We start from the raw sequence: 72089 nt of genomic DNA, 5'->3' as shown, positions 1-72089 counted from the left end.
ATCCTGACTAAGATTAATAAAATAAACATAGATTGCTTCAAACCAATAATTTCCGTGGGATCGACCCTTACTCACGTAAGGTATTACTTGGACAACCCAGTGCACTTGCTGGTTAGTTGTACGGATTGCAAATTCATGCACTAAGTTTTTGGCGCCGTTGCCTGGGATTATTCGAGTTTGAACAACTAAAGGTTTATTTTGTTGCTTAGATTAGGAATAATTTATTTTTGTTGTTATAGAGTCATTAAATTCTGAGTCTTTTATTCCCTTTAAAAAAAAATTTTTTTTTTCAAAAATATATTATTTTTCTTTATTAACTTCTAATTTTCGTGAGTTTAGTGTCTTGTTCTAAGTTTGGTGTCAATTGCATGCTTTTCTTTGTCTCTTAATTTTTCGAATTGCATGTTCTTGTTCTTCCTTGATCTTCAATTTGTTCTTGTCAATTTCTCTTGTTTGATCCTAAGTTTTTCTTGTTTTGTGTCTTTTCTTGTTTTTCTCGTGCTTTTTCAAAATATTAACTTTCAAAAATTATACTTTTATCCATAAAAATAATACATCTTTAAAATACGTTACATTTTTAGCTCAGTTGGTTATAGCGTTGGCTTATGTTCTTGGCAATTGGGTATTTTCTTTTTTAAAAAAATCTTTTTCAAAAATAATTTTTCTTTGATTGAATCTTGTGCCAAACTTTAAGTTTGGTGTTTTCTTGTTGATCTTTCTTTAATTTTCGAAAATTTATCTTGGTTTTCTAAAAATTTTAAGTTTGGTGTTCTTTCTTTTGTTCTTGGTGTTCTTGTGAATCTTCAAGGTGTTCTTGAGTCTTTCTTGTGTTTTGATCTTAAAATTTTTAAGTTTGGTGTTCCTTGGTGTTTTCCCTCCAAAATTTTTGAAAATAAGGAGCATTAGATCTAAAAATTTTAAGTCTTGTGTCTTTTATGTGTTTTTCTCTTTCATCATAAAATTCAAAATTCAAAAAAATATCTTTTCTAACTAATTTTAAACTATATTTTCGAAATTTTTTTTATAAAAATTCAGATTTCTATTTCAAAATTTTTCAATTCTTATCTTTTTAAGATTTAAAAAAAATTATCTTTTTCAAAATATCCTAACCACTTTCTCTCTCCTCAAATTTTCAAAAATCTTCATAATTTTTAATTTTTAATTTTCATTCTTTATTTATTTTATTGTTATTTCGGTTTTTATTTTATTTTATTATTTCGAAAATTATTTTTATAATAAAATAGACAATATCAACATCCATACCATCTCCCTTGCTCCATCATGGAACTAAGTGGAAATGAACAGTCCAGGAGGACTCTGGGGTCATATGCTAACCCCACTACTGCTTCATATGGGAGTAGTATCTGTATACCCTCCATTGGAGTTAGTAGCTTTGAGTTGAATCCTCAGCTCATTATCATGGTGCAGTAAAGCTGCCAGTATTCTGGTCTTCCACATGAAGAACCTACAGAGTTTCTGGCATAATTTTTACAAATTACTGACACAGTACATGATAAGGAAGTAGATCAGAATGTCTACAGATTATTACTGTTTCCATTTGCTGTAAAAGATCAAGCTAAGAGGTGGTTAAATAACCAACCTAAGAACAGCATAAAAACATGGAAACAGTTGTCAGAAAAATTCCTGAACCACTATTTCCCTCCAAAACGGATGACACAGCTAAGGCTAAGCATCCAAGGCTTCAAACAAGGAGATAATGAATCCCTTTATGATGCCTGGAAGAGATACAGAGAGATGCTAAGAAAATGCCCCTCTGAGATGTTTTCAGAGTGGGTGCAATTAGACATCTTCTACTATGGGCTTACAGAAAAAGCTCAGATTTCTTTAGATCACTCAGCTGGTGGATCTATACATATGAGAAAAACAATTGAAGAAACTCAAGAGCTTATTGATAGAATTGCCAGAAATCAGCATCTGTACCTAAGCAGTGAATCTTCCATGAAAGAAGAAGCTAAAACAGTAACTGCTGAACTCAGTCCTGTAGATCAGGCTAATGAATTCAATCAGCAATTAGACTTTCTAACTCAGCAGCTAGCCGAATTCAAGGAAATACTACAGGAAACAAGAATGGCTAACAGGAATATGGAAGTACAGTTAAAGCAAACAGAAAAGCAACTGTCAAAACAAATAACAGAAGAATGCCAAGCAGTTCAATTAAGAAGTGGGAAAACATTAAAAACCTCACTTCAAAGCAGCAGGAAGCCAAGAAATGAACAAATGGCTATTCAAAATCCCTCTGAAGACAATCAGAGCCCAGAGAGGAATAAGGCTGGCGCTGAACGCCCAGACCATTCTCATTCCTGGCGTTCAACGCCAGAAACAAGCATGAATCCGGCGTTGAACGCCCAAAGGGGGCACAGTTCTGGCGTTCAGGCGCCAGTAACAGATGAGGAGTTGGCATCTAACGCCACTCCAGCTTCCACCCCTGGTATTCAAATGCCAGTGGGGGATCAGACACATACAAGTGCTGATAACAACCCTTCTAAAAAGGCTTCCCAATCCACATCTGTGGGCAATAAACCTGCAGCAACTAAGGTTGAGGAATACAAAGCCAAAATGCCTTATCCTCAAAAACTCCGCCAAGCGGAACAAGATAAGCAATTTGCCCGCTTTGCAGACTATCTCAGGACTCTTGAAATAATGATTCCATTTGCAGAAGCACTTGAGCAAATACCCTCTTATGCTAAGTTCATGAAAGAGATCTTAAGTCATAAGAAGGATTGGAGGGAAACTGAAAAAGTTTACCTCACTGAAGAATGCAGTGCAGTCATTCTGAAAAGCTTACCTGAGAAGCTTAAAGATCCCGGGAGCTTTATGATACCATGCACATTAGAGGGTAATTGTACCAAGCAAGCTCTATGTGATCTTGGGGCAAGTATCAACCTAATACCTGCATCTATTATCACAAAGCTTGGTTTGACTGAAGAAGTCAAACCAACCCGAATATGTCTTCAACTTACTGATGGCTCCATTAAATACCCATCAGGCGTGATTGAAGATATGATTGTCAAGGTTGGGCCATTTGCCTTTCCCACTGACTTTGTGGTGCTGGAAATGGAGGAGCACAAGAGTGCAACTCTCATTCTAGGAAGACCTTTCCTAGTAACTGGCCAAACCCTCATTGACGTCCAAAAAGGGGAAGTAACCCTGAGAGTCAATGAGGAGGAGTTCAAGTTGAATGTTGTCAAAGCCATGCAACATCCAGACACCCCAAATGACTGCATGAGTGTTGATATCATTGACTCTCTGGTGAGAGAGGTCAATATGGTTGAGAGTCTCGAATCAGAGCTAGAGGACATCTTTAAAGATGTTCAGCCTGATTTGGAGAAATCAGAGAGACTAATAGAACCTCTGAAAATCCCTCAGGAAAAGGAGAAACCTCCCAAACCCGAGCTCAAACCATTACCACCATCCCTGAAATATACATTTCTGGGAGAAGGTGATACCTTTCCTGTAATCATAAGCTCTTCCTTAGAGCTACAGGAAGAGGAAGCACTAATTCAAGTGCTAAGAACACATAAGACAGCTCTTGGGTGGTCCATCAGTGATCTTAAGGGCATTAGCCCAGCCAGATGCATGCACAAGATCCTATTGGAGGGTGACGCCAAGCCAGTGGTCCAACCACGAAGGCGGCTGAATCCAGCCATGAAGGAAGTGGTGCAGAAGGAGGTCACTAAATTACTAGAGGTTGGGATTATTTATCCTATTTCTGACAGCCCCTGGGTAAGCCCTGTCCAAGTCGTCCCTAAGAAGGGAGGCATGACAGTGGTTCATAATGAAAAAAATGAACTGGTTCCTACAAGAACAATTACAGGGTGGCGTATGTGTATTGATTATAGAAGGCTCAATACAGCCAGCAGAAAGGATCATTTTCCTTTACCATTCATAGACCAGATGCTAGAAAGATTAGCAGGTCATGAATACTACTGCTTCCTAGATGGATATTCAGGTTATAATCAAATTGCAGTAGATCCCCAAGATCAGGAGAAAACGGCATTCACATGCCCATCTGGAGTATTTGCATACAGAAGGATGCCATTTGGCCTGTGCAATGCACCTGCAACCTTTCAGAGGTGCATGCTCTCAATTTTCTCTGATATGGGGGAAAAATTTCTGGAAGTCTTCATGGATGACTTTTCAGTATTTGGAGACTCATTCAGCTCCTGTCTTGACCATCTAGCACTTGTTCTAAAGAGATGCCAAGAGACTAACCTGGTTTTAAATTGGGAAAAATGTCACTTTATGGTGACTGAAGGAATTGTCCTTGGGCACAAAATTTCGAACAAGGGAATAGAGGTGGATCAAGCTAAGGTAGAGGTAATTGAAAAATTACCACCACCTGCCAATGTTAAGGCAATCAGAAGCTTTCTGGGGCATGCAGGATTCTATAGGAGGTTTATAAAGGATTTTTCAAAAATCGCCAAACCTTTGAGCAACCTGCTAGCTGCTGACACGCTATTTGTCTTTGATAAGGAGTGTCTGCAGGCATTTGAGACTCTGAAAGCTAAATTGGTCACAGCACCAATCATCTCTGCACCAAACTGGACATTTCCATTTGAACTAATGTGTGATGCCAGTGACCATGCCATTGGTGCAGTGTTGGGACAAAGGCATGACAAGCTTCTGCACGTCATTTACTATGCTAGCCGTGTTCTAAATGACGCACAGAAGAACTATACAACCACAGAAAAAGAGCTACTTGCAGTGGTTTACGCCATTGACAAATTCAGATCCTATTTAGTAGGATCAAAAGTGATTGTGTACACTGATCATGCTGCTCTTAAATATCTACTCACAAAGCAGGATTCAAAACCCAGACTTATAAGATGGGTGTTGCTTCTGCAAGAGTTTGATATAGAAATAAGAGACAGAAAAGGGACAGAGAATCAGGTAGCAGATCACCTGTCCCGAATAGAACCAGTAGAAGGGGCGTCCCTCCCTCTTACTGAAATCTCTGAAAACTTTTCAGATGAGCAACTCTTTGCCATCCAGGAAGTACCATAGTTTGCAGACATTGCAAACTACAAGGCAGTGAGATTCATACCCAAAGAATACAGTAGGCAGCAATCAAAGAAGCTGATCACGGATGCAAAGTATTATCTTTGGGATGAGCCGTATCTCTTTAAGAGATGTGCAGACGGAGTAATCCGAAGATGTGTGCCTAAAGAAGAAGCGCAGAAGATCCTATGGCACTGCCATGGATCCCAGTATGGAGGACATTTTGGAAGTGAGCGAACAGCCACAAGAGTCCTCCAATGTGGCTTCTACTAGCCTACTCTCTATAAAGATTCCCGAGTGTTTGTACTTAATTGTGACAGTTGCCAAAGATCTGGTAATCTGCCTCACAGTTATGCTATGCCTCAACAAGGAATCTTAGAGATTGAGTTGTTTGATGTATGGGGTATTGACTTCATGGGACCTTTCCCACCATCATACTCAAACACTTATATTCTGGTGGAAGTGGATTATGTATCCAAATGGGTAGAAGCTATTGCAACACCCACTAATGACACTAAGACAGTGTTAAAATTCCTCCAGAAACACATCTTCAGCAGATTTGGCACCCCTAGAGTACTAATCAGTGATCGGGGCACTCATTTCTGCAATAAACAGCTCTATTCTGCTTTGGTTCGTTATGGAGTTAGCCACAGGGTGGCCACTCCATATCATCCACAAACTAATGGGCAAGCTGAAGTCTCAAATAGAAAAATCAAAAGAATCCTGGAACAGACTGTAATTAACCGTAGAAGGGATTGGGCAAGAAGCTTGGATGATGCTCTGTGGGCATACAGAACAGCATTCAAGACCCCTATAAGGACCTCTCCATACCAGCTTGTGTATGGAAAGGCATGTCACTTGCCAGTGGAACTGGAACATAAGGCCTACTGGGCAACCAGATTCCTGAACCTTGATGCCAAGTTAGCTAGAGAAAAACGATTGCTTCAGTTAAATGAGCTAGAGGAATTTAGACTCAATACTTTCGAGAACGCAAAAATATACAAAGAGAAAGCAAAAAGATGGCATGATAAGAAATTGTCATCCAGAGTCTTTGAGCCAGGGCAGAAAGTTCTGCTATTCAATTCTAGGCTCAAAATATTCCCCGGGAAATTGAAGTCCCGGTGGAGAGGTCCATATGTGATTACAAGTGTATCACCATATGGATACGTTGAGCTTCAGGATAATGACTCTAACAAAAAGTTAATTGTTAATGGACAGGGAGTTAAACATTATCTTGAAGGCAATTTTGAGCAAGAATGCTCAAAACTGAGACTTGATTAAAGCTCAGTAATAGTCCAGCTAATGACATTAAAGAAGCGCTTGCTGGGAGGCAACCCAGCCATTCACAAAATTTAATTTTATTTGTTTTTTTGTTAATTAATCTCTTTTCACAGGTATATGTCAAAGTATCTTCAAGGTAAAATAGCAATTGCTTGAATTCACAGAATTACATGGGAATTTTGGAGCTCACTGGCGTGAAAAAGGCCAGTAAGAAACGTTTTGGGCGTTGAACGCCCAAAAGAAGCATCCACTGGGCGTTGAACGCCAGTAAGGATAGCCATTTGGGCGTTAAACGCCAGAAATGAGCATCTTCTGGGCGTTGAACGCCAGAAAGAAGCTCCTTCTGGGCATTTAATGCCAGAATTTCAGCATCCTGGGCGTTTAGAAAAACACCCAGTAACAAAGGACTTCCTGGCGTTCAACGTCAGAAAGAAGCAACAGTTGGGCGTTGAACGCCCAGGAGAAGCAACAATTGGGCGTTAAACGCCCAAAACATGCAGCAGTTGGGCGTTTAACGCCAGAATGGTGGGGAGGAGGTAAAATTTGTTTTTCTTCACAAATTTTCTAATTTTTATGTTTCAATTCATGATTTCTTGCATAAACATGTTTCAAAATATCATCCTTCAATTTCAAAATTTTTAATCCTAATTTCTAAAAACCCTAATTTCTAAAATCCCTTTTTCAAAAATATCAAATGTAGCTTCATACATAAACATAAACCTTTTTCCAATCCAATCCAACTTTTTTTCCAATTTCTTTTCAAACTTAATTATCTTTTAAAATCTTTTTCAAATTATAAATTTCAAATTTATTTTTAAATATCATTCATATCTTTTTAAATTATATCATTTTCTTGTCATATTTATCTTTTATAAATCATATCTTTTATCTTATATCTCTTTCTTATTTTCGAAAACCCACCCCCTCCCTTTATATCCACTTTCGGCGCCCCTCTCATCATCCACCATTCCATACTTGCTCTCCTCCTATCCCTCTTCTCTCTTTTCTTTTGCTTGAGGACAAGCAAACCTCTAAGTTTGGTGTGCTTATCCGTGATCACAAAAACATACTCACTTTGATCATGGCCCCTAAAGGAAAACAACCCAACACAAGAGGCAAGAAAGAGAATATTCCAAAGCCACTTTGGAATCAAGGGAAGTTCTTAACTAAAGAACATTCAGACCATTACTACAAAATAATGAGTCTAAGATCAGTGATCCCGGAAGTCAAGTTCAATCTGAAAGAAGATGAATATACAGAGATCCAAGAACAAATTCGAAACAGGAACTGGGAAATCCTAGCTAATCCTGAAACAAAAGTGGGAAGGAACATGGTTCAGGAGTTCTATGCTAATCTCTGGCAGACAGACAGGCAAAGAATAATTGGAGCTGCCATCTATGACCATCGGACCTTAGTCAGAGGAAAGATTGTTCATACCCATCCTGACAAAATCAGGGAGATCTTTAAGCTTCCTCAACTGAAAGATGACCCAGACTCCTTTAATAGGAGAATGATGAGGGTAAATAAATGCTTGGACAAGATTCTAGAGGATATATGCATCCCTGAAGCCAGGTGGACCACCAGCACAACTGGCATCCCAAATCAACTCAAAAGAGAAGATCTCAAACCAGCAGCCAGAGGCTGGCTGGATTTCATTGGGCGTTTTATATTGCCCACCAGCAACCGTTCTGAAGTTACTATTAAAAGAACAGTGATGATTCACTACATCATGTTGGGAAAAGAAGTAGAAGTCCATCAACTGATCTCGTGTGAACTATACAAAATAGCAAACAGGAATTCCAAGGATGCCAGATTGGCCTATCCAAGCTTAATTTCTATGCTCTGCAGAGATGCCGGAGTGAAGATGGGAATAACAGAGTATATCTCAGTTGATAGGCCAATCACTAGAATATCAATGGACAGACAACAGCTGCAGGATGATCCAATCAAGAGGAGAGCACAGGAAGTCCTCCCAGAACTTCCTCAATTCGAATATTGGGAACATCTTGAGGCATCTATTTCCAAATTTCAAGAAGCTATGAACCAAATAAAGGAAAAATAGAACAATCAAAGTAGCATGCTTTGCAAACTGCTTAAGGAACAAGAAGAGCAAGGGCATGATTTAAGGGAGCTGAAGCGCCAGAAATTAATCCTTGAAGGACCAAGCACCCTACAGATCAGAGGAACATCTACTTCTCAAAACACTGGTTGTTGAGTTCTAATTTTAGCTTTAACTCTATGATAGTGTTATTATAGAAATTTACCTTAGGAGATATATAGAGTAGCAGTAGTAGTAGTAGTTAGCATATCTATTCTGGTTTTATTCCCAATTAAAGTTATAATTTATTTTTCTCATCATCATCAGACATGAATAAAATAGTAGATTTTTAGAATAAAGAAGTAATTTATATTTTTCGAGTTCTTAATAATAAAAATTATAATTAATTATATGTGGTGGCAATACTTTTTGTTCTCTGAATGAATGCTTGAACAGTGCATATTTTATCCTGAATTTTACGAATATTGGCTCCTGAAAGAATGAGGAACATAAAAAATATTATTGATGATCTGAAAAATCATGAATTTGATTCTTGAAGCAAGAAAAAGCAGAAAAAAAAAATTACAAGGAATCATTGGATTAAGAAAAGGATCCAAGGCTTTGAGCATCAGTGGATAGGAGGGCCCAAAGAAATAGTTCCAGGCCTAAGCGGCTAAACCAAGCTGTCCCTAACCATGTGCTTGTGGCATGCAGGTCCAAGTAAAAAACTTGAGACTGAGTGGTTAAAGTCGTGATCCAAAGCAAAAAGAGTGTGCTTAAGAGCTCTGGACACCTCTAACTGGGGACTCTAGCAAAGCTGAGTCACAATCTGAAAAGGTTCACCCAATTATGTGTCTGTGGCATTTATGTATCCGGTGGTAATACTAGAAAAAACAAAGTGCTTAGGGCCACGGCCAAGACTCATAAAAGTAGTTGTGTTCAAGAATCAACATACTTAACTAGGAAAATCAATAATACTATCTGAATTTTGAGTTCCTATGGATGCCAATCATTCTGAATTTCAAAGGATAAAGTGAGATGCCAAAACTGTTTGGAAGCAAAAAGCTACTAGCCCCGCTCATCTAATTAGAATCTAAGCTTCACTTAAAACTCTGAGATATTATTACTTCTTGATTTCTTTTTATCCTCTTTTATTCATCTAGTTGCTTGGGGACAAGCAACAGTTTAAGTTTGGTGTTGTGATGAGCAGATATTTTATACGCTTTTTGGGGGTAATTTCATGTAGATTTTAGTATGTTTTAATTAGTTTTTAGTTAAATATTATTAGTTTTTAGGCAAAAATCATATTTCTAGACTTTACTATGAGTTTGTGTATTTTTATGTGATTTCAGGTATTTTCTGGCTGAAATTGAGGGAGCTGAGCAAAAATCTGAGTTAGGCTAAAAAAGGACTGCTGATGCTGTTGGATTCTGACCTCCCTGCACTCGAAATGAATTTTCTGGAGCTACAGGAGTCTAATTGGAGCGCTCTCAACGGCGTTGGAAAGTAAACATCCAGGGCTTTTCAGCAATATATAATAGTCCATACTTTGCGCAAAGATAGATGACGTAAACTGGCGTTCCACGCCAGTATCATGCTGCTGTCTGGCGTCTAGCGCCAGAAACAGGTTACAAGCTGGAGTTCAACGCCAGAAACAGGTTACAACCTGGCGTTGAACGCCCAAAACAGCCCCAGGCATGTGAGAAGCTTAAGTCTCAGCCCCAGCACACACCAAGTGGGCCCCAGAAGTAGATTTCTGCACTATCTATCATAGTTTACTCATTTTCTATAAACCTAGGTTACTAGTTTACTATTTAAACAACTTTTAGAGATTTACTTTGCACCTCATGACATTTTAGATCTGAAATTTGTACCTTTTGGTAGCATGAGTCTCTAAACTCCATTGTTGGGGGTGAGGAGCTCTGCAGCGTCTCGATGAATTAATACAATTACCTTTGTTTTCCATTTAAACACGCTTGTTCCTATCTAAGATGTTCATTCGCGCTTAAACATGAAGAAGGTGATGATCCGTGACACTCATCACCTTCCTCAGATCCATGAACGTGTGCTTGACAACCACCTCCGTTCTACATCAGACTGAATGAGCTTCTCTTAGATTCGTTAATCAGAATCTTCGTGGGATAAGCTAGAATTGATGGCGGCCACTCTTGAGGATCCGGAAGGTCTAAACCTTGTCTGTGGTGTTCCGAGTAGGATTCAAGGATTGAATAGCTGTGACGAGCTTCAAACTCGCGATTGCTGGGCGTGATGACAAACGCAAAAGGATTAATGGATCCTATTCCAACATGATCGAGAACCAACAGCTGATTAGCCGTGCTGTGACAGAGCATCTGGACCATTTTCACTGAGAGGATGGGAGGTAGCCACTGACAATGGTGACACCCTACATACAGCTTGCCATGGAAGGAGCCTTGCGTGTGGAAAAGGATTTCAAGGAAGAGTTGAAATTTAGAGGACAAAGCATCTCCAAAACCCCAACATGTTCTTCATTAATAAAGTAACAATTACTTATTCCAATCACTTTTACTTCTTACAATTAAATCCAAATAACCGTATTGACATCCTGACTAAGATTAATAAAATAAACATAGATTGCTTCAAACCAATAATCTCCGTGGGATCGACCCTTACTCACGTAAGGTATTACTTGGATGACCTAGTGCACTTGCTGGTTAGTTGTACGGATTACAAATTCGTGCACCAAGAGTCACTCCTAAAACTAAGAGAAGTCCTAAATCCTAATCCTAAGAGAGAGGAGAGAACCTCTCTCACTAAAAACTACATCTAAAACTGTAAAAAGTGAATTATGAGTGCCTTTTTTGTGAATGGATGCATTCCTCCACTTTATAGCCTCTAATCTGTGCCTTCTGGACTTGGATTTGGGTCAAAAAGGGCCTCAGAACTCGTTATGAGCGTTTCCTGCAATTTCTGGTGCGTGGCCTCTATCACGCGTCCGCGTGGGTCATGCGGTCGCGTCATTCGGAGCTTTTCCTTGCCACGCGGTCGTGTCATTCATCCGACCGCGTCATGTGCGTTCTGCTTAAGGCGCGCGGTTGCGTCAATCATGCGGCCGCGTTGCTGCTGATTCGTGCTTGGCACGCGATCGCGTCGTCCATGCGATCGTGTGATACCAGTTTCCTTAAAGCTCCGTTTTGCTTTCTCCTTTCCTTTTTGTATGTTTCCTTTTTCATCCCTTAAGTCATTCTGCCTTAGAAAATCTGAAACTACTCAACACACTAATCACGGCATCGAATGGAAATAAGAGAGGATTAATAATAAGCAAATATAAGTCCAAAGAAATATGTTTTCAATCAAAGCACATAATTAGGAAGGCAAATGTAAAACATGCAAATAGTATGAATAAGTGGGTAAAGAGTTGATAAAATCCACTCAATTGAGCACAAGATAAACCATAAAATAGTGGTTTATCAAAGTACTTGGTAGAAACCTGTAAAAAAACCTCAATTACAAAAATTATAATGTAAACAAAAACAAATGTATATCTTCAAAGACTGCAAGTGTAAAAAATTGAAATAGAATGTAGCTTTATCATGGACAAACTCATAAAGGATTGGAAAAGTACAAACGTTGTCCCAGCATAGTGCCGCGAGCGCCTAGCAACGATAGTCAAGTGAAAATCCCTGCCAGAAATAGAAAGTTTGATCTACACAGCATGCCATAAATGAACAACTGTCAACAAGAAAATGCATAACCTTTTATGAGGAATAGATATTTCTAGCATTTCTTTCTAGCACTTATAGGAGAGGCTTGATGACATCAATACAACGATAAAAAATACTACCTACATTAAATTATCATTTTGTGTGAATACTACTAATCCATGGTTTAATGATTGCAGCATTAACTCTATCACATAAAATGCTAGCAATAGCATATACAAAGTTACATATGGTAAAAACTAGACATTTCAAATGAAATTATTAAACTAGACAATTATGGAAACCAATCAGAAGCATAAAAATCCAGATCAATGTCATCTTGTGAAAATTCTCATATTTCAAATACACAACAATTCATGAATCACACCTTAATAAACAGGAAGCATCAAAATCCCAATTCAAAAAACACAAAAACAAAACAGATTTTTCTTCTGTTTCACCTCATTGCCTACTTCTTATGGCACGTAGATCAGCACAAGCTAGGGCAGCTGTGTTTGATGCAACAGATGCAGTCAAGTCACCAAGAGAACCCCACTACTCAGCCACCCTTTTATATATTACATTGGAAGTCTAAACTCTCTCCAACATACATATTATGCACTGTCATGCTCTGCAACATTCACAATCTCAATTACTATCAACATAATCTCATAATTAGCATATAATTAGAGATATAAATCCTATAATCCTTCTATTTTGTTTAAGAACTAGGCAAGTAGAACAAAATTATATGCAAGGATGTAGATCTTTAATCAGCAATTAGCATTTATCTCATCTAAGGGACATTTATCAAAAACTATATCCCTCCCCAAATGAAAAAGTGACAACTTTCTACTGTACTCCCTCTCATTTTCATTAAAACAAACACGTAGTCTTCAAACTAATAGACACAATTTTATTTTCAAAAGACAAAAAAGAATCACTTGCTACGAACAAGGTTATGAAGTGATTCAACTGAAATAGGAGCTGTTGTGTTTGCACTAAGAATTTCTTTTGTTCGCTTAACCTGCTTCTTCAATCATGAGCCCAATCTTTTTAAAACGATATACATGTTTTTAAGCAAAAAAAAAGTTGCACTGTATACTTGGACACTTTCCCAAAGCTTTTGCCTCCTCATGTGTCCTCTTCCAGTCAGGATTCCTAAACCCCAGTCACATAGCCCTTCACATCAAACCTTTGAACCAGAAAAAATCTAATTAGACCCGATAAAAGTATCAACTCTATAGCTCTAAGCAAACCTATTCCTTCAACCCAGACAAAGAAAACCAAGAAAGGTCAACTCCTTTATATAAACCATTAGAAAACCTGAACCAAAGGCAACATAAATGATGAGCGGATAATTTATACGCTATTTGGCATTGTTTTTAGGTAGTTTTTAGTATGATTTAGTTAGTTTTTAGTATATAATTATTAGTTTTTATGCAAAAATCACACTTCTGGACATTACTATGAGTTTGTGTGTTTTTCTATGATTTCAGGTATTTTCTGGCTGAAATTGAGGGACCTGAGCAAAAATCTGATTCAGAGGCTGAAAAAGGATTATAGATGCTGTTGGATTCTGACCTTCCTGCACTCGAAATGAATTTTCTTGAGCTACAGAAGCTCACTTGGCGCGTTCTTAATTGCGTTGGAAAGTAGACATCTTGGGCTTTCCAGCAATATATAATAGTCCAGAGCTGGCATTTAACGCCAGACAAGGGTAAAAAATTGGCGTTAAAATGCCCAAAATGGCACCAGAGCTGGCGTTTAACTCCAAGAAAAGTCTATGCACGTGAAAGCTTCAATGCTCAGCCCAAGCACACACCAAGTGGGCCCCGGAAGTAGATTTCTGCATCATTTACATATCTCTGTAAACCCTAGGTTACTTGTCATTATAAATAGGACCTTTTACTATTGTATTTTTATCTAGAGATCTTTAGATCATTTTTGAGACTATCTTTGTATCGCTGTAGATCTCTTGATCTCGTTCAGGGGGCTTGCCATTCGGCCATGCCTGAACCTTCATCACTTATGTATTTTCAACGGTGGAGTTTCTACACCTCATAGATTAAGGTGTAGAGCTCTGCTGTTCCTCATGAATTAATGCAATTGCTACTGTTTTCTATTCTATTCAAGCTTATTCTTGTTCTAAGATATTCATTCGCACTTCAACATGATGAATGTGATGATTAAGTGACACTCATCACCATTCTCACTTATGAACGCGTGCCTGACAACCACTTCCGTTCTACCTGAAAACAAGCTTGAATGTATATCTCTTAGCCTCCTGGTCCACGACGCATGGTTGCCTCTCCTGAGAACAGAGCTTTCCATTCTGTGAGATCAGAGTCTTCGTGGTATAAGCTAGAATCAATTGGCAGCATTCTTGATATCCGGAAAGTCTAAACCTTGTCTGTGGTATTCCGAGTAGGATCTGGGATGGATGATTGTGACGAACTTCAAACTCATGATGTTGGGTGCAGTGACAGTGCGCAAAAGGATCATTGGATCTTATTCCAACACAAGTGAGAACCGACAGATGATTAGCCCTACGTAACCCGTAGCCGGACCATTTTCACTGAGAGGACGAACGGAAGCCATTGACAACGGTGATCCCTGACGTTAGGATTTTTGCCTGTAAAGAATTTTATAAAAATATAATAGCGTTGTAAGCATAGATTCTAAACCAACAGAAAATCCCTTCGTACAAACATTTGGTTGTCACAAGTAACAAACCTCTGAAAAAATTGATAACCGAAGTATTTAAACCTCGGGTCGTCTTCTCAAGGAATTGCAGGGAGGTGTTCTTATTATTGGTTATGCAAAGGTATATTTTAGGGTTTTAAAAAGGGTTGAACAAGTAATTTAATTGACAAGAAAAATAAATAAATAACTATAAAATAAACTCTTGGCAAGATATGAGAACTTGGAAGTCCTATCCTAGTTATCCTTATCAGGTGTGATGAGAATTGGGTTTTAATCCCACTTAGTTAACCTCTAACTATGAAGGTAAGTCAAGTGGATGGAATAAGTTTGGTTCCTCAGGTCCTAGTCTTTCCTCGGAAAATGCTAGAGTTATTGGAACTCGAGTTAATTCTTGGAGAATTCCAATTTTCAGTCAACAATGAGTTTGACAACTCAAGAGTTACCAATTAATCAATCAAGGCAAAAAGGGAAGAAAATCTACTCGAATGAAAATAATTTGGATAAACCCAAAGCATCCATAACATATAAGTCTGAAATACCTCAATTTATATTAAATAAAGAAAATCCTAACATGAATGGCTCATAAGCCAAATAGGCAACATAAGTAATACAAGCATTAAGGTATTTGAAAATAAAAGAGAAATATAAAGTAAAAGGAATATTGAACCTGATGAAGAGTTGAAATCCTAAATCCTTTAAGAGGAATCCTAATCCTAGATCCTAAGAGAAAGGAGAGAACCTCTCTCTCTAAAAACTACATTTAAACTATAAAAAGTGTGAATTACTCACTATCTGATTGTTGTTCTTTGCCTGAATGCGTTCCCCCACTTCATAACTTCTAATCTGTGCCTCTTGGATTTGGATCTGGGCCAAAATGGCCCAAAAATCGCTGCAAAAGAGATCTGCAAATTCTGCAGATCGCGCACGTCACGCGTCCACGTAAGTCACGCGGTCGCGTCATTTGGAGTGTCGCTCTTCCACGCGGTCGCGTCAGTCATGCGCCCGCATTAGTTGTATTTTGCAAGTCATGCGTTCGCCTCATCCATGCGCTCGCGTCGATTCTCTTTCGTGCGAACTACGCGTTCGCGTCGTCCATGCGGACGCGTCACTGCCGGTTGTTCTAAAACTCCAATTTGTGCTTTCCTTCCATTTTTATGTTTCCTTTCCATCCTTTAAATCATTCCTGCCCTATAAAACCTGAAAGTACTCAACACACAAATCACGGCATTGAATGGTAATAAAGGATAATTAAAATAATTACTTTTGAAGCATAGAAAATATGTGTTTCATATATATCACATAATAGGGAAGGGAAAGCAAAACTTATGCAATTTCTATGAATAAGTATGTGAAGGGTTGAATAAATCACTTAGATTGAGCACAATATACATCATAAAATATGGGTTTATCAATCCCCCAACATACAGCTTGCCATGGAAAGGAGTACGTATGACTGGATGAAAGCAGTAGGAAAGCAGGGATTTAAAAGGAACAAAGCATCTCCATATGCTTATCTGAAATTCCTACCAATGAATTACATAAGTATCTCTATCTTATTTTATGTTTTATTTATCTTTTAATTATTAAAACCCCATAACCATTTGAATCTGCTTGACTGAGATTTACAAGATGACCATAGCTTGCTTCAAGCCGACAATCTCTGTGGGATCGACCCTTACTCACGTAAGGTATTACTTGGATGACCCAGTGCACTTGCTGGTCAGCTACGTGGATTTGTGAAGAAAGTGTGTGAGATCACAATTTTGTGTACCAAGTTTTTGGCGCCGTTGCCGGGGATTGTTTGAGTTTGGACAACCGATGGTTCATCTTGTTGCTTAGATTAGGTATTTTTCTTTTTATTTTGTTCTTCAGAATTTTTAAGAACGAATTCTAGAGTTTCAAATGATGCTTTTATCATCACAGGAGCTAGTTGATTTTCATCAATTTGGCTGTTGTATGTAATGTCCTGCTAAAGCTTGGCTAGCCATGTCTAATCTTTTTAGACTGAAGCTTTAGACTAACATTGCATGATTCCTGGAATTGTTATAAAAAATTTTGAGTTTCTTATTTTCTTTTTCAAAATAATTTTTGAAAAATAAAAAAATACAAAAAATTTATAAAATCATAAAATAAAAAATGGTTTGTGTTTCTTGTTTGAGTCTAGTGTCAAATTTTAAATTTACTGTCAATTGCATGTCTTTATTTTTCATGCATTTTTCGAAAATATATGCATTGTGTTCTTCATTGATCTTCAAGATTGTTCTTGATGATTTACTTTGTCTGATCTTTAAATTCTCTTGTTTTGTGTCTTTTGTTGTTTCTCATGTGCATTCTCAACTTGTTAGTGTCTTTAGTATGAAAATTTCTAAGTTTGGTGTCTTGCATGTCTTTCTTTTCTTAAAAATTTTCAAAAATATGTTCTTGATGTTCATCATGATCTTCATAGTATTCTTGATGTTCATCTTGACATTCAAAGTGTTCTTGATGCATTCCTTGTTTTGATCTTAGTTTTTCATGTTTAATTTCATTCTGTTGTTTTTCTCTCTCATCATTAAATATTCAAAAAAGTTCAAAAATATATCTTTTCAAGTCAATAATACAGAGAATTGAAGATTTAGAACATACAGCAGAGGAATCACAGAGAAAAAGTTGGGCGTTCAAAACTCCCAGTAAGGAAGGATTTCTGGCGTTTAAACGCCAGCCAGGTTACCTAGCTAGGCGTTTAACGCCTAAAGAGGTAGCCAAGTGGGCGTTAAATGCCATAATGGATACCATTCTGGGCGTTTAACGCCAGGATAACACCAAGGAGGTAATTTTGTTTTCAATTCAATTTTTTTTTATTTTTTAAGTTTTAAAACTAATTTTTCAAAATCTTATCTTTTTCATATCCTCTCTTATCAATCACATCTTTTTCAAAATCAAATTTTTTTAATTTTTCTTTTAATATTTTTAAAAATCCTTGCTAAACAATTAATGTTGTGATTCAAAAATTTCAAGTTTGTTACTGATAAACCCATATTTTATGATATATTTTGTGCTGAATTTAAGTGATTTATTCAATCATTCACCAACTTATGCATGTGAAATTGCATGGTTTTACTTTCCCTTCCTTATTATGTGATGTATGTGAAAAATATTTTTCCTAGGCTTTAAAAATATTAATTTTAATTACCTTGTATTGCCATTCGATGCTGTGATTTGTGTGTTAAGTATTTTCAGATCTTCTAGGGCAGGAATGATTTAAAGGATGGAAAGGGGACATACAAAAATGGAAGGAAAGCATAAAATGGAGTTTTTGAAGAAATTGGCAATGACGCGTCCGCATGGACGAGGCGAACGCGTGGTTCGCACAAAAAGGAATCGACGCGAGCGCATGGATGAGGCAAACGTGTGACTTGCGAAATACAACTGACGTGGGCGCATGACTGACGTGACCGCATGGAAGAGCAATACTCTTGATGACTCGACTGCATGACCCACGCGGACGCGTGACGTGCGCGATCTGCAGAATTTGCAGATCTCGTTTTTAGCGATTTTTGGGCTCTTTTTGGCCCAGATCCAAGCCCAGAGAATACAGACCAAAGGCTGCAAAGTGAAGGAATGTAGCGGAAAAAAAAAGGAGAGAGAACTCAGAAGGAACTTTTCATAGTTTAGATGTAGTTTTTAATGAGAGAGGTTCTCTCCTCTCTCTTAGGTTTTAGGATTAGGATTTCTTTAGTCATTAGGATTACTTCATCGTATTAGGTTCAATAATTTATTTTCTCTTCTACTTTTATAACTCCGATACTTTTATTTGTGTTTGATTTATGTTGCCCAATTGGCTTATGAATATTGTCCATGTTAGAATTGACATCTTTATTTAATATAAATTGAGGTATTTCAGACTTATATATTATTGATGCTTGGGCTCTATCCAAATTATTTTCATTCAAGTAGATTTTATTCCCTTTTGGCTTTAGTTGATTAATTGGTAACTCTTGAGTTGTCAAACTCAACAGTGGTTGAAATTGGCAGATTCTAATTGATCTAGATCGCTCTAAAGCTAGTCTTCCCATAGGGATTGACTAGGACTTGAGGATCAAACTAATTAATCCACTTGACTTTCCTTTGCTTTAGTAAAGGTTAACTAAGTGGGAGAAAAATCCAATTCTCATCACAATTGATAAGGACAACTGGGATAGGACTTCCAGTTTTCATACCTTGCCAAGAGTTTTACTAGTTATTAATTTATTAATTCTTGCAATCTATTTCTTTTGCTAAAAATCTTTTTCAAACCCAAACACTATTTTTCCATAACCAATAATAAATTATACTTCCCTGCAATTCCTTGAGAAGACGACCGGAGGTTTGAATACTTCGATTTATAAATTTATTGGGTTTTGTTACTTGTGACAACCAAAACGTTTGTAAGAAAGGTTGATTGCTTGGTTTAGAAACTATACTTGCAACGAGAATTTATTATAACTTCTAAACCATCAATCTTCCGTACTTCAAAATGGCGCCGTTACCGGGAAATTGCAAACGTGTGCCTTATTATTGGTTATTGTAAATATTTGTCTTTTACTTGTTTATTTGTTTTTTGTTTCTCTTCACCCTTTATTTCTGATAGCTACTATGAATTCTCACCCCTCTCGCTTTGAGTTTGGTTCTAATTTTGTTGCAAGGAATGGAAGCTATAACAGGACTATGCATCAAGGTCTAAGCAATCAAAGATGGATGGACCCAAGAAGATCTGATCACCCCTTTTGGCAATAACACCCTCCTAGATATCATGGACAGAGACCATTCTACAATGCATACCAAGCTGATAGATATGGTGGACCGCCTTGTAGCTACCAACAAGCCCCACCCTATGCTCAGAAACCATCCTTTCAACACAACCTCAACCCACCATACTCACAAGCTTCTTTTCACCATTCGCCACCATATGATCCTTATCCACCCCAACGCCAATCCAATTACTCCCAAGAACCACAACTCTCCTACACACCATGTCCATATCCATCAAGCCAAGAATCACAGGTTTGCTTTGAAGAATCAGTAAACCAATTCAATGCAACCCTTCATCAACTGGAGCAAGCAATAAATCAATTATCTTCCAGACATTCGGACACTCAACAGACTCCCATGGCTTCATGTGGAGAATCTAATGAAGAATGTATTGTAAAGAAGACACGAGAAGCTCCAATAGACAACATAGAGCATAACTTCGTACTGGAACAAGTAGAGGACGCTGTCATTGTAGAAGAAGAAGAGTTGGTTGAAGATATAGAAGATGCTCAACCTCCGCAGGAATCCAGAGTTGTGGAGAATTCCGTCGAGGATGTTACAATTAATGCTAAGGAGGATAGTGCACAACCCCCAAGGCAGGTATCTTATGAGGAACTAGACGGAATGACCCAAGACTCAAGTTTTCTTGATAATGATAGTCACCACTCAAGTTCTCCTAGTAATGCTCTTGCATTCGCAAGTGAATTCTTTGAGACACAAGAATCTTCCCCAAGTGAGTACAAAGATGATGCAGAGGTCGACTTTTCTCAACCTCCCAATTATTACTTGAGTGATGAAGAAGATATCGGTGACCTTGATCAAGACATGGTTGAATTGGAAGAAAATTTCCAAGAAGTGGAGGAATTCACTGAAGACCACAAGGGAGTAAGTCTTGTATAACCACCGGAAACACCTATCCCACGGCCATTACCACCCAATACAAACTTCAAGTGGGTAAAATCCTTGACTTTCATCTTTACTTTTCTCCTTGAATATGGTTTACTTGAGACATATGGCCAGCTTAGAGCTCTTTGCGGCTTTAAAAGCAAATGGAAAATGACTCGTACTCAGAGCTGGTATGCAAGATTCACTGAGGTTTCACACTTCAATTCGAAGTGCACGGATTGGCATCACGATCAATCGAACAGATCTTGGAAAACATTTGGTCACCATGGTGAGAATCTACTTTCTAAACCGCCCGGATGGAAAAATATAGATCAAGACAAAGGCGGATTTACAAACAAAGTTTAGGATCCTGGAATCTATTCCGACATTCATCACTCCGGGAGCCTGAGAATATGTTTGAAGCTACTTAGAAGGTTTACATGCCTAGTTTGGGACCCCAGAGGCTATTGACATTCCAAGCATTGGTGGAGATTTCTGGATGAATTTAAACATAAGCTGCCATAACGGGAAGCTCATCTAATGTCCAACTTAAGGACTTTAACTAAAAGTGCTAGGTGGGAGACAACCCACCATGGTATGGTCGTTTCTTTCTCAATTTCTTTATTTCGTACTGTTTGATTTTTATGACTTAGTATTTTTATTGAACCTAGATGCTATTCATAACATTTGCATTTATCCTTGCATACCTGCATAAAAAAAAGGAAGGCGTGTGACGAAACCGCATCGCTCGTGCGTTCGCGTCATTTGCGAAAAACACTCCCCACGCGTTCGCATCATTCACGCGGCCGCGTGACCTAGAGATCGGCATAAAGATCCAACGTCCAGAAAGTTGGGCTGGAATCGTGCGGCTATTGCGCGTTTCGCACAACACAACCCACCTGGTGGCATAAAGATCGCGTCACTTGCACAACACCAATCCCACGCGACAGCGTGCACAACGCGATCGCGTCGCGTGGATTGCACACCACCCCAAATGAGATAGAGAGTTGCACGGAACCGACGCTAGAATTATGCGTTTTGCACGATTTCCAGCGACGCGATCGCATGCCTCACGCGATCGCGTCTTTCATTATCTACCCATTCCATGCGATCGCGTCTCCCACGCGAACGCACCAACCCCATCCACCCTAGCCACGCGACCGCGTCTTCCACGCGATCACGTGGATTTAAAATTACTAACCCCCAGTGACGCGAAACCCTACCCGTCGCGCCCCCATTCCACTTCTTCTTGTTCCTATCCTCCGAACCTCTCCCCCTTTCTCTCTGCCCTTCACCGACGACCACCCAGACACCACCGCAACGCCCCCCTTCTCTCTTTTTCCTCTCTTTCTTCTTCTCCCCTCCACCACTCCTGCCCCCCTCTGCGACCACCACACTCACCACGCCGCCCTCAACCGCCGCGTCAGCCACCACCACCATCCCCCAGCCATCTCTCTATCCCACTTTCTTTCCTACACCTACCAGGTTCCACCGAACGCCACCCTTCTTTCAATTCCTAGTTAATTACATATTTTTCTGTTTATGTTCATCATTAGGCTAGTTAGATATGCGTGTTGTAGTGGATTCTAGCTGGTTAGGTAGCCTAGGATGTGGTTAGTGGATTTAGGCCTGATTAATTGTGTTGTTCCTGTTTCTTGTTTTATACTTTTCACAAATTTGCTGTTGCTGTGATGTTAGTATTGTTCATATGTTGTAATTTACTGTTTCATGCTACTTTTTACACAGCTTTTTCATATTCGTATTCCTTATATGTAATTGCAGTTATATTTTCATTCATATGAACTGTCCTGCTTACTGTTTATTTTTCGGGAACCTCCGATTTTAGCCGGAATGCTGCCCAATTTTCTGTAAATTATCTTGATATTCATTCATGTTTTGGTTTTGGCATTTTGCATTTGGCACCCCTCGGCTTTGATCAAACCAATTCATTAATGCGCGGGCTAGCATTCCAACTCATCTTCTTTTCCGGTTGATAAATCACTTTATCGATGATTAGTTTTTAATTTTTTTTCCTATTTTTATCATCATCAGTAACCTGATATTTTTGAATATGAGTCGAATGTTGCTTACAAATTGTGAAATTCTTGTTACATAGGAACAAATCATCATGCCACTTACTCTGCCTTTCTTTTTACTAACTCATTGATTTTCGCCTTCTCACCTCTTTTTCAACTTTAACCACTCTTGACTTTCTAATTTTTGACTAACTCCTTCCACTTCTTAACTCATGTCATGATTATTATTGCTCCTAATTAACATGAATTCTATTTATATTACATTTTGGTTTGAAATTTCCCATCTCCGCTTTTCAATTCCTAAGCAATCCAAAATGCACCATTATTCAACTCATTTCAGACCCTACTGCTCCTTTGCCACTTTGTGCTTATCTTGTTATCTGCCTACTTATTTTCCTGCTTTTATTATATCCTAGATTTCTGTTTTCTTTCAGGATGTCTGAGCCACAAGAAAAGGGAAAAGGAAAGGCAACCACTGGCAAAAGGAAACGAGGTGACTCCTCTATGTCTCTCCTGGAGCTTCTGCATGATGACTCCTGGCGGGAAAAATACTTTACCGCGCAAGAGAAGGCTGACATGCTCCTCCCTACCAATGATCCAATTAAAGTTTGCAAACTGATACTGTGAGCTGAAGTTTCCCATGTTTGCTACTTCCAAAAATCTGTATCTGGAGCGGACCTTGAAATTTCCTGAAGAAATACAGCAGTACACCTCTGATCAGATCAAACAACAAGGCTGGTTCTTCTTGGAGAGAAATTTGACTGACGTAAATGCTTCCTGGGTAAGAGAGTTTTACTATAATTATTTCAAGACTTCCCTGGATGCAGTGCACCTCAGAGGGAAACAGATACTAGTCACTAAAGAAGCCATTGAGGATATTCTGCGCCTTCAGCCTAAATCAGATCAGCCTGACGATTACCAAAAGGCTGAAGAGGACATGCGCTTTCTGAGATTTGACTGGGATGCTGTCAAGGAGAGGATAGCCCTTGACCCTACTGTCCCTTGGGTCATGGGTAAGAACACAACCATGCCTAAAGGAATCAAGCGGATATACTTGAATGATGAGGCTCGGCTCTGGCACCAGAACCTGAGTAACTTTATTATGCCGAGCACTCATGAGACAGAGCTGCCTGCTGCTATGATCACCCTCCTCTGGTGTGTGATGGAGGGTAAGGACCTGTTGGTGCACGAAATTGTGATCACTACTTTTCACAACTCAAATAATCCCCGGTAATGAATCCAAAAACTTGGTGCTCAATACCATGGTATAAACACAACTTCGCACAACTAACCAGCAAGTGCACTGGGTCGTCCAAGTAATAAACCTTACGCGAGTAAGGGTCAATCCCACGGAGATTGTTGGTATGAAGCAAGCTATGGTCACCTTGTAAATCTTAGTCAGGCAGATTCAAATGGTCATGGATGATATATGAATAAAACATAAAGATAAAGATAGAGATACTTATGTAATTCATTGGTGAGAACTTCAGATAAGCGAATGGAGATGCTTTGTCCCTTCTGTCTCTCTGCTTTCCTACTATCTTCATCCAATCCTTCTTACTCCTTTCCATGGCAAGCTGTATGTTGGGCATCACCGTTGTCAGTGGCTACAATCCCGTCCTCTCAGTGAAAATGTTCAACGCACCCTGTCACGGCACGGCTAATCATCTGTCGGTTCTCAATTAGGTTGGAATAGAATCCATTGATTCTTTTGCGTCTGTCACTAACGCCCAGCCTTCAGGAGTTTGAAGCTCGTCACAGTCATTCAATCATTGAATCCTACTCAGAATACCACAGACAAGGTTTAGACCTTCCGGATTCTCTTGAATGCCGCCATCAATTCTAGCTTATACCACAAAGATTCCGATTAAAGAATCCAAGAGATAAACATTCAAGCCTTGTTTGCTTGTAGAACGGGAGTGGTTGTCAGGCACGCGTTCATAAGTGAGAATGATGATGAGCGTCACATAATCATCACATTCATCAAGTTCTTGAGTGCGAATGAATATCCTGGAATAAGAACAAGCTGAATTGAATAGAAGAACAATAGTAATTGCATTAATACTCGAGGTACAGCAGAGCTCCACACCTTAATCTATGGTGTGTAGAAACTCCACCGTTGAAAATACATAAGAACAAGGTCTAGGCATGGCCGAATGGCCAGCCTCCCAATACATGATCAAAAGACTCAAAATGATCAAGGATCCAAAGATTCAAAGATCTAAAGATGATCTAAGATCCCGAGATGAAAATACAATAGCAAAAGGTCTTATTTATAAAAGAACTAGTAGCCTAAGGTTTACAGAAATGAGTAAATGACAGAAAAATCCACTTCTGGGCCCACTTGGTGTGTGCTTGGGCTGAGCATTGAAGCATTTTCGTGTAGAGACTTCTCTTGGAGTTAAACGCCAGCATTTGTGCCAGTTTGGGCGTTTAACTCCCATTCTTGTGCTAGTTCCGGCGTTTAACGCCGGGAAGTTTTAAGCTGATTTGGAACGCCGGTTTGGGCCATCAAATCTTGGGCAAAGTATAAACACTATTGCTCCAATTGGGTTTCTACTTTCCAACGCCGTTGAGAGCGCGCCAATTGGGCTTCTATTGCTCCAGAAAATCCACTTCGAGTGTAGGGAGGTCAGAATCGAACAGCATCTGCAGTCCATTTCAGTCTCTGAATCAGATTTTTGCTCAGGTCCCTCAATTTCAGCCAGAAAATACCTGAAATCACAGAAAAACACACAAACTCATAGTAAAGTCCAAAAAAGTGAATTTTAACGAAAAACTAATAAAAATATACTAAAAACTAACTAAAACATACTAAAAACATACTAAAAACAATGCCAAAAAGCGTATAAATTATCCGCTCATCACAACACCAAACTTAAATTGTTGCTTGTCCCCAAGCAACTGAAAATCAAATAAGATAAAGAGAAGAGAATATACAATGAATTCCAAAAACATCTATGAAGATTAGTATTAATTAGATGAGCGGGGCTTTTAGCTTTTTGCCTCTGAACAGTTTTGGCATCTCACTCTATCCTTTGAAATTCAGAATGATTGGCTTCTATAGGAACTCAGAATCCAGATAGTGTTATTGATTCTCCTAGTTAAGTATGATGATTCTTGAACACAGCTACTTTATGAGTCTTGGCTGTGGCCCAAAGCACTTTGTCTTCCAGTATTACCACCGGATACATACATGCCACATACACATAATTGGGTGAACCTTTTCAGACTGTGACTCAGCTTTGCTAGAGTCCACAATTAGAGGTGTCCAGGATTCTTAAGCACACTCTTTTTGCCTTGGATCACAACTTTATTTCTTTCTTTTTCTTTCTTTTTCTCTTTCTCCCTCTTTTTTTTCGTTTTTTTTCTTTTGTATTCACTGCTTTTTCTTACTTCAAGAATCATTTTTTATGATTTTTCAGATCCTCAGTAACATGTCTCCTTTTTCATCATTCTTTCAAGAGCCAACATTTATGAACAACAAATTCAAAAGTCATATGCACTGTTTAAGCATACATTCAGAAAACAAAAGTATTGCAAGTATTGCCACCACATCAAAATAATTAATCTGTTATAAAATTTAAAATTCATGCAATTCTTCTCTTTTTCAATTAAGAACATTTTTCATTTAAGAAAGGTGATGGATTCATAGGACATTCATAACTTTAAGGCATAGACACTAAGACACTAATGATCATAAGACACAAACATAGATAAACATAAGCATAAATTTTCGAAAAACAAGAAAATGAAGAACAAGGAAATCAAAGAACGGGTCCACCTTAGTGATGGCGGCTTGTTCTTCCTCTTGAAGATCTTATGGAGTGCTTGAGCTCCTCAATGTCTCTTCCTTGTCTTTATTGCTCCTCTCTCATGATTCTTTGATCTTCTCTAATTTCATGGAGGAGGATGGAATGTTCTTGGTGCTCCACCCTTAGTTGTCCCATGTTGGAACTCAATTCTCCTAGGGAGGTGTTGATTTTCTCCCAATAGTTTTGTGGAGGAAAGTGCATCCCTTGAGACATCTCAGGGATTTCATGATGAGTGGGATCTCTTGTTTGCTCCATCCTTTTCTTAGTGATGGGCTTCTCCTCATCAATGGGGATGTCTCCCTCTATGTCAACTCCAACTGAATAGCAGAGGTGACAAATGAGATGAGGAAAGGCTAACCTTGCCAAGGTAGAGGACTTGTCCGCCACCTTATAAAGCTCTTGGGCTATAACCTCATGAACTTCTACTTCTTCTCCAATCATGATGCTATGAATCATGATGGCCCGGTCTAGAGTAACTTCAGACCGGTTGCTAGTGGGAATGATTCAGCGTTGGATAAACTCCAACCATCCCCTAGCCACGGGCTTGAGGTCATGCCTTCTCAATTGAACCGGCTTTCCTCTTGAATCTCTCTTCCATTGGGCGCCCTCTTCACAAATGACTGTGAGGACTTGGTCCAACCTTTGATCAAAGTTGACCCTTCTAGTGTAAGGGTGTTCATCTCCTTGCATCATGGGCAAGTTGAATGCCAACCTTACATTTTCCGGACTAAAATCTAAGCATTTCCCCCGAACCATTGTAAGCCAATTCTTTGGGTTCGGGTTCACACTTTGATCATGGTTCTTGGTGATCCATGCATTGGCATAGAACTCTTGAACCATTAAGATTCCGACTTGTTGAATGGGGTTGGTAAGAACTTCCCAACCTCTTCTTCGGATCTCATGTCGGATCTCCGGATATTCACTCTTTTTGAGTTTAAAAGGGACCTCGGGGATCACCTTCTTCAAGGCCACAACTTCATAGAAGTGGTCTTGATGCACCCTTGAGATGAATCTCTCCATCTCCCATGACTCGGAGGTAGAAGCTTTTGCCTTCCCTTTCCTCTTTCTAGAGGTTTCTCCGGCTTTGGATGCCATAAATGGTTATGGAGAAACAAAAAGCAATGCTTTTACCACACCAAACTTAAAAGGTTTGCTCGTCCTCGAGCAAAAGAAGAAAGAAGAGAGTAGAAGAAGAAGAAATAGAGGAGATGGAGATGGCTTTGTGGTTCGGCCAAAGGGGGAGAAGTAGTATTTAGGTTGTGTGAAAATGAAGGAGTGAAGATGGGTTTATATAGGGGTGGAGAGAGGGGGGTAGGGTTCGGCTATGGGAGGGTGGGTTTGGGAGGGAAAGTGGTTTGAATTTGAATGGTGAGGTAGGTGGGGTTTTATGAAGGATGGATGTGAGTGGTGAAGAGAAAGATGGGATTTGATAGGTGAAGGGTTTTTCGGGAAGAGTGGTTGAGGTGATTGGTGAATGGGTGAAGAAGAAGAGATAGGGTGGTGGGGTAGGTGGGGATCCTGTGGGTTCCACAGATCCTGAGGTGTCAAGGAAAAGTCATCCCTGCACCAAATGGCGAGCAAAATTGCACGAAATTGTGATCACTACTTTTCACAACTCAAATAATACCCGGTAATGAATCCAAAAACTTGGTGCTCAATACTATGGTATAAACACAACTTCGCACAACTAACCAGCAAGTGCACTGGGTCGTCCAAGTAATAAACCTTACGCGAGTAAGGGTCAATCCCACGGAGATTGTTGGTATGAAGCAAGCTATGGTCACCTTGTAAATCTTAGTCAAGCAGATTCAAATGGTCATGGATGATATATGAATAAAACATAAAGATAAAGATAGAGATACTTATGTAATTCATTTGTGAGAACTTCAGATAAGCAAATGGAGATGCTTTGTCCCTTCCGTCTCTCTGCTTTCCTACTGTCTTCATCCAATCCTTCTTACTCCTTTCCATGGCAAGCTGTATGTTGGGCATCACCGTTGTCAGTGGCTACAATCCCGTCCTCTCAGTGAAAATGTTCAACGCACCCTGTCATGGCACGACTAATTATCTGTCGGTTCTCAATCAGGTTGGAATAGAATCCATTGATTCTTTTGCGTCTGTCACTAACGCCCAGCCTTCAGGAGTTTGAAGCTCGTCACAGTCATTCAATCATTGAATCCTACTCAGAATACCACAGACAAGGTTTAGACCTTCCGGATTCTCTTGAATGCCGCCATCAATTCTAGCTTATACCATGAAGATTCCGATTAAAGAATCCAAGAGATAAACATTCAAGCCTTGTTTGCTTGTAGAACGGGAGTGGTTGTCAGGCACGCATTCATAAGTGAGAATGATGATGAGCGTCACATAATCATCACATTCATCAAGTTCTTGAGTGCGAATAAATATCTTGGAATAAGAACAAGCTGAATTGAATAGAAGAACAATAGTAATTGCATTAATACTCGAGGTACAGCAGAGCTCCACACCTTAATCTATGGTGTGTAGAAACTCCACCGTTGAAAATACATAAGAACAAGGTCTAGGCATGGCCGAATGGCCAGCCTCCCAATACATGATCAAAAGACTCAAAATGATCAAGGATCCAAAGATTCAAAGATCTAAAGATGATCTAAGATCCCGAGATGAAAATACAATAGCAAAAGGTCTTATTTATAAAGAACTAGTAGCCTAAGGTTTACAGAAATGAGTAAATGACAGAAAAATCCACTTCCGGGCCCACTTGGTGTGTGCTTGGGCTGAGCATTGAAGCATTTTCGTATAGAGACTTCTCTTGGAGTTAAATGCCAGCTTTTGTGCCAGTTTGGGCGTTTAACTCCCATTCTTGTGCCAGTTCCGGCGTTTAACGCCGGGCAGTTTTGAGCTGATTTGGAAAGCCGGTTTGGGCCATCAAATCTTGGGCAAAGTATAGACTATTATACATTTTTGGAAAGCCCAGGATGTCTACTTTCCAACGCCATTAAGAGCGCGCCACTTGGGCTTCTGTAGCTCCAGGAAATCTACTTCGAGTGCAGGGAGGTCAGAATCCAACAACATCTGCAGTCCATTTCAGTCTCTGAATCAGATTTTTGCTCAGGTCCCTCAATTTCAGCCAGAAAATACCTGAAATCACAGAAAAACACACAAACTCATAGTAAAGTCCAGAAAAGTGAATTTTAACTAAAAACTAATAAAAATATACTAAAAACATACTAAAAACAATGCCAAAAAGCGTATAAATTATCCGCTCATCACCTGTACATGCCACGATTCATCCGGCACTATATGGCCAGGGTCCATATCCGAGGCACCCTCCCCTTCTCTTATCTGGTCACCCAGCTAGGCCATCGAGCTGACGTGCCTTGGGAGGATGCTGATGAGAGGCCACCTGCTGCGGAGTGTAGGAAGATCATCCCTCACAGCAGAAACTTTCTGGCTTTAGGCTACAGACCTCCATTCCTTCCCGCTTCCGGTGAGATAGCCACACCTTCAGCTGCCCCCTCTTCTTCCACTACTGCACCTGCCCCACCCACTGCACCCCCACCTGCTCTCGAGCCCATCTACCATTTGGTGCATCACCTCTTCGCCCGATTGGACCGTATGGAGCGTCGCAACAAGCAAAGCTATGAGCACCTCAAGTTGATGATCCGATCCAACGGCGACATCCCCTCTGAGCCTGACACCCCTTCTGACACATCTGAGTCAAAGGCGAGCGCTCATGAGGAGGAGACACTGGCCCAAGCAGAGCAGACCGAACCACAGCAGGCTGCGCCACAGCAAGAGGAGCCGCAGCAGCTTCAAGCCGCCGATACAGAGATTTCTATCCAGTCAGAGCCTCTCCTACAACAGACAGATCCTCAAACCACCACCGAGACACCAGCAGCCCATCCTTCCGGAGATGACGCTCCTTCACACCCAGCTTGAGTGAGCATCGAGGACAACGCTATTATTTAAGTGTGGGGAGGTTGCCATCTCTAGCATCTATTTATTTTGGTGAACCACTACAAACTCTCTTCTTATTTTGTCCATTTTCTGTATTTTTGCACATTTTTCTCTTTTTTCTTTTTTATTGTACTTTTTGCATTATGCACTTTGAGCTATATGTATACATCTTGGATATTTTAGCTTGATTTGCACCTTAGTTTACTAGTTATATATTAAGTGAATTAATTAGTATAGTTTACCCTTTTTAGCATATAATAGTTGATTTGATTGAAAATAAAAAGGAAGTAAGCTAGAGACTTTAACAGAATCAATCCACACACCCTGTATATATAGCATTACATGTTAGTTAGTTAACAACATTTCATCAAGGAGGAACACTAAAACTTTAAAGCCATCCAATATATTTTACATTGAGAATGATGGGAACTTTTAATTTTTACTTGCTTGACATATGTAACTGATATATGATTTTTGAGTTAGAGAACACACAGCTTGTGAGTTTTGAGCTTAATTATATGGTTACACTCAAACCATAAATTTCATTCCTGTGTGCTTCGCCCTTCTTTTTATTTTGATGTTCTTTACTTTGCTTTAATCTATATGTCCAATATAGAATATAGATACATACTAAGACAGGATTGAGACCATGTTTGAATTTTTTAACTCACTTATCCCAAATAAGCCTACCTTTTATGCCATCCTTGTTAGCCCCCCTTGAGCTTTTTAATCCCCTTTGTCTTTATAACCACATTACTAGCCTTAAGCAGAAAAACAAAATAAAAATCCCAAGTTGAATCCTTGGTTAGCTTAAGATAGATATTGTGTAAAATTTAAGTGTGGGGAATTTTATGGGAACATGGGATGATAGAAAAGTAGGAAATGAAATTAAACAAGTCATGTAAAAATTTGGGAAACATGCTCATGTGAAATCAAAATAATTGAATTACCATGTGCATTAAAAAAAAAATTTATTAAGTAATTAAATATGGGGATACAAAAAAATATATATTACCCCAAATGCAAAATAAAAAAAAAATCTTTGCACATGGGACAAAATCTAAAAATAAGTTTGATACATGAGCATGCAATACAAAAGTGGGAAAAATTTGGATAGCTAGGTAAAGCATTCTAAATTGTATAAAGTATGTACATGTTAGGTGAGATCTTAGACTAATCAAGGATTCACTTAATTAGCTCACTTAGCCTTATACATATACCCTTACCTTTACCTTGGCCCCATTACAACCTTAATTAAAGACCTCATGATTTTTGTATGCCTATATTCTATAATTGTTGATTGGTTAGATGAAGAACAAAGTTATAGAAAGCAAGGATAAAAAGAAGATTAAAGTGATTAACCTAATAAACACTGAGTGACTACAGAGTAAACACAAAATCCAGTGAGGGTTCAATAGCTCATCACCATATATCTCTACTTCTATTGTTAATTGCCTTGCAAGTTTGAAAAATATTTTATTTACCCATCTCAATTGTAAAAGTGCTTTAGCATTATCTAAGGTTGGCTATGCGCATATGATCCCTGGAGAATGTGACGTAATTTAAATACATGTAAAGCTTTATATATAGGTGAATAATAACTAGATTTGCATGATTCATTTAGGTAGATGCATTTAGAGTAGATTGCATTGCATGAGATTCCACCACCTTACCTTACTCTTTATCTTGGATTTAGCATGAGGACATGCTATTGTTTAGTTACTTTCTTGTTAAGAAAGTTTCAATATTTGGATTTTAGAATCATATCTTTTAATTTCTTGTTAGTCAAGTCATCAATTTTAAAAATCAAATCTTTTTTTAAATTGTTTTTCAATCATATCTTTTCAATCATATCTTTTTAAATATCTTTTTCAAATCACATATTTTTAAATTCTAATTTCAAAATCTCTTTCTAACTTCTTATCTTTTCAAAATTTTATTAGCTCTTATCTTTTTCAAAACCACCTAACCACTTTCTCACTTTTAACTTTTGAAAAACCATCAACCACTTCTTCAAAGTTCTTTTTGATTATTTTAAAAATTTTTTAGTTTTATTTAAAAATTTGTTTTCGAAAATCCCCCCTATCTCACCTCCTTCTATTTAAGGACTAACACTTCTCCTCAATTAGCAATTCGGACTCTATCCTTCTTTATATGTTCGAAATCTTCTCTATCTACCTCATCCCTCTATTCCTATTTTCCTTTGACACCTCAAAGAATCTCTATACTGTGACATAGATGATTCCATACCTTATTATTCTCTTCTCTTTCATATGAGCAGGAACAAGGACAAAGGCATTCTTGTTGAAGCTGATCCTGAACCTGAAAGGACCTTGAAGAGGAAGCTAAGAGTAGCTAAAGCACAACACTCTGAAGAGGACCTGACAGAAAATTTCGAAAAGAAAGCAGAGAAAACAGCCATGGCCGAACCCAACAACAACAATGCAAAGAAGGTGCTTGGTGACTTTACTACACCTACTACTGACTTCTATGGGAGAAGCATCTCTATTCCTGCCATTGGAGCAAACAACTTTGAGCGTAAGCCTCAATTAGTTTCTCTGATGCAATAGAATTACAAGTTTCATGGACTTCCATTGGAAGATCCTCATAAGTTCTTGGCTGAATTTTTGCAAATCTGTGACACTGTTAAGACCAATGGAGTTGATCCCGAGGTCTACAGACTTATGCTTTTCCTTTTGCTGTAAGAGACAGAGCTAGTATATGGTTGAACTCACAACCTAGAGACAGCATGAACTCTTGGGAAAAGCTGGTCAATGCCTTCTTAGCTAAATTCTTTCCACCTCAAAAGATGAGTAAGCTTAGAGTGGAAGTTTAAACCTTCAAATAGAAGGAAGGTGAATTCCTCTATGAATCTTGGAAAAGATACAAGCAATTGATCAGAAGGTGTCCTTCTGACATGCTTTCAGAATGGAGCATCATAGGTATCTTCTATGATGGTCTGTTTGAGTTATCCAAGATGTCATTGGACCATTCTGCAAGCGGATCTATTCATCTGAAGAAAATGCCTGTAGAAGCCCAGGAACTCATTGAAATGGTTGCAAATTACCAGTTCATGTACACTTCTGAAAGAAATCCTGTGAACAATGGGACAACTCAGAAGAAAGAAGTTCTTGAGATTGATACTCTAAATGCCATATTGGCTCAGAATATATTATTGAGTCAGCAAGTCAATATAATTTCTCAGAATCTGACTGGATTGCAAGCTGCATCCAGTAGTAATAAAGAAGCATCTTCTGAAGAAGAAGCTTATGATCCTAAGAACCCTGCAATGGAAGAGGTGAATTAAATGGGAGAACCCTATGGAAACACCTATAATCCTTCATGGAGAAATCATCCAAATCTCTCATGGAAGGACCAACAGAAGCTTCAACAAGGCTTCAACAATAATAATGGTGGAAGAAATAGGTTTAGCAATAGCAAGCCTTTTCCATCATCCTCTCAGCAACATACAGAGAAATCTGAGCAGAGTCGTTCTGGCTTAGCAACCATAGTCTCTGATCTATCTAAGACCACACTAAGTTTCATAAATGAAACAAGATCCTCCATTAGAAATTTGGAGGCACAAGTGGGTCAGATGAGTAAAAAGATTACTGAAACTCCTCCTAGCACTCTCCCAAGCAATACAGAAGAAAATTCCAAGAGAGAGTGAAAGGCCATAACCATGACCAACATGGCCGAGCCTGGAGAGAGTGAGGAGGACGTGATTCCCAGTGAGAAAAATCTCATGGGATGTCCTCTGAACAAAAAGAAGTTCCCCTTTGAGGAACCAAAGGGAATATGAGGCTCATACAGAGACCATAGAGATTCCATTGAACCTACTTCTGCCATTCATGAGCTTTGATGAGTATTCTTCCTCTTAAGAGGATGAAGATATTACTGAAGAGCAAGTTGCTAAGTACCTTGGAGCAATCATGAAGCTGATGCCAAGTTATTTGGTAATGAGACTTGGGAGGATGAACCCCCCTTGCTCACCAATGAACTGAATGACTTGATTAGGCAGACATTACCTCAAAAGAAACCGGATCCCGAAAAATTCTTAATACCCTGTACCATAGGAACCATGACCTTTGAGAAGGCTATGTGTGACCTGGGGTCAGGCATAAACATCATGCCACTTTCTGTAATGGAGAAACTGGGAATCTTTGAGGTACAAGCTGTAAGAATCTCACTAGAGATGGCAGACAAATCCTTGAAAAAGGCTTATAGAATTGTAGAGGATGTTTTAGTGAAGGTTGAGGGCCTTTACATCCCTGCTGACTTCATAATCGTGGACATTGGGAAGAATAAGGATGAATCCATCATCCTTGGCAGACCCTTCCTAGCCACAGCAAAAGCTGTAATTGATGTTGACAGAGGAGAGTTGGTCCTTCAAGTGAATGATGACTACCTTGTGTTTAAGGCTCAAGGATCTCCTTTTGTACAAATGGAGAAGAAGCATGAAAAGATTCTCTCAATACAGAGTCAAATAGAGTCCCCACATTCAAACTCTAAGTTTGGTGTTGAGAGACCATTATCATTCTCTGAGTATCTGTGAGGCTCCATGAGAGCTCACTGTCAAGCTATTGACATTAAAGAAGCGCTTGTTGGGAGGCAACCCAATTTTTACTTATCTATGTTGAATTTCTATTTTCCATTGTTATTTTATGTTTTCTTTAGGATGATGATCATGTGGAGTCACAAAAACAAAAGCAAAAATAAAAAACAGCAATAAAAATAGCACACCCTGGAGGAGGAGCTTACTGGCGTTTAGCAGAATGGGCATTAAACGCCCAGTCTGGCACTATTCTGGGTGTTTAACGCCAGAAATGGGCACCAGAATGGCATTTAAACGGGAGAAAGGGAAGAAAAACTGGCGTTTAACGCCAGGAATGGGCAGCAACCTGGCATTTAACACCAGGATTAGCACTCAGAGGGCGTTTACACGCCAGAATAGTGCAGGGATGAGAAATCCTTGACACCTCAGGATCTGTGGACCCCACAGGATCCCCACCTAACTAAACTCACTCTTTCTTCTTCACACATTCCAATAACACCCTTTCCTAAATACCCTTCACCAATTACCTCCATTTTTCTTCCCCATCACCTCTTCACCAATCACCTCCACCCACTCTTCCCCCAAAACCCCACCACCTCACCATTCAAATTCAAATCATTTCCCTCCCAAACCCAACCCCTAATACATGAACCTTACCCTGTCTTTCCACTCTTATATAAACCCCTCATCCATCCTTCAAATTCACACATCACAAACACTTCTTCTCCCCCATGGCCGAACCACTCATAACTCTCCATCTCATCCATTTCTTCTTTTTCTTCATCCTTCTTTCTTCTTTTGCTCGAGGATGAGCAAACCTTTTAAGTTTGGTGTGGAAAAAGTATTGCTTTTTGTGTTTCCATAACCATTTATGGCACCTAAGGCCGGAGAAACCTCTAGAAAGAGGAAAGGGAAGGCAAAAGCTTCCACCTTCAAGTCATGGGAGATGGAGAGATTTATCTCAAAGGTCCATCAAGACCACTTCTATGAAGTTGTGGCCAAGAAGAAGGTGATCCAATGAGGTCCCTTTCATGCTCAAAAGGAATGAGTATCTGGAGATCCGACATGAGATTCGAAAAAGAGGTTCGGAAGTTCTCACCAATCCCATTCAACAAGTCAGAATCTTAATGGTTCAAGAGTTCTATGTTAATGCATGAATCACCAAAAACCATGACCAAAGTGTGAACCTGAACCCAAAGAATTGGCTTACAATGATTCGGGGGAAATACTTAGATTTCAGTCCAGAAAATGTAAGGTTGGCATTCAACTTGCCAATGATGCAAGGAGATGCATGCCCCTACACTAGAAGGGTCAACTTTGATCAAAGGTTGGACCAAGTCCTCATGGACATATGTGTGGAAGGAGCTCAGTGGAAAAGAGACTCCAAAGGCAAGCCGGTTCAATTGAGAAGGCATGACTTTAAACCCATGGCTAGAGGATGGTTGGAATTCATCCAACGCTCCATCATTCCTACTAGCAACCGATCCAAAGTGACTGTAGATCGGGCTATCATGATTCATAGCATCATGATTGGAGAGGAAGTAGAAGTTCATGAGGTCATATCTCTAGAACTCTACAAAGTGGTTGACAAAACCTCCACCTGGGTAAGGTTAGCCTTTCCTCATCTCATCTGCCACCTATGCAATTTAGCTGGAGTTGTCATATGAGAAGACATCCTCATTGAAGAGGACAAGCCTATCACTAAAAAGAGGATGGAGAAAATAAGAGAGCCCACTCATGGACCTCAATAAGAGCATGAGGAAGTCCCTCATTAAGAAATCCCTGAGATGCCTCAAGGAATGCATTTTCTTCCACATAACTATTGGGAGCAACTCAACACCTCTTTGGAAGATTTGAGTTCCAATATGGAGCAACTAAGGATGGAGCACTAAGAGCACTCCATTATTCTCCATGAAATTAAAGAGGATCAAATAGCCATGAAGGAAGAGCAACAAAAGCAAGAAAGAGACATAGAGGAGCTCAAGCGTTCCATTGGATCTTCAAGAGGAAGAACTAGCCGCCATTACTAAGGTGCACCTGTTCTTTGATTTCCTTGTTCTTATTTTTCTGTTTTTTGATTTTTATACTTCATGTTTTATCTATGTTTGTGTCTTCATTACATGATCATTAGTATTTAGAGTCTATGTCTAAAGGCTATGAATGTCCTATGAACCCTTCACCTTTCTTAAATGAAAAATGTGCCTAATTACAAAAGAATAAGAAGTACTTGAATTTCTAAATTTATCTTGAAATTAGTTTGATTATTTTGATGTGGTGGCAATACTTTTTATTTTCTGAATGAATGCTTGAACAGTGCATAATTTTTGTTCATACCCTAGGTCGAGCTGTCCGACCCGGGATGTTCTACAGACAAAGCGACCGACCTCTTCAGGTCAGGACAAACCGACATCTTCTCAAAGAGCTCGGACAAGTCACAGGAAAGCCCAGTAAAGGGCCCAAAATAGAGGAACACGACCCAAATTCTAAGGCAACCCAAGCCTACCAAGGGAAGGGCGGTTCCCCTGAAGATAAGATGACCTCACTTGAAGATAAGATAAAGATAAGATAAGATAACTAACTTATCTTATCTACAAAGGTCACCCTACACCATTATAAATACACTAGAGTACCCAGGTAAAACTGATACTCTGATTCTACTCAATACCTGCTTAATACCCTTGCTAACTTAAGCATCGGAGTCCCTTGCAAGTACCCCCCACCCTCCGGGGATAAAGGAATCAGCACCTCCATCAAGTCCCACAAATCGGATACCACCGTTCCAACTAGCACAGAAGATCTCATCCGAGATCGACCTACAGTTTCAGGTAACCCCCGGAACATTGGCGCCGTTGCTGGGGAATCTGGAAGTCATACCATTACCATGGCAGACGACCATGACAACGATCACACCTCAGATCTAGAAGAAAGAACACCACATAAAAATGCGGACATCACACCAAAAGATACTCCCCAAATCAACAATAAGAAGAACTCCCTAAATGAGGGAGCCCTGGATGCATTTCAAGATCGGTTAAAACAACTTGAGGAAGATGCTCTACGTCAACGAGAGGCCGAGAAGGATCTACAAAGAGAAATAAGGCAACGCCGGGAATTGGAAAACAAACTCCTAAAACTTGAAGCCGATGTCAAGACCAAAGCCAGCCGGTCCACTCCCGAAGATAACGCACGAAAGGAGCAAGACCCATTCACCAAATAGATCATGAAGACGAAAATCCCAAAGGAATTTAAACTCCTAGACATGACCTTATACGACGGCACTACAGATCCAGCCATCATCTCAGCAACTTTAGAAGCAGAATGTATCTCACCGATGCCTCAGATGCAGTTCGTTACAAAGCCTTTCCAACTACTTTAATAAAAACAGCAATTAGATGGTTCAACAATCTCCCTCCTAGGTCCATCTCAAGTTTCGACGACATGGCTAAGAAATTCCTAGCCAGATTCTCTATCCAAAAGGACAAAGCTAAACATGCTCCGAGCTTATTGGGAATCAGGCAAGGAGAACGGAAAACCCTGCGTAACTACATGGAATGATTCAACAAGACATATATGGATATATAGAACTTGCCAACTGAAGCCGCTATTATGGGCCTCATTAATGGCTTGCGAGAAGGGCCCTTTAGTCAATCTATATCAAAAAAGTACCCCACATCTCTGAACGAGGTGCATGAACGAGCGGAAAAGTACATCAACATGCAGGAAAACTCCCAGTTAGGAGAAACCTCAAAGGCCGGGTTCACCCCCCGGGATAAAGACAAATAATCCAGAAAGAAGGAAGATTGACACGGAGAAAAAATAAAAAATACCCCAATTACACCCCTCTTCGGGTATCTCTTATGGATGTATACAGAGAGGTTTGCAACACGAAAAAAATACCACCAGCTCGATCACTCAAAGGCAAAAAAGAGGAGGAAACCAGGCTGAATATTCTGAATACCATCGAATCCGCGGGCACTCCACCAATGAGTGTTTCGACTTAAAAAATGTCATAGAAAAGCTCGTACGAGAAGGAAAGCTAGATCGATATCTGGCCACCCATGATGATGAACAAAGAAAAAGAAGAAGAGCAGAAGATGTCGGACCAACCGCGCGATCATCTCGAACGCCAGAAAGACATGTCCACATGATACACGGCGGATTCACCGGGGGAGGAATCTCCAAATAATCTCGCAAAAGACATCTCAAAGACGTATATCACGTCGCAGAAAAGTAGGAAGCACCCGACATCCCGGTGATCACTTTTACCAAGGAAGACGCATCCAGCGTCGCATCAGGGCATGACGATCCCATGGTCATCACTATTATACTAGCAAACGCAAATCTTCACCGCACGTTGATAGACTGGTGCACGAATTTGTGATTCGCACAACTAACCAGCAAGTGCACTGGGTCGTCCAAGTAATACCTTACGTGAGTAAGGGTCGATCCCACGGTGATTATTGGCTTGAAGCAATCAATGTTTATTTTATTAATCTTAGTCAGGAGGCCAATAGGATTAAAAGTGAAATTACCAGATTTGATTATAAAAATAAAAGAGAATAACAGTGTTACTTGTTGTGCAGTAATGAGAAACATGTTGGAGTTTTGGAGATGCTTTGTCCTTTGAATTTCTACTTTTCCTTGAAATCCTCTTCCCACACGCAAGGTTCCTTCCATGGCAAGCTCTATGTAGGGTGTCACCGTTGTCAATGGCTACCTCCCATCCTCTCAGTGAAAACGTTCCTATGCTCTGTCACAGCACGGCTAATCATCTGTCGGTTCTCAATCAGGTTGGAATAGAATCCATTGATTCTTTTGCGTCTGTCACTAACGCCCAGCCTTCAGGAGTTTGAAGCTCGTCACAGTCATTCAATCCCAGAATCCTACTCGGAATACCACAGACAAGGTTTAGACCTTCCGGATTCTCATGAATGCCGCCATCAATCCGGCTTATACCACGAAGATTCTGATTAAGGAATCTAAGAGATACTCATTCAATCTGATGTAGAACGGAGGTGGTTGTCAGGCACACGTCCATGGATTGAGAAAGGTGATGAGTGTCACGGATCATCACCTTCTCCATGATTAAGCGCGAATGAACATCTTAGATAAGAACAAGCGTGTTTGAATGGAAAACAAAGGAATTGTATTAAATCATCGAGACGCCGCAGAGCTCCTCACCCCCAACAATGGAGTTTAGAGACTCATGCCGTCAAAAAGTATGTAATTCAGATCTGAAAATGTCATGAGGTACAAAATAACTCTCTAAAAGTTGTTTAAATAGTAAACTAGGAACCTAGGTTTACAGAAAATGAGTAAGCTAAGATAATTGGTGCAGAAATCCACTTCTGGGGCCCACTTGGTGTGTGCTGGGGCTGAGACTAAAGCTATCCACGAGTAGAGGCCTTTCTTGGCGTTAAACTCCAGGTTATGACGTGTTTTGGGCGTTCAACTCCGGATCATGACGTTTTTCTGGCGTTTAACTCCAGACAGCAACATGTACTTGGCGTTCAACGCCAAGTTACGTCCTCTATTCTCGTGCAAAGTATGGACTATTATATATTGCTGGAAAGCCCTGGATGCCTATTTTCCAACGCCGTTGAGAGCACGCCAATTGGACTCCTGTAGCTCCAGAAAATCCATTTCGAGTGCAGAGAGGTCAGGATCCAACAGCATCAGCAGTCCTTTTTCAGCCTATCTCAGATTTTTGCTCAGCTCCCTCAATTTCAGCCAGAAAATACCTGAAATCACAGAAAAATACACACACTCATAGTAAAGTCCAGAAATATGATTTTTGCTTAAAAACTAATAAAATTCTATTAAAAACTAATTAAAATATACTAGAATCTACATGAAATTACCCCCAAAAAGCGTATAAAATATCCGCTCATCACAACACCAAACTTAAACTGTTGCTTGTCCTCAAGCAACTAGATAAATAAAATAGGTTTTAACAGAAATTAAGAAGTAATAATATTCTAGAGTTTTAAATGAAGTTCAGATTCTTATTAGATGAGCGGGGCTTGTAGCTTTTTGTTTCTGAACAGTTTTGGCATCTCCCTGTATCTTTTGAAATTCAGAATGATTGGCATCCTTAGAAACTTAGAATTCAGATAATATTATTGACTCTCCTAGTGTAGTATGTTGATTCTTGAACACAGTTATTTTATGAGTCTTGGCCGTGGCCCTAAGCATTTTGTTTTCCAGTATTACCACCGGATACATAAATGCCACAGACACATAATTGGGTGAACCTTTTCAGATTGTGACTCAGCTTTGCTAGAGTCCCCAATTAGAGGTGTCCAGAGTTCTTAAGCACACTCTTTTGCTTTGGATCACGACTTTAACCACTCAGTCTCAAGTTTGTAACTTGGACCTGCATGCCACAAGCACATGGTTAGGGACAGCTTGGTTTAGCCGCTTAGGCCTGGATTTTATTTTCTTGGGCCCTCCTATCCATTGATGCTCAAAGCCTTGGATCCTTTTTACCCTTGCCTAGGGCTCATGGCTTTTTCTATTGCTCCTTCTTCTTTCTCCTTTTTTTTTTGACTGCTTTTTCTTGCTTCAAGAATCAATTTCATGATTTTTCAGATCATCAATAATATTTTCGTGTTCCTCATTCTTTCAGGAGCCAATATTCATCAAATTCAAAATACAAATTATGCACTGTTCAAGCATTCATTCAGATAACAAAAGTATTGCCACCACATATAATTAATTATAATTTTTATTATTGAGAACTCGAAAAATATAGATTACTTCTTTATTCTAAAAAAAATCTACTACTTTATTTATGCCTGATGATGATGAGAAAAATAAATTATAGCTTAATTGGAAATAAAATCAAAATAGACATACTAATTACTACTAAATATCTCCTAAGGTAAATTTTTATAATACTACTATCACTAAGTTAAAGCAGAAAAATTGGAACTCAGCAACCTGTTGTTTTGAGGAGTATACGCTCCTCTAATCTTTGGGGTGTTGTTCAAGGATTAATTTTTGGCGCTTTAGCTCCCTTAGATCACGCCCTTGTTCTTCCTGTTCCTTGAGCAGTTTGCAGAGCATGCTACTTTGATTATTCTGTTCTTCCTTTATTTGGTCCATAGCCTCTTGCAATTTGGAAATAGAAGCTTCAAGATGTTCCCAATATTCGAATTGAGGCAGTTCTGGGAGGGCTTCCTGTGCTCTCCTCTTGGCAGAATCATCTTGTTGCTGTTGTCTGACCATTGATATTCCAGTAATTGGCCTCTCAACTGGAATATACTCTGTTATTCCCATCTTTACTCCAGCATCTTTGCAGAGCATAGAAATTAAGCTTGGATAGGCCAATTTGGCGTCCTTGAAATTCCTGTTTGCTATTTTATATAGTTCACATGAGATCAGTTGATGGACTTCTACCTCTTTTCCCAACATGATGCAGTGAATCATGACAGCTCTTTTGATGGTTACTTCAGAACGGTTGCTGGTAGGCAATATGGAACGCCCAATGAAATCCAGCCAGCCTCTGGCTACTGGTTGTAGATCTTCCCTTTTGAGTTGAACTGGAATGCCAGTCGTGCTGGTGGTCCACTTGGCTCCAGGGATGCATATATCCTCTAGGATCTTGTCTAGACCTTTGTTTACCCTCATCATTCTCCTATTAAAGGAGTCTGGGTCATCTTTCAATTGGGGAAGCTTAAATATCTCCCTGATCTTGTCAGGATTGGTATGGACAATCTTCCCTCTGACTAGGGTCCGATGGTCAAAGAGAGCAGCTCCAACTAGTCTTTGTCTGTCTGTCTGCCATAGATTAGCATAGAATTACTGAACCATGTTTCTTCCCACTTTTGTTTCAGGATTGGTCAGAATTTCCCAATTCCTGATTCGAATTTGCTCTTGAATCTCTTGATATTCATCTTCTTTCAGATCAAATTTGACTTCCGGGATCACTGATCTGTGACTCATTATTTTGTAGTAATGATCTGAATGTTCTTTAGTTAAGAACTTCCCTTGATTCCAAAAGGGCTTTGGAGCATTCTCTTTCTTGCCCCTTGGGGTGGGTTGCTTTCCTCTAGGGGCCATGAATTTAATGAGTATGTTTTTGTGATCACGGATAACCACACCAAACTTAGAGCTTTGCTTGTCCTCAAGCAAGAGAGAAGAAAGAAGAGGGATAGGAAGAGAGCAAGTATGGCAAGGTGAGGAGGAGTGGGGCACCGAGCACAATATATAGGGAGGGGGGTGGGAAATTTCGAAAATAAGAAAAGGCTAAGATAGAAGATATGATTAAAAAAATAGATATGATAAGAAAAAGAGATATAATTTAAAAAGAGAAAGATATGAATAATATTTAAAAAGATAGATTTTTAATTTTAAATTTTGAAAAAGATATTTTTAAAGAGGTAATTGAGTTTTGAAAACAAATTTTGAAAGAGTTTGATTGGATTGAAAAAATTTGTCTTTCTGGATTAAGATACATTTGATATTTTTGAAAAAGGGATTTTAGAAATTAGGATTTTTAGAACACTAATTTGGATTGAGGGATGATAATTTAAAATATGTTTATGCAAGAAATCATGAATTGAAACATAAAAAGTTAGAAAAATTGTGAAGAAAAACGAATTTTACCTTCTCCCCACCATCCTGGCGTTAAACGCCCAACTGCTGCATGGTTTGGGCGTTTAACGCCCAAATGTTGCTTCTCCTGGGCGTTCAACGCCCAGTTGATGCATCTTTCTGGCGTTGAACGCCAGGAAGTCCTTTGTTACTGGGCGTTTTTCTAAACGCCCAGGATGCTGTCAATCTGGCGTTAAACGCCCAGAAGGTGCTTCTTTCTGGCGTTTAACGCCCAGAAGATGCTCCTTTCTGGCGTTTAACGCCCAGAAGGCTACCCTTACTGGCGTTGAGCGCCCAGTGGGTACTTTTTTTGGGCGTTCAACACCCAAAATGTTTCTTACTGGCTTTTTCACGCCAGTGAGCTTCCAATTTCCCTTATAACTCAGTGAATCCAACCAATTACTATTTTACCTTGAAGATACCTTGACATATACCTGTAAAAATCAATTAACAAATTAATACGAATAAAATTAAATTTTGTGATTGGCTGGGTTGCCTCCCAGCAAGCGCTTCTTTAATGTCATTAGCTGGACTATTACTGATCTTCAATTAAGTCTCAGTCTTGAGCATTCTTGCTCGAAATTACCTTCAAGATAATGTTTAACTCTTTGTCCATTAACAATGAACTTTTTGTTAGAGTCATTATCCTGAAGCTCTATGTATCCATATGGGGATACACTTGTAATGACATATGGACCTCTCCACCGGGATTTTAATTTTCCGGGGAATAATTTGAGTCTTGAATTAAATAGCAGAACTTTCTGTCCCAGCTCAAAGACTCTGGATGACAATTTCTTATCATGCCATCTTTTTGCTTTCTCCTTGTAAATTTTTGCATTCTCGAAAGCATTGAGTCTAAATTCCTCTAGCTCATTTAACTGGAGCAATCGTCTTTCTCCAGCTAACTTGGCATCAAGGTTCAGGAACCTGGTTGCCCAGTAGGCCTTGTGTTCCAGTTCCACTGGCAAGTGACACGCCTTTCCATACACAAGCTGGTATGGAGAGGTCCCTATGGGGGTCTTGAATGCTGTTCTGTATGCCCACAGAGCATCATCCAAGCTTCTTGCCCAATCCCTTCTACGGTTAATTACAGTCCGTTCCAGGATTCTTTTAAGTTCTCTATTTGAGACTTCAGCTTGCTCATTAGTTTGTGGGTGATATGGAGTAGCTACCCTGTGGCTGACTCCATAATGTACCAGAGCAGAGTAAAGCTGTTTATTGCAGAAATGAGTGCCCCCATCACTGATTAATACTCTCGGGATACCAAATCTGCTGAAGATATATTTTTGGAGGAATTTTAACACTATTTTAGTGTCATTAGTGGGTGTTGCAATAGCCTCCAGCCATTTGGATACATAATCCACTGCCACCAGAATATAAGTGTTTGAGTATGATGGTGGGAAAGGTCCCATGAAGTCAATGCCCCATACATCAAACAACTCAATCTCCAAGATCCCTTGTTGAGGCATGGCATAACTGTGAGGTAGATTGCCGGATCTTTGGCAACTGTCACAATTAAGCACAAACGCTCAGGAGTCTTTATAGAGAGTAGGCCAGTAGAAGCCACTTTGGAGGACTCTTGTGGCTGTTCGTTCACTTCCAAAATGTCCTCCATACTGTGATCCATGGCAATGCCAAAGGATCTTCTGTGCTTCTTCTTTAGGCACACATCTACGGATTACTCCGTCTGCACATCTCTTTAAGAGATATGGTTCATCCCAAAGATAGTACTTGGCATCTGTGATTAATTTCTTTGATTGCACCCTACTGTACTCTTTGGGTATGAATTTTACTGCCTTGTAGTTTGCAATGTCTGCAAACCATGGCACTTCCTGGATGGCAAACAGTTGCTCATCCGGAAAGGTTTCAGAGATCTCAGTGAGAGGGAGGGACGCCCCTTCCACTGGTTCTATTCGGGACAGGTAATCTGCCACTTGATTCTCTGTCCCTTTTCTGTCTCTTATTTCTATATCAAACTCTTGCAGAAGCAACACCCATCTGATGAGTCTGGGTTTTGAATCCTGCTTTGTGAGTAGATATTTAAGAGCAGCATGATCAGTGTACACAATCACTTTTGATCCTACTAAATAGGATCTGAATTTGTCAATGGCGTAAACCACTGCAAGCAGCTCTTTTTCTGTGGTTGTGTAGTTCTTCTGTGCGTCATTTAGAACACGGCTAGCATAATAAATGACGTGCAGAAGCTTGTTATGCCTTTGTCCCAACACTGCACCAATGGCATGGTCACTGGCATCACACATCAACTCAAATGGTAAAGTCCAGTCTGGTGCAGAGATGATTGGTGCTGTAACCAATTTAGCTTTTAAAGTCTCAAATGCCTGCAGACACTCTTTATCAAAGATAAATGGCGTGTCAGCAGCTAGCAGGTTGCTCAGAGGTTTGGCGATTTTTGAAAAATCCTTTATAAACCTCCTATAGAATCCTGCATGCCCCAGAAAGCTTCTGATTGCCTTAACATTAGCAGGTGGTGGCAATTTTTCAATTACTTCTACCTTAGCTTGGTCCACCTCTATCCCCTTGTTCGAAATTTTGTGCCCAAGGACAATTCCTTCAGTCACCATAAGTGACATTTTTCCCAGTTTAAAACCAGGTTAGTCTCTTGGCATCTTTTCAGAACAAGTGCTAAATGGTTAAGGCAGGAGCTGAATGAGTCTCCAAATACTGAAAAGTCATCCATGAAGACTTCCAGGAATTTTTCCACTATATCAGAGAAAATTGAGAGCATGCACCTCTGAAAGGTTGCAGGTGCATTGCACAGGCCAAATGGCATCCTTCTGTATGCAAATACTCCAGATGGGCATGTGAACGCCGTTTTCTCCTGGTCCTGGGGATCTACTGCAATTTGATTATAACCTGAATATCCATCCAGGAAGCAGTAGTATTCATGACCTGCTAGTCTTTCTAGCATCTGGTCTATGAATGGTAAAGGAAAATGATCCTTTCTGGTGGCTGTATTGAGCCTTCTGTAATCAATACACATACGCCACCCAGTAACTGTTCTTGTAGGAACCAGTTCATTTTTTTCATTATGAACCACTGTCATGCCACCTTTCTTAGGGACAACTTGGACAGGGCTCACCCAGGGGCTGTCAGAAATAGGATAAATAATCCCAGCCTCTAGTAATTTAGTGACCTCTTTCTGCACCACTTCCTTCATGGCTGGGTTCAGCCGCCTTTGTGGTTGAACCACTGGCTTGGCGTCACCCTCCAGTAAGATCTTGTGCATGCATCTAGCTGGGCTAATGCCCTTAAGATCACTGATGGACCACCCAAGAGCTGTCTTGTGTGTCCTTAGCACTTGAATTAGTGCTTCCTCTTCCTGTGGCTCTAAGGTAGAGCTTATGATTACAGGAAAGGTATCACCCTCTCCCAAGAATGCATATTTTAGGGAAGGTGGTAATGGTTTGAGCTCGGGTTTAGGAGGTTTCTCCTCTTCCTGAGGGATTTTCAGAGGTTCTACTATTTTCTCTGACTCCTCCAGATCAGGCTGAACGTCTTTAAAGATGTCCTCTAGCTCTGATTCGAGACTCTCAGCCATATTGACCTCTCTTACCAGAGAGTCAATAATATCAACACTCATGCAGTCGTTTGGGGTGTCTGGATGTTGCATGGCTTTGACAACATTAAACTTGAACTCTTCCTCATTGACTCTCAAGGTTACTTCCCCTTTTTGGACGTCAATGAGGGTTCGGCCAGTTGCTAGGAAAGGTCTTCCTAGAATGAGAGTTGCACTCTTGTGCTCCTCCATTTCCAGCACCACAAAGTCAGTAGGAAAGGCAAATGGCCCAACCTTGACAATCATGTCCTCAATCACACCTGATGGGTATTTAATGGAGCCATCAGCAAGTGAAGACATATCCTGGTTGGTTTGATTTCTTCAGTTAAACCAAGCTTTCTGATAGTAGATGCAGGTATTAGGTTGATACTTGCCCCAAGATCACATAAAGCTTGCTTGGTGCAAGTGCCCTCTAATGTGCATGGTATCATAAAGCTCCCAGGATCTTTAAGCTTCTCAGGTAAGCTTTTCAGAATGACTGCACTGCATTCTTCAGTGAGGTAAACTTTTTCAGTTTCCCTCCAGTCCTTCTTATGACTTAAGATCTCTTTCATGAACTTAGCATAAGAGGGTATTTGCTCAAGTGCTTTTGCAAACGGAATCTTTATTTCAAGAGTCCTGAGATAGTCTGCAAAGCGGGCAAATTGCTTATCCTGTTCCGCTTGGCGGAGTTTTTGAGGATAAGGCATTTTGGCTTTGTATTCCTCAACCTTAGTTGTTGCAGGTTTATTACCTACAGAAGTGGGTTGGAAAGCCTTTTTAGAAGGATTGTTATCAGCACTTGTATGTGACTGATTCCCCACTGGTATTTGAATGCAAGTGGTGGGAGCTGGAGTGGCGTTAGACGCCACTTCCTTGTTTGTTACTGGCGTTTGAACGCCAGAACCATGCTCCCTTTGGGCGTTCAACGCCGGATTCATGCTTGTTTCTGGCGTTGAACGCCAGGAATGAGCATGGTCTGGGCATTCAGCGCCAGCTTTATTCCTCTCTGGGCTCTGATTGTCCTCAGAGGGATTTTGAGTATCCACCTGTTCATTTCTTGGTTTCCTGCTGCTTTGAAGTGAGGTATTTATTGTTTTCCCACTTCTTAATTGAACTGCTTGGCATTCTTCTGTTATTTGTTTTGACAGTTGCTTTTTTGCCTGTTTTAATTGTACTTCCATGTTCCTGTTGGCCATTCTTGTTTCCTGTAATATTTCCTTGAATTCGGCTAGCTGCTGAGTTAGAAAGTCTAATTGCTGATTAAATTCATTAGCCTGATCCACCGGACTGAGTTCAGCAGTTACTGTTTTTGCTTCTTCTTTCATGGAAGATTCACTGTTTAGGTACAGATGTTGATTTCTGGCAACTGTATCAATAAGCTCTTGAGCCTCTTCAATTGTTTTTCGCATATGTATAGATCCACCAGCTGAGTGGTCTAGAGAAATCTGAGCTTTTTCTGTAAGCCCATAGTAGAAGATGTCTAATTGCACCCATTCTGAAAACATTTCAGAGGGGCATTTTCTTAGCATCTCTCTGTATCTCTCCCAGGCATCATAAAGAGATTCATTATCTCCTTGTTTGAAGCCTTGGATGCTTAGCCTTAGCTGTGTCATCCATTTTGGAGGGAAATAGTGATTCAGGAATTTTTCTGACAGCTGCTTCCATGTTTTTATGCTGTTCTTAAGCTGGTTATTTAACCATCTCTTAGCCTGATCTTTTACAGCAAATGGAAATAGTAATAATCTGTAGACATCCTGATCCACCTCTTTATCGTGTACTGTGTCAGCAATTTGTAGAAATTGTACTAGAAACTCTGTAGGTTCTTCATGTGGAAGACCAGAATACTGGCAGTTTTGCTGCACCATGATAATGAGCTGAGGATTCAGCTCAAAGCTACTAACTCCAATGGAGGGTATACAGATACTACTCCCATATGAAGCAGTAGTGGGGTTAGCATATGACCCCAGAGTCCTCTTGTCTTGTCCATTCATACTTACTTCCATAATGGAATACAAGAGTGATGATATGTATGTTGATATTATTTATTTTATAATAGTGGAATAAATAAAAATGGAATATATGAAAAATATTTTGAAAATACTTTGTGAAAATTTTTCGAAAAATTTGAAATTGAAATTTGGATTTTATATTAAAAATTTCGAAAATGTAGTTTTAAAATTGGTTAGAAAATAAATTTTTTTTTATGATGAAAGAGAAAAAAAAAACACACAAAAGACACAAGACTTAAAATTTTTAGATTTAGTGCTCCTTATTTTCGAAAATTTTTGGAGGGAAAACACCAAGGAACACCAAACTTAAAAATTTTAAGATCAAGACACAAGAAAAACTCAAGAACACCTTGAAGATTCACAAGAACACCAAGAACAAAAGAAAGAACACCAAACTTAAAATTTTTAGAAAACCAAAACAAATTTTCGAAAATTAAAGAAAGATTAACAAGAAAACACCAAACTTAAAGTTTGGCACAAGATTAGATCAAGAAAAATTATTTTTGAAAAAGGTTCCAAAGGGTATAACCAATTATCAAGAACAACTTAAAAATCAAGGAAGAACCAAGAACACTAACACGAGATTTTCAAAGAAAATATAAAATATGCAATTAACACCAAACTTAGAATAAGACACTAAACCCACAAAAAATTAACACTTAATTAAGAAAAATAATATTTTTGAAAAGAAATTTTTGAAAAGAAACTATCCTATCAAAATTTGATGACTCTATAACAACAATAAATTATTCCTAATCTAAGAAATAAAATATGCCTTCAATTGTTCAAACTCAATAATCCCCGGCAACGGCGCCAAAAACTTGGTGCACGAATTTGTGATTCGCACAACTAACCAGCAAGTGCACTGGGTCGTCCAAGTAATACCTTACGTGAGTAAGGGTCGATCCCACAGAGATTATTGGCTTGAAGCAATCAATGTTTATTTTATTAATCTTAGTCAGGAGGCCAATAGGATTAAAAGTGAAATTACCAGATTTGATTATAAAAATAAAAGAGAATAACAGTGTTACTTGTTGTGCAGTAATGAGAAACATGTTGGAGTTTTGGAGATGCTTTGTCCTTTGAATTTCTACTTTTCCTTGAAATCCTCTTCCCACACGCAAGGTTCCTTCCATGGCAAGCTCTATGTAGGGTGCCACCGTTGTCAATGGCTACCTCCCATCCTCTCAGTGAAAACGTTCCTATGCTCTGTCACAGCACGGCTAATCATCTGTCGGTTCTCAATCAGGTTGGAATAGAATCCATTGATTCTTTTGCGTCTGTCACTAACGCCCAGCCTTCAGGAGTTTGAAGCTCGTCACAGTCATTCAATCCCAGAATCCTACTCGGAATACCACAGACAAGGTTTAGACCTTCCGGATTCTCATGAATGCCGCCATCAATCCGGCTTATACCACGAAGATTCTGATTAAGGAATCTAAGAGATACTCATTCAATCTGATGTAGAACGGAGGTGGTTGTCAGGCACACGTCCATGGATTGAGAAAGGTGATGAGTGTCACGGATCATCACCTTCTCCATAATTAAGTGCGAATGAACATCTTAGATAAGAACAAGCGTGTTTGAATGGAAAACAAAGGAATTGTATTAAATCATCGAGACGCCGCAGAGCTCCTCACCCCCAACAATGGAGTTTAGAGACTCATGCCATCAAAAAGTATGTAATTCAGATCTGAAAATGTCATGAGGTACAAAATAACTCTCTAAAAGTTGTTTAAATAGTAAACTAGTAACCTAGGTTTACAGAAAATGAGTAAGCTAAGATAATTGGTGCAGAAATCCACTTCTGGGGCCCACTTGGTGTGTGTTGGGGCTGAGAATAAAGCTATCCACGAGTAGAGGCCTTTCTTGGCGTTAAACTCCAGGTTATGACGTGTTTTGGGCGTTCAACTCCGGATCATGACGTTTTTCTGGCGTTTAACTCCAGACAGCAACATGTACTTGGCGTTCAACGCCAAGTTACGTCGTCTATTCTCGTGCAAAGTATGAACTATTATATATTGCTGGAAAGCCCTGGATGTCTATTTTCCAACGCCGTTGAGAGCGCGCCAATTGGACTCCTGTAGCTCCAGAAAATCCATCTCGAGTGCAGGAAGGTCAGGATCCAACAGCATCAGCAGTCCTTTTTCAGCCTATCTCAGATTTTTGCTCAGCTCCCTCAATTTCAGCCAGAAAATACCTGAAATCACAGAAAAATACACACACTCATAGTAAAGTCCAGAAATATGATTTTTTCTTAAAAACTAATAAAATTCTATTAAAAACTAATTAAAATATACTAGAATCTACATGAAATTACCCCCAAAAAGCGTATAAAATATCCGCTCATCATAGACCAGGGGAGCTCTGCCGATATCTTATTTAAAACTGCTTTCGACAAACTCGGGTTGGACGAAAAAGAACTCAGAGCATATCTGGACAGCCTGTTCGGGCTAGGAGATACCCCAGTTCAACCGATGGGATACATCTCGCTCCACACAACTTTCGGAAAAGGAAGTCAGTCAAAAACACTCAAAGTAGATTACATCGTAGTCGATGTAAGGTCAGCCTACAATGCCCTAATAGGTCGGACAACGTTAAATCAGCTCGGCGCAATAGTTTCGACTCCGCATCTATGCATGAAGTTCCCAACTGCAGGAGGAATAGCCACGATAAAGGTGATGGGTGTTTTTGCGGAAAATGAATTTCCAACATACAAATCCAACCGGCAAGTATACCGGGTCGCATCAAGTAGTAATAACTCACTTAGAGTGAGGTCGATCCCACAGGGATTGATGGATCAAGCAACTTTAGTGGGTGATTAGTTTAGTCAAGCTAACATTGAAGTGAAATTGGATGAAATGTAGGCAACAAAAAGTAAATTGCAAGGAATTTAAAAGATGCAGAAAGTAAAATTGCAAGTAACTTAAAGAACAAGAAAGTAAATCAGCTGAAACTTAAATTGCAAGAAATGTAAATTGCATGAAAAGTAAAGGGGCTGGGGTGCTGGAAATTAAATAGAGCAATAGATCAGAACTCAAAACTATTGTAGCAAGCTTAAATTGCAGGAAAGTAAATTGGGAACAATGCAAACAGGGAAGCAAAATTGCAGTGAATCGAAAGTTAGAGCAATTGCAGAGGAATTAGAATTGCGCAGGAAATGTAAATGAGATTTGCAGCAAGCTTAATGTAAACTGAATTGAGGAACCAAACAGAAAGTAATGCAGCTCAATTGCAATAGCTAAAGGAAAGTTGAAGATCTCAGGGGTTGGATGAGACTAGAGAACAAGTCTAGATCTCACTACCTTCCTTGATCCAACAGAAAACAAGTTTGCAGAAGAAAGAAGAATGGAAGTAGCAAATGAAAACTCAAATTCAGTCCTCAATTTCTTAGAATTATGCAGAAAGTAAACAAAGAGAATTCTCAAAGTGAGAATGAAACAGAATTCCTCCAATCTCACTCCAAATTCAAGACAGAAAGAAAAACTAAGAGAGAGAGCTCTCTACTACTACTCCTAATGCTCCCTAGTGGAGCTAGCCTTTTTTCAAAGAAAATCAAAATGATGCCTTTATATAGGCTTTTTATAAAATAAAATGAAATTAAAATGAAAAACAAATTAAATGAAAATCATAATTCTAGCTTGTTCTTGTGCCTTTGAGTGATGATAATGGGCTTAGCTTGCTTTGGATTTGAGGAGAAATGGGTTTGGTTGGCCTTGATTCAATTTGGTGAGGAATTGAATTTAAATGGAATTTTGGTTGAATTTTAGCCCATGGATGACACTCCCAGGAGGATGCTCTGCTCTTGTGGAGAGCGGAGCATTGGTACCTTGTGTGGGGATTTTTTTTTTGCGTGCCAAGGCTGTGAGGCATCAGGAGAGTGCTCTGCTCTCCTTCTGAGCGGAGCATTGGAGCTTCCAAGGGGAGGTACCCGGTTCAAGCCTTGGTGAAAGCACTCCACGCCAATTTTCTTGCATTTTCTTTGGGTGAGAGCACGACAATGCTCTCCAAGAGAGCACTCTACTCTCCTTGAGAGCGCTACTTCCTTGGTTTCCTTGTGTCTCCCTCTTCGAGCCTTGGTGGAAGCACTTTGGTTTATTTTCGCTTATTTTTAGCCCTTAAAGATGCCTTTCACTCATGCTTCAATTGTACGCCAAATATGGATTGCTACATATCGTTGGAAAGCTCTGAATGTCAGCTTTCCAACGCAACTAAAAGCACATCAATCGGACATCTGTAGCTCAGGTTATAGCCCTTTGAAGGAGGCATGGTCATGCTGTGAGCTCCCCAAATTTAACTTAGCGAAAATTTGCTTCCAACCTCACTTTGCATCACGATAATGCTCTGCTCTTGGCAAGAGCCGAGCATTGTGTGTGCTGGTTGCTTCCTTCTTTGATTTGGTCATGGGCCACGCTTTTAAAAGCATGGCTTAAGGCTCCAAAGTGTGCTCCCACTTCAAAGTGTGCCCCAAAGCTCTTTTTTTCTCCTTTTTAGCTTATTTTGTGCTTCTTTGCTTCTTTTTCTTCTTATTTCCTACAAAATTTATAAAATTAAAAGATCAAGAAAATATTCCAATTAAGCACAAAAGAATGCAATATTTAAGCACTAATCATCAATTTCTTGTATGAAAAAGCATAGAAAAACGTGACATGGTGACATGTCATCACAACACCAAACTTAAACCTTGCTTGTCCCCAAGCAAGAAAAGAATCATGCAATGGAAATTGACAATCCAAGGTAAGAAGAATAGCAACTCAATGTTCATGGTAAGCTAGTTTTCTATGCATGCTACAATCACAAAAGAAATGTAAATGATTGATGCTTCTATCTAGCTCAATTTATGAAATCTTTTTCTTATAATTCTTCCTTGAAACAAGCTTTTGATTTTTTTTTTATTATTATTAGCTTCTCCTTTTGGGTGCTTTGCCCCATGAGTTAATAACAAAGCTACGATTCTAAATGCTTTGTTTTCAAGTATTACCACTTGATACATAATCACCACAAGCAATTAATTAGAGGACTTCATTAAGCTCATTTTTTTCTTTTCTTGACTCTCTAATCATTGATGCTCAGAACCTTGAGCTTTGAGGGAGTGCTTTTGCACTTGAGCCTAGCCTTGACTTCTAAGTGTTTTGTTTTCAAGCATTTGGCTTGATACATAAACACCACAAGCACTTAACAAATAACTTGCCATTGGTACTCAGAGCCTTCAGCTTTCTCATTCTTTCCCTTTTTCTTTTCTTGCCCCTTTTTTTTGCATTTACTTCCTTCAAGGTTTTCATGATTTCAAAAGATTTCACAAAATGTCCTAGATGAAAACTTCAATTAAATAAAATCTAATACAATTGAGCAACAATTAATTATACTAGCGTTCCAATACTTGTATGCACATGCTAAAATCTTCTTTAATGCCTTGTTTGTTTATGATCATGTTGATTTACTACTTTTGAACTCATAGGATTCAAGTTGGTAGTTATAATGTCACGGCAAGAAGTTACAAATCAAGATTCAAACTATGCTTATTCATACCACACATGTAAACAGAGAAGATAATAAGACAATTATGCAATTTAAGTGCTGGAAACAAATGAGAGTAAAAAGAACTTTACAACCTTATAGTCCATCTTCTCTATTGTTGTCATTTTCCTCTTATTCTTCCCTTTCCCTTGCCAAACTTAGAATGCTTGCTCATCCTCAAGCAACAGTTAGAACAATGGCTATGGGGCTAAGATAGATCATGAATGTCTTACACAATGAAATGTTAGTAACACATGTGTTTCAAGCAAGCAGAATTAAAGATAATAATCAAGGCACAAGAGAAAGAGACATTGTGATTACAAACATAAGATGGTGTGTATGATACATTGCATAAAAATATAAGTGTCACACTAAACTTAGTGTGACACTTTCACTTGGACTTGATGCAAGTATCTAGTAAACATTGGAACCAAATTTTGTTGCATAGCAACACCAAACTTAGAATGCAACCATATGTCAATTTATTTGATCTAAAACTAAACAAAAGAATCTGTTATTTGTTAAATACAATCACCAAATGAAGAGTCTGTCATGAATAAGGATGTCTTGGTGATGTATTAACAAAAATAGTTAATAAGCAAACTAAATGAAAGTATTTAAAAACAGAAAAATGACTAAAGCAAGTAGAATGAGAAAGTGTCAAATTAAAAGAGAATAATAAAACTGTAGAGGCATTATGATTATGTAGACAAGTAGTGTTGCTTGAATGATTTGCATAGAAAATAAGTGGCACACCAAACTTAGAATCTTGGTGTGTCACTTTCATTTTTGATTTGATGAAATCATCCAAAAAGATTGAAAATAATTTTTTGCAAGGCAACACCAAACTTAGAATGTAATCAAATGCCAATTTATTGAAATTTAAACAAAGCATAGAGAAGAAATATACCTACTGTCTACTTGTTCTTCACTTTCTTCCTCTTCTTCCAGTTTGTTAAGAGGAATGACCTCAAAGGGGGAGAAGATTTAGCTAGTGTCCCTTGTCTTGGCCTCTTCTCAGCAAGCTTCCTTTTGCAAATGGCTTGATTGATCTTGCTTGTTGGATCAGGGACAGGATTGGTGTTCTTGCTAGTTGCCTTCACTTCTTTGGATTCAAGACTTGGTTGCTGTGTGATTATTGGAGTTTTGTATTCATCCAGAGCCTTTTGAATTGGTGGTTCCATGAGCTTTTCCTCTATGTACTTTGATACGTAAAAATTAGATTTCACGTATAACCGGCAAGTATACCGGGTCGTATCAAGTAATAAAACTCACAAAGAGTGAGGTCGATCCCACGGAGATTGGTAGATTAAGCAACTTTAGTTAAATGGTAGATTTAGTCAAGCAAACATAGTTTTGATTTCATGAGCATTTTGATTTTTGAACATAATTGCAAGAATTTAAATGGCAAAGAATGTAAAGAACTAGAATATAGAAATAAAATGAAAGTAAATAACTGAAACTTAAATTGCAAGAAACTTAAATGACATCAAGATAAATGGCAAGGAATTAAGGGTGCAAATTTAAAGAACATAAGAGTAAATAGCAAGAATTAAAGGAACAAAATGTAGATGACAAGAATAATAAATGACAGAATGTAAAAGGGAATTGGGTTATGGGTAATCAAATAACTAGAAGCAAAAGAAATAAGAAGTAATGATAGAGAGGATCATTAGGGATCAGAGATGCAAGTTTTCATGAATTGATGTTAGTCAAATCCTTCTCAATCATGGGTATAGATCCATGGCAAGTGGGTAGTTGAATCCCAATCTCTTGGTGATTCAACTTCTCTCAACATAACCAATTGCCACTCTCGTGATCTAATTGTTCATGAGAAGAGATGAAGCTCAAATCTAATCCAGCCACACAACTCCCATAATCTCAACCAAGGAGAGTTACATCTCACATACTAACCAAGGTGTATTGATTAAAGAAATCATGAAAGGATGAACTCTAAACTGAATTATATGGCTCATTCCTCAAATTCACCACATAATTCATATAGATTAACCCCTCTCTCGATGGTGGTTGAATCTTTGAAGAACAAGAGTTCCCTCTTTAGATCAACCACTAGAATTGAGGAGGAAAAGATGAGTTCACCAATTCATTCCAACAAGCAGAGCTCTTCCCCCTAATGAATGGGGTTTAGTGAATCATAGCTCCAATTTCAACAACAATTGCCATAAACCAAAATTAAACTAAATACAAAGAAAGATGATGAAGAATAAGGAAATACTTAAAGCTTAAGAAATGAAGAAGAGAAGTTCCAAGAAGAACCAAAAATGCTCTCCGGGTATCCTCCCGGAAGTGCTAAAGAGTCTCAAAATAAAAGTGCTAAGAGTCTAAAATTCTAAGTGTCAAAAAGTCCTTTTGAATTACAAACTCAATCTCTATTTATATTAGTCCTAAAACTCCTTCAAAGATCTTCAATTGGGCTAGCAATGTGGGCTTTCTCTTTGTTGAATTTCTGGTTCAATTGAAGAAGTTGCTAGCCTTTGTGAGGAATAGAGGAAGCAGAGCAAGTTGGCAACAATTCTGGCCCATTGAGGGGCGTTGTTGTCAATAACTCTAGGCATAATGCACGTTGGCAACGTGCAAGTGACTTTCCTGGAAGTGAGCTTTGAGACTTGGGCGTTGTTGGCCCAAGTTGTTGCTAACAACTTGCTCTTCTTCTTATTGACTCTTCTCTCATGCCTAATGTTGCCCAGAATTTGAGTATCTATCCTTTGCTTCAATATGGACTATCATACATCATTGGAAAGCTCTTGATGTCTTCTTTCCAATGCCACTGGAATCACCTCATTTGGACTTTCCTAGCTCAAGTTATGCTTCCTCAAAGAAGGTAAGGTCAAGCTGCCAAGTTGTTGCCAAAAACGCACCCATTCTCCCAAGTTGGCAACGTGCTCGTGCCTGGCCTCCCAAGGCAGAGAAATGAGGCTGGCGTTGTTGCCAAACACGCCTTCTTGCTAGCACGTTGGCAACGTGCCCGTTGCTTCCTCATGGGCTGCCTTCTAGCCTCCTTGAATTTCAACTTCATGTTCTTATTTTTGGGGCCTAGAGAAGACTCTGATTTGGCTTCAATTTTGTACTCCACCATAGACTATTATATATGGTTGGAAAGCTCTGAATGTTAGCTTTCCAACGCAACTGGAAGCACTCAATTTGGATCTCTATAACTCAAGTTATGCTAGTTTGAAGGAGACAGGGTCAGGCTGCCAAAATCGCACACGTTTTTGGTGAAAACGCCCTTGTTTCCAGCGTTGCCAACGTGCTCAGATTCTGAAGCTCTAAATGAAGCCATCTTTTGAAGCTTCAAATGAATGCCAATCCCATACTATGATATATGGTTGGAAAGCTCTGGATGTCTACTTTCAAATGCCGTTGGAATCACCTAATTTGGAGCTTTGTAGCTCAAGATATACTCCATTGAAGGAGGTAAGGTCAGGCTGTCCAGCTCTCCAGCGTTTTTGGCAAACACTCCTTTGTTCTTTCAAGTTAGCAACGTGCTACCTCCATTCTTCACCATCCAAAGCTTCCTGGCGTTGTTGCCAAACACGCCAATGCTTTCTTGAGTTGGCAACGTGCTCGATGCTCTTTCCTAGCTCCAAATATTGCTTCCCACGTTGCCATTGAACACGCCTATAGAAGCTGGCGTTGGCAACGTGGTTGGCACTATCCCCTGGCGTTGGCAACGTGAATGGCACTCCTCCCTGGCGTTGGCAACGTGAATGGCACTCCTCCCTGGCGTTAGCAACGTGAATGGCACTCCTCCCTGGCGTTAGCAACGTGAATGGTGCCTTAATTGGCGTTAGCAACTTGGTTGGCACCCAAGACTTGGTGCCTAGCCAAGCAACCATTCCTGGCGTTGCCTTAGAACACGCCCATGGTTTCTAGCTCAACAACGTGCTCGAGCTCCTCTTTGGTGCCAAAGTTACTTGCCACGTTTCCAAGGAACACGCCTTCATAACTTGGCGTTGGCAACGTGCACCTCCTTTTCCTGGACCAAGCCTTGCTTGTGTGCGTTGCTTGCCTGCGTTGTCCTCAAACACGCCCCTCATCTCTAGGCTGGCAACGTGCTCGAGGTTCCCAACTAGCTCATCAAGATTGCTTGCCTGGGCGTTGCCTTCAAACACTCACTCCTTTCTCCAAGTTGGCAACGCCACTTCTCTTCCAAGGTTGCCTGGCGTTGCCTCCAATAACGCAACCCTTCTCCAAGTTGGCAACGCCAACTTCTTCTTGCCCAGCTTGCATCATTCTTGCTTCCATGCTTTCTTGTTTCATCACCTATCATCAACAAAGGAAATAGCTTCAAAGTCTTACCCATTCATGCAATAAATTTCATGAGATTCATTCATACTCATTCATGTATGCATTCCTTAAATCATTTGCATGAATTTGGCTAGAATCAACATGTTCCTTGGTATTCTCATGCATGAAGACAAAACTCATCAAAATGCTTGTTTATTTCAAAGAAAGTGAATGAAATTAAGCTAAAACTACTTAAACTAACTAGCTAATATAGAAAATATGCAAACGCATCATACTTCTCTGCTTCACTTGAGTTTGGAATTCTTTGGTTGTCTTTCTCACTTTCTTGCTCTTCCACTTCCTCCCTTGCACTCAACATTTGACTTAATAGCTTTTTCATTGAGGAGGTTTGTTGATCTTCCCAATATTTCTTCATCTCCTCTTCATATCTTTTAATCATGGATTCAATTGTTGAGCCGTTTTGTTTCAGGAAAGTTTGAGAGAGTTGTGAATTTTCATGTTCCTTTGTCACCTCAAGTGCAGTTTCATTTTCAACCACCTCATTCTTCATTGAAATTTTAATTGATATAGGAACCTCTTCTTCCTCTTTTTCACTCACAGATTGTTCCTCATCCTTAACACTTGGTGATCCTAAATGAATCCTCCTTTGCTCTACATGCCCATCTGTCTTCTTGAGGAGGAATTCTTGTTCTGTCCAGCGTTGTTTTTGTTCTTCCATAAATTGTTATTGTCTTTCCAATAATTCTCTGGACTTTTGAAGGGGATCCGCAGCTACTAGCTCAAAAGATGAAGGTTGAGAGTAATTTTGTGGTTGGTGAGATGAGTTGTATGGATCTTGGAGGGAATTTTGTGTTGAGGCATAATCAAATAATGAACACTCTTCCAAGTATGCTCTGGCAGGACAATCAAGTGATAATGTCCTTAAATAATTAGAATGTGAATCATTGCATTTCCCTTTCCAGCCATCATTTGTGTACGTGCCATAATAGTATGAGTCACTTTGTGGCTCTGGGAAATATTTCATTTCACTTGATTGTTCATACTCCTTTAATTCTTGGTGATACTCCCAACCACCATTAGAATAATGACTTGCATCATTTTGTAGTGGAGGGAAATATCCCATATGGTTCTCTTGCACATCTCGTGTCTCCGAAGCAAATCTCCATGGATTGGAGTGCTCAGAAATTGTATTTTCTTGGTGATATTCCCAGCCACCATTAGAGATTGGTGATGGTGGGAAATATCCCATAAAATTTGTTTGATCATAAGATGAGTTGAACTCCTTTTGAATTTTGTAAAACACAACACCAATGAAAATTGAAATTACTCATATCAAAGATGAGAATTTCTTAGTGAGGCAAAAACACAAACACCTTGGTTTCAATTTGAATCAGAGAACAAAAATAAAAAATGCCTAATCTAGACTTCTCACCCACTTAATCATTGTTGATCTTAATCAATCCCCAGCAACGGCGCCAAAAACTTGATGGGTGTTTTTGCGGAAAACGAATTTCCAACATACAAATCCAACCGGCAAGTATACCGGGTCGCATCAAGTAGTAATAACTCACTTAGAGTGAGGTCGATCCCACAGGGATTGATGGATCAAGCAACTTTAGTGGGTGATTAGTTTAGTCAAGCTAACATTGAAGTGAAATTGGATAAAATGTAGGCAACAGAAAGTAAATTGCAAGGAATTTAAAAGATGTAGAAAGTAAAATTGCAAGTAACTTAAAGAACAAGAAAGTAAATTAGCTGAAACTTAAATTGCAAGAAATGTAAATTGCATGAAAAGTAAAGGGGCTGGGATGCTGGAAATTAAATAGAGCAATATATCAGAACTCAAAACTCTTGTAGCAAGCTTAAATTGCAAGAAAGTAAATTGGGAGCAATGTAAACAGGGAAGCAAAATTGCAGTGAATAGAAACTTAGAGCAATTGCAGAGGAATTAGAATTGCCCAGGAAATGTAAATGAGATTTGCAGCAAGCTTAATGTAAACTGAATTAAGGAACCAAATAGAAAGTAAAATGCAGCTCAATTGCAATAGCTAAAGGAAAGTTGAAGACCTCAGGGGTTGGATGAGACTAGAGAACAAGTCTAGATCTCACTACCTTCCTTGATCCAACAGAAAACAAGTTTGCAGAAGAAAGAAGAATGGAAGTAGCAAATGAAAACTCAAATTCAATCCTCAATTTCTTAGAATTATGCAGAAAGTAAACAAAGAGAATTCTCAAAGTGAGAATGAAACAGAATTACTCCAATCTCACTCCAAATTCAAGACAGAAAGAAAAACTGAGAGAGAGAGCTCTCTACTACTACTCCTAATGCTCCCTAGTAGAGCTAGCCTTTTTTCAAAGAAAATCAGAATGATGCCTTTATATAGGCTTTTTATAAAATAAAATGAAATTAAAATAAAAAACAAATTAAATGAAAATCCTAATTCTAGCTTGTTCTTGTGCCTTTGAGTAATGATAATGGGCTTAGCTTGCTTTGGATTTGAGGAGAAATGGGTTTGGTTGGCCTTGATTCAATTTGGTGAGGAATTGAATTTAAATGGAATTTTGGTTGAATTTTGGCCCATGGATGACACTCCCAGGAGGATGCACTGCTCTTGTGGAGAGCGGAGCATTGGTACCTTGTGTGGGGATTTTTTTGTTGCCTGCCAAGGCTGTGAGGCATCAGGAGAGTGCTCTGCTCTCCTTGTGAGCGGAGCATTGGAGCTTCAAAGGGGAGGTACCCGGTTCAAGCCTTGGTGAAAGCACTCCACGCCAATTTTCTTGCATTTTCTTTGGGTGAGAGCACGACAATGCTCTCCAAGAGAGCACTCTGCTCTCCTTGAGAGCGCTACTTCCTTGGTTTCCTTGTGTCTCCCTCTTCGAGCCTTGGTGGAAGCACTTTGGTTTATTTTCGCTTATTTTTAGCCCTTAAAGATGCCTTTAACTCATTCCTCAATTGTATGCCAAATATAGATTGCTACATATCGTTGGAAAGCTCTGAATGTCAGCTTTCCAACGCAACTGGAAGCACATCAATCGGACATCTGTAGCTCAGGTTATAGCCCTTTGAAGGAGGCATGGTCATGCTGTGAGCGCCCCAAATTTAACTTAGCGAAAATTTGCTTCCAACCTCACTTTGCATCACGATAATGCTCTGCTCTTGGCAAGAGCCAAGCATTGTGTGTGCTGGTTGCTTCCTTCTTTGATTTGGTCATGGGCCATGCTTTTAAAAGCGTGACCTAAGGCTCCAAAGTGTGCTCCAACTTCAAAGTGTGCCCCAAAGCTCTTTTTTCTCCTTTTTAGCTTATTTTGTGCTTCCTTGCTTCTTTTTCTTCTTATTTCCTACAAAATTTATAAAATTAAAAGATCAAGGAAATATTCCAATTAAGCACAAAAGAATGCAATATTTAAGCACTAATCATCAATTTTTTGTATGAAAAAGCATAGAAAAACATGACATGGTGACATGTCATCACAACACCAAACTTAAACCTTGCTTGTCCCCAAGCAAGAAAAGAATCATGCAATAGAAATTGACAATCCAAGGTAAGAAGAATAGCAACTCAATGGTCATGGTAAGCTAGTTTTCTATGCATGCTACCATCACAAGAGAAATGTAAATGATTGATGCTTCTATCTAGCTCAATTTATGAAATCTTTTTCTTATAATTCTTCTTTGAAACAAGCTTTTGATTTTTTTTTATTATTATTAGCTTCTCCTTTTGGGTGCTTTGCCCCATGAGTTAATAACAAAGCTACGATTCTAAATGCTTTGTTTTCAAGTATTACTACTTGATACATAAGCACCACAAGCATTTAATTAGAGGACTTCATTAAGCTCATTTTTTTCTTTTCTTGACTCTCTAATCGTTGATGCTCAGAACCTTGAGCTTTGAGGGAGTGCTTTTGCACTTGAGTCTAGCCTTGACTTCTAAGTGTTTTGTTTTCAAGCATTTGGCTTGATACATAAACACCACAAGCACTTAACAAATAACTTGCCATTGGTACTCAGAGCCTTCAGCTTTCTCATTCTTTCCCTTTTTCTTTTCTTGCCCTTTTTTTTGCATTTACTTCCTTCAAGGTTTTCATGATTTCAAAAGATTTCACAAAATGTCCAAGATGAAAACATCAATTAAATAAAATCTAATGCAATTGAGCAACAATTAATCATACTAGCTTTCCAATACTTGTATGCACATGCTAAAATCTTCTTTAATGCCTTGTTTGTTTATGATCATGATGATTTACTACTTTTGAACTCACAGGATTCAAGTTGGTAGTTATAATGTCACGGCAAGATATTACAAATCTGGATTCAAACTATGCTTATTCATACCACACATGTAAACAGAGAAGATAATAAGACTATTATGCAATTTAAGTGCTGGAAACAAATGAGAGGAAAAAGAACTTTACAACCTTATAGTCCATCTTCTCTATTGTTGTCATTTTCCTCTTATTCTTCCCTTTCCCTTGCCAAACTTAGAATGCTTGCTCATCCTCAAGCAACAATTAGAACAATGGCTATGGGGCTAAGATAGATCATGAATGTCTTACACAATGAAATGTTAGTAACACATGTGTTTCAAGCAAGCAGAATTAAAGATAATAATCAAGGCACAAGAGAAAGAGACATTGTGATTACAAACATAAGATGGTGTGTATGATACATTGCATAAAAATATAAGTGTCACACAAAACTTAGTGTGACACTTTCACTTGGACTTGATGCAAGTATCTAGTAAACATTGAAACCAAATTTTGTTGCATAGCAACACCAAACTTAGAATGCAATCATATGTCAATTTATTTGAACTAAACTAAACAAAAGAAACTGTTATTTGTTAAATACAATCACCAAATGAAGTGTCTGTCATGAATAAAGATGTCTCGGTGATGTATTAACAAAAACAGTTAATAAGCAAACTAAATGAAAGTATTTAAAAACAGAAAAATGACTAAAGCAAGTAGAATGAGAAAGTGTCAAATTAAAAGAGAACAATAAAACTATAGAGGCATTATGAATATGTAGACAAGTAGTGTTGCTTGAATGATTTGCATAGAAAATAAGTGACACACCAAACTTAGAATCTTGGTGTGTGGTGCGCGAAATTGTGAACAATACTTTTCACAACTCTCATAATCCCCGGTCATGAACTCCAAGAACTTGGTAGCTCAATTCCATGGCATTACACAACTTCGCACAACTAACCAGCAAGTGCACTGGGTCGTCCAAGTAATACCTTACGTGAGTAAGGGTCGATCCCACGGAGATTGTTAGTATGAAGCAAGCTATGGTCATCTTGCAAATCTTAGTCAGGCAGACTCAAATGGATATGGTGATGAACGAAAATAACATAAAAGATAAAGATAAAGATACTTATGTAATTCATTGGTAGGAACTTCAGATAAGCGCATGAAGATGCCTTCCCTTCCGTCTCTCTGCTTTCCTACTGTCTTCATCCAATCCTTCTTATTCCTTTCCATGGCAAGCTCGTGTAGGGTTTCACCGTTGTCAATGGCTACCTTCCATCCTCTCAGTGAAAACGATTGCATATGCTCTGTCACAGCACGCGGAATTCAGCTGTCGGTTCTCGGTCAGGCCGGAATAGAATCCATTGATTCTTTTGCGTCTGTCACTAACGCCCCGCCTGCTAGGAGTTTGAAGCACGTCACAGTCATTCAATCATTGAATCCTACTCAGAATACCACAGACAAGGTTAGACCTTCCGGATTCTCTTGAATGCCGCCATCAGTTCTTGCCTATACCACGAAGACTCTGATCTCACGGAATGGTTGGCTCGTTTGTCAGGCGAGCACTCGGTTGTCAGGCGATCAACCATGCATCGTGCAATCAGGAATCCAAGAGACATTCACTAGAGCCTTGGTTGCTTGTAGAACAAAAGTGGTTGTCAGTCACCTTGTTCATAAGTGAGAATGATGATGAATGTCACGGATCATCACATTCATCAAGTTGAAGAACAAGTGATATCTTAGAACAAGAACAAGCGGAATTGAATGGAAGAACAATAGTAATTGCATTAATACTCGAGGTACAGCAGAGCTCCACACCTTAATCTATGGTGTGTAGAAACTCCACCGTTGAAAATACATAAGCATAAGGTCTAGGCATGGCCGAATGGCCAGCCTCCCAAATTGAGTTCAATCATAAAACATGATCAAAAAGCTCTCTAATACAATAGTAAAAGGTCCTACTTATAGAAAACTAGTAGCCTAGGGTGTACAGAGATGAGTAAATGACATAAAAATCCACTTCCGGGCCCACTTGGTGTGTGCTTGGGCTGAGCAATGAAGCATTTTCGTGCAGAGACTCTTCTTGGAGTTAAACACCAGCTTTTATGCCAGTTTGGGCGTTTAACTCCCATTTGGGTGCCAGTTCCAGCGTTTAACGCTGGGATTCCTGAGGGTGACTTTGAACGCTGGTTTGGGCCATCAAATCTTGGGCAAAGTATGGACTATCATATATTGCTGGAAAGCCCAGGATGTCTACTTTCCAACGCCGTTGAGAGCGCGCCAATTGGGCTTCTGTAGCTCCAGAAAATCCACTTCGAGTGCAGGGAGGTCAGAATCCAACAGCATCTGCAGTCCTTTTCAGTCTCTGAATCAGATTTTTGCTCAGGTCCCTCAATTTCAGCCAGAAAATACCTGAAATCACAGAAAAACACACAAACTCATAGTAAAGTCCAGAAAAGTGAATTTTAACTAAAAACTAATAAAAATATACTAAAAACTAACTAGATCATACCAAAAATATACTAAAAACAATGCCAAAAAGTGTATAAATTATCCGCTCATCACAACACCAAACTTTAATTGTTGCTTGTCCTCAAGCAACTGAAAATCAAATAAGATAAAAAGAAGAGAATATGCAATGAATTCCAAAAACATCTATGAAGATCAGTCTTAATTAGATGAGCGGGGCTTTTAGCTTTTTGCCTCTGAACAGTTTTGGCATCTCACTCTATCCTTTGAAATTTAGAATGGTTGGCTTCTTTAGGAACTCAGAATCCAGATAGTGTTATTGATTCTCCTAGTAGAGTATGATGATTCTTGAACACAGCTACTTTATGAGTCTTGGCCGTGGCCCAAAGCACTCTGTCTTCCAGTATTACCACCGGATACATACATGCCACAGACACATAATTGGGTGAACCTTTTCAGATTGTGACTCAGCTTTGCTAAAGTCCCCAATTAGAGGTGTCCAGGGTTCTTAAGCACACTCTTTTTGCCTTGGATCACAACTTTATTCTTTCTTTTTCTTTCTTTTTCTCTTTTTTTTTTCGTTGTTTTTTTTTCTCCTATTTCTCTCTCTTTTTTTTTTGTATTCACTGCTTTTTCTTGCTTCAAGAATCATTTTTAATGATTTTTCAGATCCTCAGTAACATGTCTCCTTTTTCATCATTCTTTCAAGAGCCAACCTTCATGAACCACAAATTCAAGATACATATGCACTGTTTAAGCATACATTCAGAGAACAAGAGTATTGCCACCACATCAAAATAATTAAACTATTATAAAATTCAAAATTCATGCAATTCTTTCTCTTTTTTCTCAATTAAGCACGTTTTTATTCAAGAAAGGTGATGGATTCATAGGACATTCATAACTTTAAGGCATAGACACTAAGACACTAATGATCATAAGACACAAACATGGACAAACATAAGCATAAAAATTTCGAAAAAAAGAAGAATAAAGAACAAGGAAATTAAAGAACGGGTCCACCTTAGTGATGGCGGCTCTTTCTTCTTCTTGAAGATCCTATGGAGTGCTTGAGCTCCTCAATGTCTCTTCCTTGTCTTTGTTGCTCCTCCCTCATGATTCTTTGATCTTCTCTAATTTCATGGAGGATGATGGAGTGTTCTTGATGCTCCACCCTTAGTTGTCCCATGTTGGAACTCAATTCTCCTAGGGAGGTGTTCAGTTGCTCCCAATAGTTTTGTGGAGGAAAGTGCATCCCTTGGGGCATCTCAGGGATCTCATGATGAGTGGGGTCTCTTGTGTGCTCCATCCTTTTCTTAGTGATGGGCTTATCCTCATCAATAGGGATGTCTCCCTCTATGTCAACTCCCACTGAATAACAGAGGTGACAAATGAGATGAGGAAAGGCTAACCTTGCTAAGGTAGAGGACTTGTCCGCCACCTTATAGAATTCTTGGGCTATAACCTCATGAACTTCCACTTCTTCTCCAATCATGATGCTATGAATCATGATGGCCCGGTCTAGAGTAACTTTGGACCGGTTGCTAGTGGGAATGATTGAGCGTTGAATGAACTCCAACCATCCTCTAGCCACGGGTTTGAGGTCATGCCTTCTCAATTGAACCGGCTTGCCTCTTGAATCTCTCTTCCATTGTGCGCCCTCTTCACATATGACTGTGAGGACTTGGTCCAACCTTTGATCAAAGTTGACCCTTCTAGTGTAAGGATGTTCATCTCCTTGCATCATGGGCAAATTGAATGCCAACCTCACACTTTCCGGACTAAAATCCAAGTAATTCCCCCGAACCATAGTAAGATAATTCTTTGGATTCGGGTTCACACTTTGATCATGGTTCTTGGTGATCCATGCATTGGCATAGAACTCTTGAACCATCAAGATTCCGACTTGTTGAATGGGGTTGGTAAGAACTTCCCAACCTCTTCTTCGGATCTCATGTCGGATCTCCGGATATTCACCCTTTTTGAGTGAAAAGGGGACCTCGGGGATCACCTTCTTCAAGGCCACAACTTCATAGAAGTGGTCTTGATGCACCCTTGAGATGAATCTCTCCATCTCCCATGACTCGGAGGTGGAAGCTTTTGCCTTCCCTCTCCTCTTTTTAGAGGTTTCTCCGGCCTTGGATGCCATAAATGGTTATGGAAAAACAAAAAGCAATGCTTTTACCACACCAAACTTAAAATGTTTGCTCGTCCTCGAGCAAAAGAAGAAAGAAGAGAGTAGAAGAAGAAGAAATGAGGAGAAAGGGAATGGCTTTGTATTCGGCCAAAGGGGAGAGAGATGGTGTTTAAGGTGTGTGAAAATGAAGGAGTGAAGGAGGGTTTATATAGGAGAGGGGGAGAGGGTTGTTCGGCCATTTGAGGGTGGGTTTGGGTGGGAAAGTGGTTTGAGGTGATTGGTGAAGAAGAGAGAGAGAGTGGTAGGGTAGGTGGGGATCCTGTGGGGTCCACAGATCCTAAGGTGTCAAGGAAAAGTCATCCCTGCACCAAATGGCATGCAAAATCACGTTTTGTGCCATTTCTGGCGTTAAACGCCGGGCTGGTGCCCATTCCTGGCGTTTAACGCCGGGTTCTTGCCCTTTTCTGGCGTTTAACGCCAGTCTGGTGCCCCTTTCTGGCGTTAAACGCCCAGAATGGTGCCAGACTGGGCGTTAAACGCCCAACAGCTAACCTTACTGGCGTTTAAACGCCAGTAAGTGCATCCTCCAGGGTGTGCTATTTTTCTTCCTGTTTTTCATTCTGTTTTTGCTTTTTTCATTGATTTTGTGACTTCTTATGATCATCAACCTACAAAAAAGATAAAATAACAAAAGGAAATAGTTAATTATAAAACATTGGGTTGCCTCCCAACAAGCGCTTCTTTAATGTCAGTAGCTTGACAGATGGCTCTCATGGAGCCTCACAAATGATCAGAGCAATGTGGAAACCTCCCAACACCAAACTTAGAGTTTGAATGTGGGGGTTCAACACCAAACTTAGAGTTTGGTTGTGGCCTCCCAACACCAAACTTAGAGTTTGACTGTGGGAGCTCTGTTTGACTCTGAATTGAGAGAAGCTCTTCGTGCTTCCTCTCCATGGTGACAGAGGGATATCCTTGAGCCTTAAACACAAAGGATTCTTCATTCACTTGAATGATCAGTTCGCCTCTATCAACATCAATCACAGCCTTTGCTGTGGCTAGGAAGGGTCTGCCAAGGATGATGGTTTCATCCATGCACTTCCCAGTCTCTAGGACTATGAAATCAGCAGGGATGTGTTGGTCTTCAACTTTTACCAGAACATCCTCTACAAGTCCATGAGCTTGTTTTCTTGAGTTGTCTGCCATCTCTAGTGAGATTTTTGCAGCTTGCACCTCAAAGATCCTTAGCTTCTCCATTACAGAGAGGGGCATGAGGTTTACACTTGACCCTAAGTCACACAAGGCCTTCTTGAAGGTCATGGTGCCTATGGCACAAGGTATTGAAAACTTCCCAGGATCCTGCCTCTTTTGAGGCAGTTTCTGCCTAGACAAGTCATCCAGTTCTTTGGTGAGCAAAGGGGGGTCATCCTCCCAAGTCTCATTTCCAAATAACTTGCCATTTAGCTTCATGATTGCTCCAAGGTATTTAGCAACTTGCTCTTCAGTGACATACTCATCCTCTTCAGAGGAAGAATACTCATCAGAGCTCATGAATGGCAGAAGTAATTCCAATGGAATCTCTATGGTCTCATTTTGAGCCTCAGATTCCCATAGTTCCTCATTGGGGAACTCAATGGAGGCCAGTGGACGTCCAGTGAGGTCTTCCTCAGTGGCGTTCACTGCCTCTTCTTCCTCCCAGAATTCGGCCATGTTGATGGCTTTGCACTCTCCTTTTGGATTTTCTTCTGTGTTGCTTGGGAGAGTACTAGGAGGGAGTTCAGTAACTTTCTTGCTCAGCTGTCCCACTTGTGCCTCCAAATTCCTAATGGAGGACCTTGTTTCAGTCATGAAACTTTGAGTGGTCTTGATTAGATTAGAGACCGTGGTTGCTAAGTCAGAAGGGTTCTGCTTAGAGTTCTCTGTCTGTTGCTGAGAAGATGATGGAAAAGGCTTGCCATTGCTAAACCTGTTTCTTCCACCATTATTGTTGTTGAAACCTTGTTGAGGTCTCTCTTGATTCATCCATGAGAAATTTGGGTGATTTCTCCATGAAGAATTATAGGTGTTTCCATAGGGTTCTCCTAGGTAATTCACCTCTTCTATTGAAGGGTTCTCAGGATCATAGGCTTCTTCTTCAGATGAAGCATCCTTAGTACTGCTTGGTGCATTTCGCATTCCAGACAGACTCTGAGAAATCAAATTGACTTGTTGAGTCAATATCTTGTTCTGAGCCAGAATGGCATTCAGAGCATCAATCTCAAAAACTCCTTTCTTCTGATTAGTCCCATTGTTCACAGGATTCCTTTCAGAAGTGTACATGAATTGGTTATTTGCAACCATTTCAATGAGCTCTTGAGCCTCTGTAGGCGTCTTCTTCAAATGAAGAGATCCTCCAGCAGAGCTATCCAAAGACATCTTGGATAGTTCAGAGAGACCATCATAGAAAATACCTATGATGCTCCATTCAGAAAGCATGTCAGAAGGACATTTTTTGATCAATTGTCTGTATCTTTCCCAAGCTTCATAGAGGGATTCTCCATCCTTCTGTCTGAAGGTTTGGACTTCCACTCTAAGCTTGCTCAATTTTTGAGGTGGAAAGAACTTTGCCAAGAAGGCATTGACTAACTTTTCCCAAGAGTCCAGGCTTTCTTTAGGTTGAGAATCCAACCATGTTCTAGCTCTGTCTCTTACAGCAAAAGGGAACAGCATAAGTCTATAGACCTCAGGGTCTACCCCATTAGTCTTGACAGTGTCACAGATTTGCAAGAACTCAGCTAAAAACTGATGAGGATCTTCCAATGGAAGTCCATGGAACTTGCAATTCTGTTGCATTAGAGAAACTAATTGAGGCTTAAGCTCAAAGTTGTTTGCTCCAATGGCAGGGATAGAGATGCTTCTCCCATAGAAGTCGGGAGTAGGTGCAGTAAAGTCACCCAGCACCTTCCTTGCATTGTTTGCATTGTTGTTGTTTTCGGCTGCCATGTGTTCTTCTTCTTTAAAGAATTCAGTCAGGTCCTCTAAAGAGAGTTGTGCTTTGGCTTCTCTTAGCTTTCTCTTCAAGGTCCTTTCAGGTTCAGGATCAGGCTCAACAAGAATGCTTTTGTCTTTGCTCCTGCTCATAAAAAAGAGAAGGGAACAAGAAAATGTGGAATCCTCTATGTCACAGTATAGAGATTCTTTGAAGTGTCAGAGGAAAAGAAGAGTAGAAGACAGAAGTAGAAAATTCGAACTTATCAAAGGAGATGGAGTTCGAATTTTGCATTAAGGGATAGTGTTAGTCCATAAATAGAAGGATGTGAGGAGAAGGGAAGTAAATTTCGAAAATTAAGTGAAAGATTTTGAAAACATTTTTGAAAAACATTACTTAATTTTCGAAAATGAGAGTGGGAAAGAAATAAGATGATTTTTGAAAAAGATTTTGAAATTAGAAATCAAAAAGATTTGATTGAAAACTATTTTGAAAAAGAAGATATGATTGATTTTAAAAATATGTGATTGAAAAGATATGATTTGAGAACAATTTTAAAAAGATTTGATTTTAAAAATTAGTAACTTGACTATCAAGAAAAGATATGATTCAAACATTAAACCTTTCTCAACAGAAAAGGCAACATACTTGAAATGTTGAATCAAATCATTAATTGATAGTAAGTATCTTTGAAAAAGGAAAGGAATTGATTTTGAAAACATTTGATTGAAAAGATATGATTTGAAAAAGATTTGATTTTTGAAAAACTTTGAAAACTTGAAAAAAAATTTGATTTGAAAACAAAATTCTCCCCCTTGTGCCATCCTGGCGTTAAACGCCCAGAATGGTGCACATTCTGGCGTTTAACGCCCAAAACTATACCCTTTTGGGCGTTAAACGCCCAACCAGGTGATGGGATTATTTTTGGTGGAGACAAGAATCTCTCCCAAAACAACACCAATCTAACCGGCAAGTGCACCGGGTCGCATCAAGTAATAAAAACTCACGGGAGTGAGGTCGATCCCACAGGGATTGAAGGATTGAGCAATTTTAGTTTAGTGGTTGATTTAGTCAAGCGAATCAAGATTTGGTTGATTGATTGGCGCAGAATTTAAATTGCATTGAAAGTAAAGAGAGCAAGAAATAAATTGCTGAATCTTAAAGAACAAGAAATTAAATGGCAGAAACTTAAAGAGCAAGAAATGTAAATTTCAAGAATCTTAAATGACAAGAAATGTAATTGGATTGAAATGTAAAGGGGATTGGGACTTGGATTTGCAGGAATTAAACAAAGAGAAGTTAAATTGCATCAAACAGAAGAGTAAATGGGAATTGGGGTTGATTCGGATTTAAAACAGACAAGCAAAATAACCAAATAAAGCAAGAACAGAAAATTGAAATGGTAAAATGAGATCTCAGGACCCAGAGACTAGAAAACTAAGTCTAGATCTCAATGCCTTCCTAGATCCAACAAGAACAATAGCAAGGGAATTGTAAATTGCAAAGAGAGTAGATGAGCAGCAAGTAACCAAAATGGAAATTCAATAACAGTGGAAAATAAACAAGATCTAAGGTGAGATTGAAA

At 39.4% G+C, this 72089-nt stretch overlaps 1 non-coding gene across 1 annotated transcript; it reads left to right on the top strand.

Annotated features, from left to right (window-relative positions):
• The first annotated feature begins 70005 nt into the window (after positions 1 to 70005).
• On the top strand, positions 70006 to 70113 carry LOC130977340 (small nucleolar RNA R71). The gene has a single exon (XR_009085035.1). It is a non-coding gene; the product is annotated as a small nucleolar RNA R71 (small nucleolar RNA).
• The last annotated feature ends 1976 nt before the right edge of the window (positions 70114 to 72089 follow it).

Source organism: Arachis stenosperma, chromosome 4, assembly GCF_014773155.1.
Source record: "Arachis stenosperma cultivar V10309 chromosome 4, arast.V10309.gnm1.PFL2, whole genome shotgun sequence".
Lineage (NCBI taxonomy): Eukaryota > Viridiplantae > Streptophyta > Magnoliopsida > Fabales > Fabaceae > Arachis > Arachis stenosperma.
This window is presented reverse-complemented; position numbering and strand designations above follow the sequence as displayed.